The following is a 72089-nucleotide window of genomic DNA, read 5'->3' on the forward strand; positions in this document are numbered from 1 at the left end:
GCTATATAAAATGTTAATACTTGCAGATAACGACTTTTATCCCTGAAGAGATTATGAATATTTCTAGAATTTCCCTCACCGCACTTCAGTGTCAACAACTGTAGAAAGTGAAATTTCTGCACTTGTAGTAAAATAAAAATCCAGATGGAAGGGTAAAAAAAAGTCCACATTTAGTTTCAAGAATCCACCAAACTTATTCCTCTGATGAGTCGCTGTGTCTGGGGCGCAGTGGGACACGAGTGATTTCTGTGTGAGCGCTTGTGGCTGAGTGAGCGCTCAATTTGTGTCTCCTCCACCCCCCTGTAATCCGCTGTAGTGTAGCCTAACTGCTACAATGAACTACTCGGGGCAGTAAACCATATGGTACTGCAAAGACTCTGCATCTAATTTCATTTGCAACCAATAGGCTACTTAGAAACCTACCTACATCGACTAAATGTCTGCAGACAAGTGCGGAGCTATTAGACTACTAATGGCTGCCAAGATATTCACATTTGTCCTGTGTGATAAATTATTAGACGTAGGTCACCAAACTATTTTACACAGAAGCACACCGTTTAGAGGGAATATTGGTCCTAAATGCTCTCCTGATGTGAATTTTTGAGATATGGCTTCCATAATCCAGGACTAATGTGTTCCAATTGGGACAATAAACATTTGACTAGTTATTTCCAATCAATAACTGAACCATTTGATTATATTGTAGTTATTTTTTACCTTTTGTTCCTGTTGTCCATTCTCAGCATGTGGGGTAGGATGTTTTTCTTTTTGTTTGTTTTTTTGAAATGGAGCTACTTTGATTGGCTTGCTGAATTATTTCCAACTCCCATATTCAAAAGCCTTGACTTCTCCTTCACATTCTGTCAATAGCAGTATGAAACTCTAACTGTTGTGTCACCTGTCCTTTTCTCTAACTCTAAAGCTGCCTGTATTTCTCTGTGACAGGGACGGGCACAGCTGGCAACCTAGAAATAGACTGTAAATTAGATCTTTACTCTCAGAAACAATGACATCTGTCACTGTGTGATTTGTTGTGAAATGGCAAAATTTGATCTATTTACTAAGAATTTTTTTGGGTAAATTATTGCGACTGTCTCAATGAGAATGTCTGAGTCAATCACTTGTAAACAGTATTCAGGACCCATGAAACCACAGCTCAAACACTCTAAGTCTCTCTCTAAGTCCTACCATGTGTTGTTTTGGCCTGTTCCCTCTCACAAAGCTGCTGGTTCACCACATCCCTTGTAATATAATGTAGATATATACACACACATGCACACACACAGAGATACTCACCCACACACACATCTGTGGAGAGGAGATGATCTTGATGAGAGTATAGAATGTGTACTGATTTCATTACCACAGAAGACTCTTATTGGCTGCAATATCCTTACAATGCATATTCAAACCACAGAGGGATAAGCGAGGAAATCAAATAGCTCCATTGCGGTTGTGTGTGTGGACTAGTAACTTGCATGGAATGAGGGTTTATGGGGATCCCCTCCATTAGTTACCTTTGGTCGTGACAGAACGAGGTTGGCATGTTCTGTTGCTTGTGTCATTGAAGCTCTTGTTTACTCATCCCCAACATCTGGACAACACACCTCATGTGGATAACAACACCTCCTCTCTCCTCTCCTCTCCTCTCCTCTTCTCTTCTCTTCTCTTCTCTTCTCTTCTCTTCTCTTCTCTTCTCTTCTCTTCTCTTCTCTTCTCTTCTCTTCTCTGTCTTGTCTGACTGACTGACTGACTGACTGACTGACTCCTCTCTGACTGTCTGATCTATGGGATATGGGCTAATTGGTGTGGTGGAAGATTTACTTGAGAATCATCCGTCATCCTCACCACCAGTGAATCTTGAATTGCTTCAACATGGCACGTTTTCCACCCAGAAACCATGAATGACTATTGCTTTGCTCTAGCTGCAGTCACTCCAAATGAAGAGTAATACAACACTCACTGTGTGGGGAAGACATTCCTGTAAATGTGTCCATGTTTTTACACCTGCAGCACCACCAGTGGGCCTGGTCTCTTCTCTAGCCATTAGACCTCATTGAGGTGGCTAAGAGGGGCACCAGGGAAAAGGAGGACCATTAATCCTATATTGGTGGAGGTTTCTCCCAGGCCTGCTCACTGCATGCATTTGATTTACTGACCAACTCTAGAACATATACTGTACAGAGGGTGTATTTTTTCTGACAGAATCATTGGAATTATTGGCTTCTGGGTTTGTGTTCATCTATTTTCATCTCTGCAGGGTAATATTGATACAAACAAGGCTTAATTCAATTATGCAAGTTGAGGCCCATTTCTAAACCCCAATCAAACCGGATTTAATCTGCTAACAGAGTAGAATTCTTCTTCCGGGAAGGCATATAGTAGAGCTAATTATGTCTTGATCCAAATCATCTCTAACTGAAAAATTAAGCCTCTTCTTAGAGATGGCAAATTGCAGTGATAAGAGGCTTAAGAGGGCTAAGAGGGACAGGAGATGAGAAAAGCATAGCTTGTAACATGCTTTGTATGTATGTGTGTGTGTATGTGTGTGTGTGTGTGTGTGTGTGTGTGTGTGTGCGCGTGTATTTGTGTGCATGTGCGCCCATGAGAGGTAAATAATACTTGATCTGTTTGATTCTGCTGATCACAAAGTTGAGTCTGGCTCAGCCTCTTTCTGGCCAAGGAACCTGTTTCCCTTTGGCTCTAATTTACTCCAGATGATGGAACACTACAAACACATCTGCATTATGCTTTAAAGTACAATACTCAAAATGTTCTGGAGAAAAATTGGGTTGCTCAGTGGTTCTGAGTGACAGTCATTGGCTTGGCAGCACGTTGTTTCACTAGCTTGTCCCATGAGTAAATGCATTATGTCCGAGTACGCAACTCATCCGATCAGGTAGCACCATCTCGCCATTCCTACACGTTTTTGGCTGACTACAAGAAAACTGATGTACAGTAATCCCTCTCTTCTTTTCTCTTCACTCAGTGTTGGCTGGAAGGGGTGTGGAGGGGCAGGTCGGCTGTTAAAAGTCACAGCTGGCTGGTAGGCTTTGAGGAATCTGTAGGCACATACAGCATTGGCCTCAGCTATTCACACTCACCACCAGGTTAAGACTGGGGGCCCACCTCTGTGGGAGGCGAACGACAGGAATAGGGTGGTTTGGAAAAAAAATATCGTCTTACACGAGACAGCACCTCTCAACATCCTTGACATATTTTTCCTTATGTGTGGAGTTTTCTCTCCTAATAATTCAGCACATTTTATGTCCTAATATTTCATGTCAGGGTGTTAACAGTAGCCTTTAGCTTGTTGATCTTTCTGTTCAGACATATGTGTATTTGTAATTTAGGAACTAATTTACCTGTGAGTGGATAACAATATTATTTTTTATATATAACGTGATGTAGTTTTGTGGTATTAAAACAAATACACCCTAAATTGTTTGAGTTAAAGCCATGTGCCAGTTTGGGTTTAGTTTGAAGGGGTGCCCTATTTCTGTGGCTGTTTTTGCACTATTTGATGAAAACTGTATCTTAAATTAAGTGCAACACAAATGAGGCTTATCCAGGGTGTCTCAACATCTGTTAACAGGTGTGTTGGCTCCACTCCATGTTTCACTCCAAGATTTACTGGCAGCATTCGAGAGTAAACAAATATAAATACATTCTTTAACTGTTCAGAGAGAGAGCCCTAAGCATCAAATTGATTTGTACATGAAGGTGAAGTCAGGAAGGATTTATTATTGTGTAAGCGCAAAGGTCAGTTTGGGAAAGTGCAGGAATGGGAAATGCAGATACAGTCCAGCAACTTACTGTCCCAGTAGAGATAGTCATCACCAGCCTAAGACCTGGCCTAATATTGTGGTCCAATAGACAGATGACTGTTTACTTTGTAGAACTCAGTGTGCCATGGGAAGATACAGAAGATCAGGCATATGAAAAGAAGAAGCTTAGCTACACTGAGCTAACAGAAAATGCTGAATGGAGAGGTTGGGAAACCAAGGTGCTCCCTGTGGATGTTGGGTCGTGTGGATTTGTAGCCACTAGAGTTTACTCAGGGAGTTAGGGATGTATTGTTAAAGATTACAGCAGGCCACAAAAGCAGCCCCTGAAGCAGCCAAACAGCACAACCAGCTCTGGCTGAAAAGAAAGGACAGTATATCACATGGTTGCAAAGCTACAATCACAGGAGTGAGTTGTCATAAACCATGTTCAGTTCTCATTTTATTTGTCTTACATAATTGTGTTTTCTGCTACAATTTTGTTGTTGAATTGCTGAGCAGTCTGTTTCAAGCCAGCATGATTAGCTGTTACTTAAACCTATGACTGTTGGTACAGTTTCAGGCCATTTCAGGCCAGCAAGAGCAGCTGTCCATTTAACCTATCATTGTTGGTATAACCAATTTCTTAACTGCTTAGCGGGCCTGTGTGATTGTTGGTAGAATTCAGTTTCTGAATTGCTGAGAAGGCCATTTAAGATCAAACTTTAATGATCACCATGGGGAAATTGGGTTGTTGCAGTAGAAGTAGTATGACACTGCAGGGAAAAATAGAAAAGAAACAATTGGGGTTATATAAACATATGCAGCAGAGAATTTCAACATGTTAAGTAGACTGTAAAGTATATGGATTACTTATATGTGCTATATAAATATAGTTACTATAAATATTACATAATAGAAATACAGAAATACGCAAAATATCAGCTGACGTTTTAACCCATTGTTGGCCAATAGAGACCAATAGCAAAGTCAGAATTTCTGGGTGTAATGTTGTGAAATAGTGTTATGCCTAAACATAGATACAAGGGGTTTCTGATTAGTGTTGAGAGCAATTGTGGAGTGGGGGAGAACTTTCTGTTGAGCTTTCTGGAGGTGTTGTGGGCCTACTTCAATGAAATATCTGTAATGGGAGGTGACCCCCCATACCTGCTCTCACCCACCTTTTTCTCCAACATCCAAGTTAACAGGTGCTCTCACAAAATACAGTAGCACAAGGAATAGTAACATCAGATTCTGTGTTTTGGAAAATAGACAATCAACACACTGAATAAACACACTGATTATACATGATAATTATTTCGCTACACTCCTGCTTGCACTCCAGTCTTGACTTCCACACAGACAACAACCTTTCCTCACTGACCTTTCTTTGTGCCCTTCATTTTTTTCATCTGTCGTTCCTCCTCTCCACAAACACTACCTCCACTTACACTGTTTCTTGGGCTACTTTTTCACCTCAAGTAATCTGAGTCATATTCATCATGGACCTGACTTAAAGGAACACTGGTGGTTGGTTGGTTTGTGGTTGTAGCCAACCGTCACACAAACATTTTTGGAGCCAAATCAAGGATGTGGTAGCAGATCATCCTTGTCCTGAGGGACGGTCTTAAACTTAAAGTCCAAAGTTGAGCTGATGTCACTTGATTACACTGTAAACTATAAATGAGGGTGTGTTTATGTTTGTAGTAACATTTAATATAGTCAGTCTGTGTTTAGATAAGTAAAGCGATTGTGCTTACCAAACTATGTGTGTGTGTGTGCGTGCCTGTGTAAGCTTTGGAGGACCACTTTCCTGGAATCCAGCTCTGTGACTTAACTCCTGCATACGTTCATACTCGGGTTTCACAGACTCCCAGTAATACTGAAGAAAAAGCGTCACTTCTCTCTATACCTCTGATCGACGTGACATTAGTCACGCATGTTAGCAGCTGTCAGTCATGAATCTGATGTGACCTTTGGCCTTTCAGGGTCATGACACAGCATGGCAACTGCTTGTGTGAGACGGAGAGGCTGCAGAGGTTCAGAATGTATCACAGTCACAGAGGAGTGGGGTTCTTGTTTCTCTACATCTTGCCTGTCATTCTGGCACTGCTGTGAAACTTCTCTTACAAGATTCTCAAAGCAGTTACTGCTAATACTAAGACTAAGATGAATTTGTCTTTTCACATATCCGTTCTAGATTCAGACACACACATTGCCTCCTAAGCATATGCATTTGTTTAAAGATGTCACCATATGATCAGCTGCAGTGCAGGACCCATGGAGCAGTTTAGTCTCTGCGCTTGATCAGGGGTACTTCAATGTTGGGTTTATTATTTAAAAAAAAGCATTATTATTTACTTATTACTCATTTCAAATTTAATAACATTTTATATTATTCCCTGAGAGCAGTAAGTCTTTTTCATTACACCCCCAAAATTGGCGATCACATCCTCTCTCATCTGATGCTGTTTAAGAACTTGCTTCAGGACAGTTGACATTGTGGTTTTTGCAGTGGAATGATTTTTCATACCCTGTCACCCTTTCCAAAATAAATGTAGTGGGAATTCTTCCACCCAGAGAAAGTAAACTTCAATCTGATTAGGAGGGCTGACAACAAATGTAATGATGTGCTGATGTTGAAATTGTGATTTGTTACACTACTGTCACTGGGAATAGTAATAAATTACTGTACCGCATTACTACCCACTGCTGTTCAGCAATGTTGACGGCAACATGCCTGCCATCCCCCAGTTGTCAGCTCACATCTGGAATACACCTTCCTGTTGGGAATCAAACTAACAAGCTCTTGGCTATCAGTAAGCCTCTCTAACTGTGGGCCAACCTGCCACCACAACCTCTGTATCTGGAAATAGGAGACTGACCTTTTGTCAGAGAGCTCTGGCCTCTACTCTCCTTTGGCTTCAGATGCTATGATCAGAACCATATGTGTTGATTTTTGTAGACAAGGCCTTCTGTTGGTGTGTGTGGGTCTATTTAATGCCCCACTGATTTGGTTGTGATTGAGTTCCAGTACTGAAAAAACAAATATTTTTACGCGTCAATAGCTCCCAATAGAGCTACAGCATAACAGGTCTCTGAAGTTTATTTTAAGATAGCATTTATTTCTACTTTTGCTTCACTCCATGTTGTTAACTTGGCTGCTAGGAACATTTTGGAAACAGCTTTTTTTGTTTGAAAGTCATATCCCAATTGCATATGAAATCCTTCATATTTATTGTGTACCAACAAAAACACATTAAAAGTTCACAGCATTTGTCGACCTCCTGCTTCAACACCAAGCCACAACTTGTAGGGTGTTTGTGCATGAATGTGCTGTGACACCTCTAGGAGCTTCAAGAAACGTGACCACTCTCCTGACATTTGTTGTCTGTCACAGTTAACACATTCTTATTCCTCTGCTGTGAAACAGGTTCTGCTTATATGCCTGTGTGAATGTTTGTGTGTGTACATGTGCATGGGTGTATATGTGTACGTGTACAGTATGTGAGTGCATATATGCATGGTTGTTCTGTATGTGTGTGTGTTTGTGTGTGTGTGTGTGTGTGTGTGAGCTTTGATTCTAGGCCAGAGACATTCTATGAAGTTGACTTTGAAGTGTCAAACACATTCCAATGTTTGAGGAAGCTGCTTGCTCTATCTGTATTTTAGGTATGTGAGACAAGACGATTTCCAAAATAGCTTTCCCGCGTGATTTTCATTCATTCATTCATTCATTAAATCATTCATTCATTCATTCATTCATTCATTCATGCATTCATTTATCCATTCATTCATTCATTCATTTATTCATTCATTCATTCATTCACTCATTCATACATTCATACATTTTCGTTCATTGAATTTGTCAGTCAGACAGTCTCTCTGGTCATCATTTATATCTATCCATCCATGATTAACCATTATCTAGACATCACCACTGAATACATCATTGGATGAATACCATGTAGGCCTATCACAAGGCAAGTTTACGTAAAGGCTGGTTTTTCCATTTTCCAAACACACTGTGTGAGTCTTACTGTATTTCTTGATCATAAAAGGGGGATTCAAGTCCTTTACAGAGTCTGAGATGCAACTACGCTACCCCAGAGATTGATGGGACTGTGCCAGAGCTCTACAGTAGGTCATGTAGTATATGGATACACCTTTACAGCTGATGACTAACCAAGGGATTACTGCTGAGCTATAGATGGAAGCTGGAATTCGGTGATATTTTTACTCAGAAATGTTACTGGAGACGTAAAAATCCACATGGTTGTTTGGCATTGACCTAGCCGTGGCTGATTTATAAACATGTCACTGACTGTCATCTGTGTCAATGGCCATGTAAATCAGAGTGATGGTGAGAAGAGTTTTGGCTATAAGCAGGGTGCTAATGCTAGACAGGGAATGCTGGGGATTCCTAGCGGGCCGCCCGATGAGTTTATGATAGATCTGTGTTTTCCAGCTCTGAGGTCAGCAGGCTCTTGTTGTTGTAATGACTGTAATGTGAGTGTTTGGGGGCTAGTGAATATGGCCTGTATTAGTCTTCACTCCTAGTCAAAACAAAACCAGATGGTCGGGCTTTGGCTTTATGAATAAACCAAAGAACAGAGATTAGCAAAACTATTGAGTGAGAAAGACGAAAGTCATTTAATCTCCTCTCGTGTTGTGTATGACCTTGGCCATGCTCTGTTTGGCTGTGTTTGAGGACTTCAGTGGTCACTGTCTTTTGTTTCTTTGTTTTTCAGACTTCAACAGGCTGTCACTGCACAGTGAGGGGGTGAGTTATTACTGAAGTTAGTTGTTCTGTGGGGGGATTGTTCCACTGAACTCTGCTGAACTCTGTCATGTTGCTAATGTCACTCCTCCTGACTCCTCCTTCCTCTGGCACTGAGTCTGCAGCGTAGACAGGGAACAGCAGTTGATTAATTATGGTGTGTGTGTGTGTGTGTGTGTGTGTGTGTGTGTGTGTGTGTGTGTGTGCTACATGTAAGATTAAAATGATTGAAATTGGGCATAACAGTACTGTGGAAACAATAGGAAAATTACAGTAATAGAATAGAATAGAATAGAAAGCCTGTATTATCATTGTACAGAATAGTGAAACATAATTCACCATTGGAAAAGGCAGATTAAATTATGGAGAAATGCATCTTTTTGGCATGGCTGACTTATTTCCCAAGCTTTTCTCTGCCAACTATGAGAATGAGATTTTAATTTTAATTTGTCATTTCCTGTACTATGCTAGAGAGTATGCTTGTATTTAAAATGATTAGCTGCTAATAGTCTGATTCAGAATGTCAGAGTTTCATGGAGTGAAAATCTTGGAATCACAATAAAACATCATTTGAGAGCTCTCTAGGGAATATAATGACAAAGGCATGCAGTAACCCTAACTGCAGAATTACAATGCCTGCAGATGTCTCAGTACATTATATGTATACAAAATTACAATCACAGGCCACAATGATGGCTTTTCTGCCTTTTTGCATTTTTTTTTCTTATCGAAAAATAGGCATTTCCCAAAGGTTTCCTAATGCTTTCCAGTTTTTAACCTATGTGCATCACACCCATGTACACCAAACTGGCTACATAGGATCAATTGGTTACTGTAATATTCACATTTATACACTGACAGGGTATAAATGAACCCAGTTGGATGAACAATATGCCTTCCATTAACCAAAGAACTTGAGCAAGGGCTTATCATAAAGTAACCTATACCTTCATGACTTGTTCCATCAGCATGGAAATTGATAAATCAGCTGAGTACAATATAATTAGGATTTTAAAATCAATCAATAGGGGTGTCCACATCTGCTGTCATAGTTTGAAGTATGCTTGGTGCATCTGAGCATGGCCAATCAGCAGATAGGAGTTTTGCTTATTGAAACATCTTCTCAGGGCAGAAACTGTTATGATTGGTTCAATCAGTCAATCGATCAAAAAAGAGAGGAGGCGGGACAATTTGAAACATCAAGCGGGACTGTGACGGGCAGAGCTGGCATTGTCAAAGACAGAGGTAAATTAGCTAACACAATTATTAACTTTATGAACATGGCTACATAGCATAGTTAGTTTTATTTAACTTGTTTTGGCAGAAATAAACACCTTCACCTTGCGTTTCCCCCGTTGTGTAGGCAGTCTTGTCCTATCTGCCCCAAGCACAGTAGGGCACAGGGGGCAGATGTATTTTCTGTATTTAACAGGAAAATTAATAAATTGTGAATGAAATACGTACAAATAAAAAAACATTTGTGGCTTGATGTTTCAAATTGGCCCCCCTCCTCTCTTTTTTGATTGGTCGCCCGATTGAACCAATCATAACAGTTTCTGCCCCTAGAAGATATTTCAATAAGCAAAACTCAAACCTGTGTAAAGGCCTGACATCTTATGGTAAAAAGCATGGCACTGAAATTGCCATCTGCTGTTGGCTGATCTTTGGTGTCAGGTGATGTCACCACTTATTGTACTGTATAGAAGGTGACATCACCTGGCATTTCTGTAGCAATTTTTTCACCATTAGATGTCAAGCTTTACACAGATTTGGGTTTGGTGTTACTCTTTAACTAACATTCTTACCCAGAATTACCCACATGCCTGTCACTCAAGGTGGTGTGGACTGCTATAGTAAAAACTGTTTCACCATCAGGACTTCTATTTTGAATGTATTCCTGATGGTCAATCACAGTGTCTGTATTTCTACACAGGAAGAGGAAGATTGAGCCGGGCTTTTTGCATGTAAAATGCATGTCAGATGAGTCTCTTCACAAAACAGGCAGCCCTCATACTCTCACACACATGTGGTTTTTGGTCAAGTCACGGTGTGTTCCAACTGGAAGATGTGAGCTCCAGAACATTGGCCATACCAACAAGTCTGGGCCCAATCCCAGATGGATCCTATAAATCAATCAGAGTCTAGACAGCCCAGACAGACAATGTCACTAGAAGACAAAGAGTTTTTATATTAACCCACCTCTGGCAAGATTAGACAAGAGTCGTTTATTTCTGAAAGTTCAAATGCATGCTCACAAAACCACAGACGTTTGAGTCGGCACCAGAGTAAAAGCAGAAAAGCATAATGAGTGAGCCAAGACAAATACAGTGGTTTGTTGTGTAACCTGTAAAATTTGAGTTGAAATTGTAGATTGGCTCAAACAATGTACCATACAACGGGTAAGAAAAACCCTGAATCTGCAGTTTCTCACAAATTCAGCCTGCTGCTTTGAATAGTATTTCAACAGAAAAAAGTAAACAATTCTTTCTTACTGGCATGATATGCTCAACTATCATATTGCCTTCCACTTTAAAATGTGCTTATAGGCACATAAGGAAGTCCTTGCTATATTTAGCATATTAGTCATATTTTAATGCAGGTGACCCGAATTTGTCACCTCTTCTGTGTGTATGTGGGGTTTAGATGGTTGTCATGTTTGTGACATGGGGAATCAGGAAGACATGTAGGGACTAAGACAAATGTACTGTACAAACAATACCTCCATTACATAAACCCTAATTAATGGCTAAATACAACACAGAGGTTCCCTTGACTGGCCGAATCATCACAATGCCATCAGATTATAAGTATCTGGATATCAATTCTGATTAGCATCAACCTTTTTCCAGTAAAGCCATTTTTTCACAGCGCTAGAGAATGCATAAATGTAGTAGACTGACTAAGCAGAAACTAATCCAAGATCTAAGCCTATAGTTCTCTGGAGAGGCACTGAATCTTTCATTTTAACTGTGACCTAGCTATGAGAAACCTTTCATGGTTGTTGAGTGTGATGAAAAACTTTTGTAACTCTGATGTAACGGCTGCTGGCACTGAATGCTGCTCTGTGGTTTCACGGTGATCAGCCTCAGCTCTGGAGCATAACCATCCTTTGCTCTCTCTGTGGGGTTGTCAAAATTCTCAAATGGACAATACAGCTCATGTATGTGAAAACACAGAGAGACACTGAGAGAAAGGCAGAGAGAGAGAGAGAGTAAAGGAAAATCAGAGAAGTAAGAAGAGGAGAATGTTTGCTAAGCCAAATCGTTCATGTGTGTTATGTGTCTCTCAGGTACAGGCAGCAAAAGTTCCCATATATCATTAGACAGCACATGTGGTTAGCTGGTTATCCCAATTCTACATTCGCATTCCATGATGAGAAGATTTTAGATCTGCCACACTTGGTTAGTGATGCTGTGAGAGATGGTTGCTTCATTTGGCATGTGTGGTGTGATAATGAGAAACACACACACACTACATCTGTGTACCAGTAGTCTGTGTGTGTTTTGTGTTTGCTGTCTGTATGTATGATAGAGATAGGGGAGGTTATAAGTTGTGTGTCGATATGTGCGTTCATGCTGGTCTGTGCATGTCTGCTGTAGATTCAACTCGTAAATAATGCTCTAGTGTAACCTGCGCTGCCCCCCAACCCACTCGCCTTTATGGCCCACGCACAGCAAAGCGCAGTGGGACACAATGAAGTAGTGCAAGGATCAAATCCCTGGAACCACTCACATAGTAAACTATTTGTTCTCCCCCCCTCTTTTTTCATCCATCCCGCTTTTACTGCCGCCTGGAACTTGTGAGTCAGTTTCTGATCAGCTGCAAGTCGTTTTTACTGCAGGGAGAAGAGAGCAGATCACTTACTCCTATAATGTTTTCCCTTCACCTATTTCACTTTAACTTTGATCCCGGCCATTGTCTTTACTTTCTCTCTCTCATCGGCTTTCCTTGTGTTTTGCTATCATGTCCTTGTGTTTCTCTCCTTCAATCATTTTGATGTTTGAGGGTAAGTCATCAGACTTGTTTTTTGTTATTGTGTGTGTGTTTGTGTGTGAGTATGTGGGTGTAGGCATATGTGGACGTGCGCTTGTGTGCGCATGGGTGTGACCTCACTCTGGTATAAACATGCCAGGAACATGCAGTGTCATCGACTGCTGTAAACTCATGTGTTAATTGCTGTTTGTTTACTGCTCTGATTGCTGAAATCAGGTTGTCATAGCAACCCTGGTCAACAGGACCAGGAACATGTACTGTATCCCACAACCTGTCCTCCTCAGCAGATGGAATGGACTCAACCAGTCTGGTAATCCAGATTGATTCATTCTGGACCACATAGGCAAACATATGGAAAATCTGTGGTGTATGTTTCATATTCCAGAAGACTGAAACTGAATACTGAATGAATTCCCTATGGGTATCTTTGACAAATACATGTAAAAAATGCAAAAAAAACATACATCTTAACAACTCATTTAATCTCATGTTTTTCCTGTAAAAAGTGAACAATTCTGCAATGCAGTTTCTGTAATTTTTTTTAGAAACAAGTGAAAGTGTCTGTATCTTGAAACAAGGCAGAATAAGCAAATCAATCCACTAATATCAACATTTTAAAACTCAATACTAGTTTAAATCACTTGTTAGGGTGGATATGTTTTGCTGTATAAGAATTGTTGTCTCTTACTCAACAATTAGCACTGTAAATTGCTATTTAATCTGAGACCTCAGCTGCTGTTCAGAAAGATAAATTTCTCCTCATATGTCTGAATCAGTGTATGTGTGTGGCTGTGTGTGTGTGGCTGTGTGTGTGAGATAGAGAGAGAGACTGTGTGTGTCTGTGTAACTGTTTGTATTGGACTTTAAAGTAAAGGTCTTGGCAGTGTTTACAGCTATCTATAAATTGTACATTCTTGTAGTCAGTGGGAGGTGAAAAAAGAGGTCAAATGGTGGAGAAATAGAGTAAGTGAAATACAGAATAGTAGATGTCACAGACTCGTGTTCTGGTTGGTGTAGCAGGACCCGGCAGTGCACGCTACCTGCCTCTGTTTGTCAGGGCTGAGTGACTCTGATGTACAGAAGCACCCGGCGTACCACTCCGCCTCGAGCCTCCTGTCATGCTTAGGTGCTCTGACTCCCAGTGACTCCAGGGGTGACGGGGACCCCACTGACTGAACACGAAGGAAACATTACAACATGTGTTTCTGATGTTAACGCTCCTGAATCGGGGCAGGATGACCCAGGATCAAGAAAAAAAACAACCCTCCCTTCATTCCTTTTTCCGTCCTTCCCGCCGCCTCATTTCCATCCCTAGTGGTCCTTTGGGGCCTAATGGCAAATAAAAGCATCACATCCCATTAGAGCCATTAGAGGATATCAAGGACCTGCTGGTAGTATGGCATGTCCCCCTCTCTATTTTTCTTCATTCTCTTTCATCTGCTCTATACTTTAACTCATAAAAGTACCACATTGAACACATATGTATGAGTTGCTTCGGGGAAGGAGAATGTCTTTAATGAAAAACAGCTCTCACTTTCCTCAGTCACGTGAAATTAAGACCCTTGATTAAGAGGTGTAACAGGGAAACAAATCACTTACGTGCCAGTAACTGTTGCTGTATAACATTTAAGTACATTATTCTAAAACAGTGCAATAGATTGTATTTTAATTAGAAACATGTTTGAGGTAATGTTATAATACAGTAATCACTTATATCATCACCAGTAAAATACAAAGTAAGATGTGCACCTCGTGTCTAGCATAAATAGCAGGCTTTAATGACAGAATTTATGTCACTGAGCTCTCCAAAGTGCTAAACATAGAATGAAAATGGATTCCAGGAATGAAATCCATTCCACTTAAGCAGCGCTCAAGTGAATATGACGGCTATAAAATGATGCAGCAGGTGACAGTGGCACTTCTCCCTAAGAAGGATGCTTTGAATGTATTTTGTTGAGTGGTGTCTGTTGATGACTTGATGGATATTTATGTTGTGGTGGGTGTGAATCAGGACTGGACTGCAAACAATATTTGGCCCTATCTATCTATCTATCTATCTATCTATCTATCTATCTATCTATCTATCTATCTATCTAGACAGACTCTTAATACAGTTAATATAGTTAATACATGGAGAATTGGCACCACATCAAAAGATGCATGTACAGTACAAGCTTTCATGAAACAATACCCTATGATAAACAAAGAAATTAGTTATACAAAAGTCGGCATCCAAACAATGGCCACACTTACAGGCCAAGTCAACCTAATCAGCAAAAAAATAATGCATCATGGCAGATGAAGGCAAAACATGCAATATCTAGAGTCTAGAGTCTAGAACAGCCAAGTGTGCCATGTTTACTTCAAATAATTTCTCTCTCATCCTCTTCCTCAGAAAGGAAAATGAGCGGCACAACAGCCAACACAGCAGGCTACAGTGCCATTACAGTAATGAAGCAGAATAAAATAGAATATAATAGAATAGGATACAATAGAATAGAATAGGATAGACAGATTTTTTTTTTTTTAAAGCATCTGGTCCTGCATCCCAAAAGTGAGTCCGCCTATCTGGATTTTGGCAGAATTGCCAGACAGCCAGTCCGGGCGTGGTGTGAATATTCCCCATCCAAGATAATTCAGTCTTCTTTTCCATTGCCCATTTACCCAATGACCTCATGTCTATCAGGCAGTTGAAATATTGTTGTGTCCGTTTGCATTCAGGTGATTTGTATGGCTGATGAGTTTCCAATGCCTGACGTCTTGAGTGATCTATTTAGACCGGCATGTAGTAGAGGGTAAACCCACCGAAACTCAGCTTAGCCACCTATTTATTTGTGAAATAAATCTTTCAGACAATTTAATTTATTTAATAACATACATTATAGTAAGAGGTATCAGACTGATGTACATAGTAATAAAACAAATCAATACTATGTAGAATTTTTACTGTAATTATATAATTCGTTTTTATTTGTTTGTTTACATTGGTAGTTGTTCCCCTATCACTAAATGGAGCTTGTAGTTTACCCACCTTTTTATGTACTACTACAGAACTGTTGAAAACATTTGCTGTCTTCCTAACGGTTGCATCTAGCCATAAAAAAGTAAATGATTCAAATTAAAAGAGAGCAACTTTGTGTTGTCTAGACAGTCACAATAAATCTGTGAGCTATAAATGTGAAACTCATGAAGGCCTGGACAGCTCAGAATATTATAAAAGTACAATGAACAGTAATGCACAGTTGGCAAATGTATGGCAGTATTTCTTGTTTATGGCCTTCTGCATATAACAAAAAAAAAAAAAGCATTCAAAATCTGGGAAATGCTCAGCTACAGTTTTCAGGGAAATTACTTTTTCTGATGTATACTATACAGTATAGGTGCATAATAAGCATAGGGTGATGATAAATGGGCAACATTTTGAGGCAGTATAAATGGAGAATATTACCATCAGCAGATATGGAGCTTGGCAAGTTGAGAAGAAAAACAATGTTCATAACTACTATAAAATAAACAAAAATGTAATGTTAAATCAATGCTGGTTTAATTAGTAGCAAAAATTCCCACCTACATTGCCTAAAAATGTTGTGTGTATATGAGGAACCTGTAAATTAAATCATTCTACTACAGTCAATGTAATTATCTCACAGTATCGCAGATGATGCCAACAGACCCCCGAAAATCAAGCATGTGGCTCAATGACCTCACTTCATCTCCCAGTAGGTCTTCCACTTTCTCTATAACCCCAGTGCCGGCCAAGAATATTGTCACAGGAATAAGTCAGAGTGCATTAGTAGACTAGTCTTTCACTTGTCCAGAAACTCCTGTAATTTAAGAGACACAGAAGACTAAAAGAGGATGAGATGAGACAGCCTCTCTGCCTCTCACTATGGGCTGTAAACACTGACAGTCATTAGTGCTCTGAGGCAACTCACTCTTTGTTCAGCCATTTAGGGGTTGCAGTGATGGAACAAATTAGCCCTAAGGGTCATCACAGGGTTGAAGGAAGGGGGAAACAGTCAGTTTCATTGTTTCATTGTTTTACTTGGAAATATACATTGATATGGCCCCATTGCTCACGACACATTAAACCCCCAGAAGAGGAGGTAGACTTAAAAAGTATCCGTCCATTCAGATTTTCGGTTGAAGAGTTGACGTAAGCCACAGCTCTCAAATCAGGAAATAATATAAAAGAAAGCAGTGAACAGCAAAGCCAAGCTTCCACATTTCCACACACACTTGAAAAGGACAAAGCCTCCAGTATATTGACTTATCACCAATTTGGGAGCAATTTACAATGATGGAAACTGATGATATTATACTTGATCTAATACAAGTGAAAAAAACAGAGCCCAGGTGAGTTTGAGGACAATCACCACTAGAACGCATGTACTCATGGCCTCTGTAAAACCTGGAGATTTTGTGTTGCATCACATTTGAGCTTTAAATAATGTAGGTCATTAACCTCCTGGGCCTTAGACTGCAAGAAATATACTGTTGTAGAGATCAAGGATTGCTCAGGCACTCACACAGTCTGAACAGGAATGTAAGGAACCGTTTGAGCTTAGAATGAACTGTTAAATTTAGTAGTTTTGCTTCAACTAGCCAATAGTTCTTAAACCTTCTCAACCTGAGACTGAAATTTGAATTTATTTAGTCTTGCATGAGGAGCCTGGCTGATTACTACCACTATTGTCATGTGGGAATGCAGTAAAAACAGGCCTGCGGTCCATTTTGGCTCATGAACAATAATTTAAGAAAACACTTCCTTTTTGGAAAGCTATGTATGCATTTCAATTCATTCTTATTCCTTTTGTTAAAGGTCATGAAGTGGAGAGCTATAGCAGCCCTGAACCAAGCTGAATGTACACTGCAACAAAACATCCATCTTAACAAATTATTTAATGTAGTATTGAGTCTTACCATCTTCCTTTTCTTAAAACAAGTGAAAACATCTGCCAGTGGGATGAGATAAATTAACTTGTTTCCAATACAAATCAACTTATTTTAAGAATTTTCTTGAATCAAATATTTTCTTGATACTATCAGAGTGATCTGCCTTATTTCAAGATGTTATCACTAGTTTTAAACAGGTGAAACTGCAGTGAACTGATCTCACCCAATTGGCATTTTTTGTGTTTAACGATTAACAAAATTTGAAGATTCAGCACTAGATTAAATGACTTGTTAAGAAGGAACAGTGTTTCATGTTTACAGTAAAGGCAGATGAGTAAAGGACAGGGATTAGGAAAGGATGTTATGTGGACAATGTCTCCAGTTTTCCACATCCCCCTGCACGGAAAAAGATAGCAACTTGTCCCAGGAGAGTGATTATTGTCCGACGCACTCTTGTTGACCTCCTCCATCATGGAAAGGCTATAGTAGACTCAAACAGGCCCCTGGTCTCCAGTGAGTAGGCCTATAGCACCTTAAATAAGAGATGCCTTGTTGATTATTTGCCCGAGTTGGGAGGAGGTAGGGAGGGGAGGGAGGGCAATATCTCCCAAATGGATAACTCTCCAGTGCTATGGCAAATTTTGTATATACTTCCTCAGACCGAACATCCGCGATGTGTCAAATTACAGTAGTCATGTGTTCATAGGACACTGTGCACATACAGTAGTCAATGTCTATAATGTAATCTGGCCAATTCCTTAACAATGCCTTATTTATTTAAAAAAGGAAACAACTTGAGACTGGCAGCAAATTTAACCAACAACTGGGGTTGATCTATTAACAATATGTAGCGCTTAGGGCTCTTGATATGTCACACATGTTGGCGTGTCTGATTTGATTTGTCTTAGCTCTCCAGTACCATGACTCTATGGCTTTTCCGTCTGCCCAACTCAAGCAGAAAACCGCAGACTGTGTTGGTGTGGCTGCTGAAACGGGAGCAAACAGTGATGGAAGTTTAAAGCTCTGAGTCGGAAGCATGAAGGAGGGAAAAGAGCGTAACACCTGTTTGTGTACATTATATTAGTCATTGATGGGGACCAATCTGGTTTGAAGTTTTCAGAAGTGTGTCACACATCCAAGAGTTTCCTCCTTCATACAGGCCATCTCACATCTGTTTTCCAGAGGGGTGGGGGGTGGGGTGTGTGTGTAAAGTTTCATTTGGGACCAATCCATGTTGGGCTTTTTATGGGTTTATTTTTCTCACATGTGTGTGTCCTTGACCTTCTTTGTTTCTCTGTCTCACTGTAGCAGGGAGAAGAAAGATAATTGACTATTTGAATGTGTGTCATCTATTAATACGTTAATACTTTGCATGCAATTTAAATTGGTATCTTCAGGAATGCACCCTGTAGTGCTGCTCTGAGGTGCTGTAAACAATCCTCACCCGAAACAGACAACATATTTACATGGTAAATCTGGTTAATCTGGGAGGAAATAGGTTGAATGCCTCAGTAAAGCTGAGCACATCATCCATGGCTACCACAGACTGTTACCATAACATAACCTCCCAACCCGCTGACCTGCTACGCTCATAGTGCATTCGTGAGACCTTTGTGTGTGTGTGTGTGTGTGTGTGTGTGTGTGTGTGTGTGTGGATGTGTGATATGCTTAAAGCGAAGGCAGCACGTCAACCGTGAGCCGGACGCAAGCCACACTGTTCGGGGCTGATTTCAGACACAGACCTTTGCCCTTTCACCCCTGTGGGTCAGCAGGGCAACATGCTATGGAACCTCACCGACCTCCAGGGGTCATTCTAACAGTGGGTGCTGACCAGGGAGTCGGGATGACTCGGGGGTGATAACGGAGGACATACACAGCTATAGAATTACCGGTACAGTCTGAAGAGAAGACAAGATGAGGCCTCAGATAAGAGAAGGAGAAAAAAGGTAATATTGTAACCATCTTATCATAGGATTAAGTTGAATACATTCAATATTTTTAATTTTACCTCGCATCAAGTGTTGGTATGATGACAGTATAACATCCTACAGTAACAACAATCTCTACAGTAATAACAATCTCTAATGTGAATGGTGCTCTGTAATTCTGGGTATAAAGCAAAATCCCATTTGCATTGCATGTAAGTTTACAGCAATAGTTTTGAATGACTGCCATCCAGTGATAAAATGTATCATTCTGTGTAAATGAGCACAAATGGTTGTCATCATTAATAAAGGTTGTCTTTCATGTCCCAAATGTACATTATTACACGCAGGATAGTCTTGAAAGGAAATATTTTGAGTTAAGTCTTTGAAAAGTCTTATTTTCATTGGACCTTGGGTAAATCTCAAAGTCCTGGAAAAGCAACTCAGTACAAAGCAAGAAGAAGAAGAAAAAAAATGTCATATTCCAAGTATTACAGAACAATGTGATTTAATTTCATGTCAATGAAGTCATTCTGCATCATGGCTCCAGATACTGCTTTGTCTCTGAATGAGTTCTAAGAGGTCCATTATCATCCATTAGAAATGCTAATTTGGATATTTCGGTTTTAGCTTTGCCTCAGACTACATATTTGTCTGGTTTAATTATACAGGAAGGAAATTGCATTGTTGATACCATTTGACAGTTGAGTGTTTTTCCCTCCAGTTGAATATAGCCTCAGTGTGAGCATTCGTTTGTTGGGGCTCAGGCAGTCTGGTCCAGTCAGTTTCTTTAGAGTATGTTTGCGTGTGACAGGGAGGCGGTTATGGGTCACAGTTTCTACCTTTTTCAGATAAAAGTCAATTGATCACACTATCAAATGCTGTCTCACTCCTCATCAGTCTTTTGTGATGGATATTAAGGCACAATCTGAACATCCAGCCTTCACAACCATGCAAGGCATAACTTTATGCAGTTATTAGAAATAATTAATGTCCCTTAACCCCGTTACTCTTACAGTAAAGATTCTTACTAAAGGCACATGTTGACCAGAAGAGGGAGGCAGATATATAAGCAGGGGTAAGAATCAATCTACTGTACATGCATGCAGATTGCCTGGAGGTCTTGCAGCAGTTGACTTGGGTCATAGCACCATCTGCTGGTGAAGTAAGACCAATAACTGAATGTGTTCACAGTTTTCTGTTATTGCCTTGGCCCAATTTCCAAACGTTTCAATGTGCAAACTATTAACAAAGAGTCAAACTGACTTGCTGAATGTGTTTCATCCCATTTTGCATACTTTTTTGTGTTTTGAGCACATGCAGTCTTGTGTCTTTCTTTTGCTTTGTACAGTATGTACTGGTATACAGGATTTTTATATTGCAGGGAATGCTAGCGGTACATATTTTGAGGTTGAAAACCTTTTCTCACCACTATTTAGGTAATCTAAATAGAGGTTTTATGATTGCTGTGGTTCAATTTTCACAACACAGTTTCAATGTACAAATCTCTAAACTCAAAATTCTATACTCATAATTTTGGGCTCAAAATCAAATAGAGCTGTCAAATGGTACATCATGCAAAAGGTTTATCCTACCATAAGAACACTGGATAGTTTCCTTGTTGAAATTTAGTCACTGCTGTATTTTAACGTAAAATGATCATTATCAAATAATTCTGTCAAGCAAAAAATATTTCCCATCACAAAGAGAAAATGCAGTGGTCATTTCCAAATATTTAGATTGTTCAAATAGTAAACAAAATGAATGCATTGGTGTCTGTCATAATGCAAGAAAGACACAAAGAAACAAAACTGTATGCAAAATGAGATGAAAGACATTCAATGATTCCACCATCAATTTACTATACACTCTCTGCTCTGCATCAACCATACTGCAAAGCTTGTGCTTTTATGTAAGACACCAAACCATTAGATATTTTAGTACTATACTGAGATTTAGTGTGATCACTGAAGATTAGCAAATACACTGATGCTATAACATGCAACCTTCACCGGAGTATAGAATTTAGTGTAAGAGTTTTGCAAGTTGAAATTAACTCACAGTCATAACTACCAAACACTATCAAACTACCTGCCCTGCCTAGTGACTCACAGCTATCCTACTGCAGTGGCTCTCAACATGGGGTCCGGGGACCATCAGGGGTCCTTGAAGGGGTTCCAGGGGGTCCCCAGCAAATTGATGAATTGTTAAACTTCACCATTATTCCATTTACAAGAAATTACTGTAACACAATTAGAGAATGTAGAAGAATGACTATTTTGATCATAGTTTTGTTGTTATCTCTCTTCCTACAATGCAGATAGTCATGGAATTCTGGACAAAATCATATCTAACAGTAAAAACATTCTCAGATTCGGGTCAGAGAGACAAAATCTCATCAAATGGGGGTCAGTGGCCCTAATGTGTACTAAATTAGGGGTCCTTGATATGAAAAAGGTTGAGAATCACTGTCCTACTGTATGCTGCTGCCTGCTTTTCATATTCTTTCTTTAGTCTTTGGCTATCATTGGAGAATAACATTACCTTTCACCAATATTGGTTTATGTGTATAATGTTGTCTTTGTCTTGTCAATGTCATTGTGTAACACTATGCAAATATCTGGCTCTTTTTTTTTTTTTTTAAATCTGTTATCCTTGTGTCTGGTGATAACGTAGAAGAAACTCATGTGGAATGGGGTGAGAGGCCAACATTCCTTATGACAGAAAAGTTGTATTATGGGACTACTGATAAAGAGCTTATCCGTGCTGTTTCCTACAGCCAGTCTCATGACCTTGAGGCGCAGTGTGGAAATAATGAACCTCAAGATTATAGCTGCTGCTTTGGTCACTCTTCACATGAGGAAGAATATCCTGAAGGTGATGAAAACTATGCCCTCACTGTGTACAGTATACTGTACATCTTAAGATTAACGTAAAAATGTGAAAAACACAATTCAAAAAGAAAATAAATCGTTAGCACTTGTACCTATTTGAGCAAAAAGGTGGGATTTAAAGATTTAAATGTACTTCAAAACCTTTTAAATTGTTTAATTGTCTTACCCTAATCTAGCAGAGCATTAATGAGAAGCAAAATGTTTGGGGCAGGGAGGCTTGTACTTGTTAGCATTTTAAGGACTTGATAATTAGATTTAATAAAAATCTCTGAAACAAGGAGACTGCAACAATAGATTCTATTCAGTACAGACATTAAAAAAAACAATCACTAGCGTTTAGCTGGGAACTGAACCTTCAGTATTTCACTTTGCTTCCCATTGACAGCTCTCTGGTCTGAAACAGCAGAAATCTCTTGGCTCCTCACATCAAGGGAGGATGTGCTGTTCATGTGACTTACAATGCCTTATTCATTTGGATCCAGCACTTTAAAGGTCAATGGCTGATTAAATCTCTTGTTCCACTCCTTTGCCACACATTACACTCAATCCCACTTAAGTAAGTGATACAAACACTCATTTTGCAGGCTAATCTTTATTGGAATACCAGTTCAGAGAAAAGATCGCTCATCTGTCAGCCATGTAGATAATGAAAGTATGGGCTCCTCTGGGAAAAGCATGTAACAGGACGCTGTTGGAATGAACAGAGGCCTCTGCCATTCACACTTGCAAACCCCACACCTTTTTGGTGCAGCGGTTGACACCGCCCTGATGTGGTTCACAGGGAGAAGAAGTTGGCTAAGGCCCATATGGCCTTACTAACAATGGTCTCTGCCATGGCATGCCATAGCCTGTGAGTGTCATTTATTAAAGTGAGTAAGTACGTGGGTTTTCATCACCTCTGGGATTGGTACTCCATGAGCTGTGTGTTTTTTGCCAGGATTAACAACTGTAATGGTTTCAGGAGTGCGTGGGAGAGTTTGAGTTGATAGTTCTCAGACTTTAATTGTATTGGTGACAGAGGGTTGTCTAACAACCAGAAAGTCAGAAAGACAGAAAAACAAAAAGAATGAAAGACAGGCAGAGACAGTACAATATGTTGAGATGTACCATTGTACAGTATTTGGGTCATACTTGAGGACAAGAAGCAGGAGGAAGGCCCAATAACACAAGGCACCCAGCCAGGCTCATAATTACAAACTGACAGGTTGTGGCTGTCCTTGGCCTACAGCCTGAAATCAAACCACGCCACCGGGTGGACATGCTCTGAAGCCAAGCCGTATACCCTGTTCAGCAACACAGCACTAAATAAACACCTGCTCAACAAGTTAATACATGCATTACGTTCTGTTAAATTGGGTAGAATATGTGGGAAAGAAGCATTTATTATTCCTTTTCCTTATTCTACCATACATAATCTGGACACAAACAATGTAATTATATTGGCTGACATAACTGACATCAACATGGAAATGGATATTAAAATAATGAATATTAGTTTTGCCTTCATCATACTTCACAGAGCCTTCCTTTTTGATACTTGATACATTTAAGACTGATCCCATGAACTCATAATATCAGTGCTTGTAGCTCTTTACCAAGAATGATTAACAGCACATCTGATTCATAGTTTACTACCATCAAACTGTGCATTCCTTTGGTGAAGGAAGTGAGAGAGAACACCACCAAGATTGCTAATGCTGTTTTTTTTTGTTTTTTTTTTTGTTTCTTGAAGATGTTGTTGGGGACTTATGTATGGTTTGTTGTTTTCTGCTGCGGATGTGATAATCTCAGTTTAGGAGTTAAAACAACACGCACCCACACCCACACACACACACACACACACACACACACACACACACACACACACACACACACCGGACCCGGTAAGCCCAAGGCCCAGAGCAAAACCCCAGGCCAGTGGGCAACCCCCCTGCCCAAGCCCTGGTGCAAGATGTCTTTCACCAAAGAAAGCTCCAACCACCCCTTTAGACCCCCAAAGAATTGACCCACCTGACACTGGTCCTGCCAGGAGAGCCAAGTCCATGCTCTGGGGCTGCCAGCCCTGTGGACATAAGTTTGAGCTCCCTTTCTCCCCCCATGAAGAGGAGACTCTATTCAGGGGGACAGCCCTCACCCCAAGGGTACACTCTTGTTCGTAGGAGCCAGGACACCAGTTCCCATGCCCCCCATCCGCAGTCTCCCCTCTGGGCACTCTGCCAAGAGTTCAAATCCGCTGGAGAGAGACTACATGTGTTCAAGTGCAGTGTTCTCCACACACAGCTTGCACAACCCCACCCTGACATTTTCAAGTAAGGGCATCTCCCATGAAATGCCCAAAAAAAAAAAAAAAAAAAAAAAAAGTAATTACAACAGAACCCTCCCCGGTTTCACCACTGGGTGGAGCACTAGCCCCAGCTCTCAACACAGCTTCATCAGGCTGTGCGTGGGCCTCCGTGGTCCTTCACACCAGCAGGGGCACTCACGAGCGACACTCAAGCCTGGCAGGCTACGTTAGCCCATGAGTGGATGCTACATACAATACCCAAAGGCTACAGATGACAGTTTGCAGTAAAACCCCTGCATTTCTATGGAGTCGTTTACTCTCAAACCAAAGAGTTCAGCCCATGTATTGGAGGAGGAAATTTCCTTTCTCTTGGAAAAAGGGGTGATAGGTGTGCTACCCACAGATCAATGACAACAAGGCTTATTCTCATTATTTTCTGGTCCAACTCAACCAACTGGTTCACATGAGTTGATCTCAAAGATAGCTTTTTTCCACATAGGAATCAATTCCTCCCACACAAAATTCCTCTGCTTTGCCCATCGCGATGTTTGTTATGAATACACTGAAGGAAATGAGAGAGAACACCATGTAAGCTAGCTACATCACACATTTGAATTAACATTAACTACATGCAGCATGTGATTTCTAATGAGAATCATACAGAAGTGCGTTGCTCAGCAGAAATTGAAGGGTACATGGGCTGAAGGGTAGAAACCCTTCGGTTTACCCTACGGTATTCTGTCTGTGTGGAGGTGGGGCTGGCCCTGTTGTTGAGACGGGAATATTGACTTGCATAGACGATATGCAAGACACACAATGGGTGCTTGCACAGCTGTCATCCATTGGTTATAGAGTAAACCACCTCAAGAGGAATCTCTCCTCCTCCCAGAACATACTGTTCCTAGGGTTGGAGTTAAACTCTGTTATTTTTATCAGCAGATTACATTTTATCATTCAGGGACTGCTAGTGTGGGGCAGCCAACACTTTCTGTCGTTACGCACAACCCATTCCAGACATTCTGAACATGGGTGCAGATCTGCTGTCAAGGGGAATCCCACTATTACAGGGAATGTCATTTACATCCCCAGATTGTGGAAATGTTGTGGCAGACATTCGGTAATGCAGCTGTAGATCTCTTTGCCTTGTACAAAACCATCCATTGTCATGTTCTCTCTATGGTTCAAGAACGTGCCTCTTGGCATAGACGTACTTTCCCACCTATGGTCCAATGTGCTTCTCTATGTGTTTCCCCCTCTCTGTCTCATCTCCACCATTCTAGCCACAGTGAGAGAGCAGAGCTTGACATTGATTCTAGTAGCACCCAGGTGGCGGAAATCACTGGGGCTGGCAGAAATAATCCCTCTCTTTTACGCACAGCCATGGGCTCTTCTGTTATGCACAGACCTCCTGTCTCAGCCGAATGGGAAATTCATCACAGATCAAGCCCAGATCGAGTGGCTCTCTGGGCTTGGCCCATGAGAGGCATGATGGATAAAGGCAAGTCCTTCTCTACCATCAAGGTCTACCTGGCAGCCTTCCCTGCTGATCATTTTAGTTTCAAAGACAGTGCAGTGGGACAGCAGCCCCTCATTCACAAATTCATGAAGGGTGCTTGCCAAAGTAATGCTGAAGACAGCATTCTGCACTGGCCTCAGCTAAGTGGGTCAGTGACCTCCATGCATTCCATCTCCATCTCTTGCGCGCAATATTCACCCCTAATATGGATAGGCTTTTCTTAAACCCAATCCGGACTTTATGCCTAAATGCTTCCCTGCATTCACGTATGAGGTGTTAGAGCTTGCCACTTTTCACCCATCACCTTTTTCCTCTTCGTGTAGCAAAGGCTATACATGCTGTGCGTGCTCTCCACACATACATGGGAAGGACTAAGTCTTTTGGAAACAGCAACTAGCTCTTTGTCACCTGGGCCCCCGCCTGCAAAGGGAAAGCTCTATCTAATCAGCAGCTGGCCCATTGGCTTGTGGAGGCTCTTGCCATGCATATGATTTAAAGAGGTTACCACCTCCCTCGGGTCTGAGGGTTCATTCTGTGGGAGGCATGGCTGCATCGTGGGCCCTATTCCATGGGGTCTCTGCAGGAAATCTGTTCAGCCACAAGCTGGGCAGATACCTTTGTGAGGTTCTACCGTCTGGATGCTACCAGGACTCCGGTGGCCCACTCAGTTCTAAGGGTGGGCTCTCTGTGAACCAGTAACCCCCCACCCCCCTTTTTTTTTGCTATGTGCTTTAGTACATGCCATTGTTCCTGGGCCTTTAACGTGTGGGGCACCCTGCTGCCCCCCCTGCTGGCTTGACAGTGTCTCACCTGTGAACATCAGGGCAATCTGGGAGTCTATATCTCTCCATAGGTGGACCTCAAACACAAAATGATGAAAGGCTTCTCTGAAACACTGAGTGGAGAGATCCACCAAAACTGCTCTGTTTGTCGTAGCGTAGCGCTGCAGTGCCCTATATGCCCTCCAGGAGGGCAGGGCCTCCTTGGGCATAGGACGCATGACTGTCAAAGCCACACTTGGTGTAATTGGATGCTTCTGCGGAGTTCATGTCACCTCCCCATAAGTGGATAAATCCACTCAAGGTTTCAGAGAACCGGGGTTATGACAGTAACCTAACATTTTCATCATACAAACCTCAATTTCGTAAAGTTATCCTCCACAGCGAGGGATAACTTTTCAGTATTTATCATAAGAATTCTCATCATGGTGGTCACTAACATATTTGGTTGGTTAAAAGTTGGCAGGCTACAAGACTGGCAAAACATGTCTGGCAAAAAATTCACTCCATTAGAATGGAACATAATGGTCTAGTAGCCTGACAACTTTTAACAAACCAAATCCAATATGGATATCTGATAATATCTGAGGATAACTTCACAAAATTGAGGTTTGTATGATGAAAACTGTATGTTTTTAGATCGCCAGGAACAAACAGTAAAAAGCTGCCTTACACAGCTCTTCTGACTGGTCGTGCAATCGCCTTAGTGCCATGTTTCTCCCACCTCACTCCCTCCTCAGTGTTTTGAAGCCACAGGTCTGCAGATCACTTTTGAAACAAATTCCTTTGCAAAACTTGTATCAAAAGTGAGAGTGGTACTCACACTCGAAAAATATATTCAAGAAAAGAAAAATACTTTTGAGCATATATCATATTACAAGTTTGCAGCTTCTATTCCATTCTTTCAAATATTGACATGCACATCTTTTCTGTTAATTCAAATTTAGGACACAGGTGTGTGAATATTTTCTCAGTGTAAATTACCACATGCAAGTCCTCAGGTGTTGTACTGTCATACTGTCATACACTTGCTTGAGGTTATCTATGCAAATACAGCAGTGTCATGATGTGCAAATGAAACACGTTAATCACTAATGGCTGAAGGAAGTTCCATTTTATTTGGCATTACACCCAAACATTCTGTTTTACCTGTGGACTATCATATTACAATATCATCCACCATCTCAAGGTGTTGAACAGAAAATGGTTCTTCTCCTAAGCTTAGCCTGAGCTCAGAATTGAATGCCTCCAGATGCCTCCTGCCATTCAGCCCATCCAGTTTCTCAGCGGGGGCTCTGCAAATTAAAACGTACTAATCATTAGCAGTGGAGGTCTGCATGGAATTCCTTAATTATAAGAATTTTATGTGCCTCTCTAGATGTGTTAATCAAGCTTGCACACACACAAAGGAATGAAAGTATCTGTATGTGCACACACACACATTCCCAGCATGCATGTACACAGGCATACACACATACACACACATTTTCACGCATGAACTCACATTCACACTCCAGTAGTGAAACTTCTTGTTGGAGCCATAAAAATTTCTTCAGACATTTTTATATCTGCCTGAGCTACCCCCACACACAGCAGGGTGTTGGGCAGCCACGTGGCATAGCATGGTGCCGCACGGCTCTAGATGAAGATAACAACCCCACCCCCACACCCTCTGACAGGTCCCCCCACCGACAAGACGCAAAGAGTGAAGAGAGCTCCATGAAAGTTTTATTAACCAACCGAGGTGGTCTCCTCCTCAAGCTGAGTGGAGGCCAGTGGTTGGAGGGGAAAAAAGAGGGAAGGAATTCAGGGGGGAATCCCGAAGTGTCTGAGGTGTGATTTGGTATTCTGAGGAGTGATTTAGTATTCCACTGCTCAGCACTGATCAGTCTCACAGAGGCTTTCACCATGCCCCCCTCACCCCGCATCCTCCAGCAACCCACCATGCCTCAGCAAAGTTTGATGGCTGATGGAAGGAGACACTTGCCTGCGCCTAAACACTGGCCAATTACAACTTCCAGTTTGACTCAGAGAAAGTTTGAAAAGATCGTGACGAGGGGGGAAACACAGAGTCACGTGGAGGCACATGGTTCAGGTCTCTGGGAGTTGAAACTTACTTAAGATACCTAACTAAAATACATAGTCTAAAAAGACGAACTCACTTCCAAACCAGAGAATATGCACAGGCTCTGAGGGAAAGTTTATAGAACGAGGCAGTAATCATCACAAGGGAAAATCTCTGTGAATAAATTAATATCATCAACCCATCACATGAGGATATGCGTATTTTTGTGTGCTTAGAAGCTTTTCCTTCTGTGAACTCTAATGCAGATGTAGGTTTGTCAGTAATGACTGGCCTTAGCAGACCCTACAATACTTGAATACTTGAGTCCTACAGGACTATACTACCTTTGCATGGGTTTTTCTACAAGGAAGTAATGTGGGTCCTGACCTGGAAAGGGTTGCACCTCTTGGAGATGTGGGCATGTGCCTAAACAACTCTTATGAAAGTTAAACTCTTATCAAAGTCAAGTTTTCTTATCATAGGTAAAATAATACTAATACAAAAACATTTCCCTCCTTCCTGCACTTACAACTCCTTTGTCAAACTCCTGCAGGAATTGGCTTCTCGTGCAGGGCTCCTTCTCAAACGTGAGAGCAGGAGAGTCATATTGCCCTGACAGCCAATCCAGTCTGTCGAAACGATGCATCTTATCTGGCACGGTCACCAATAATATAATTAGCTTAGGCTGCCGCACAACCATAACTGTTTAGCTGCTCTGCTGAGTCTCTTCCTTCTGCAGCGGCAGCAAGATTATGCGTCGCCATACTGATACTGAGGGCTTCTCCAAAGGTTCTCCCATTCCTAAAGCGACTTGGATATATATAGCCGAGGAAATAGAGGAATTACAAGCGGACTACCACCGATTAGGTGCAACAGAGGTGCAAAGTGCCGACGGATATCTCATACAGGGCGCACTGCTGACAACACTGTTTCAGTGCTTCAGCTGCAGAGTCCGGAGTGATTTCCCCTCACGAGGAATCACTATAATAGTCCTATAATATCTCTACAGAGACGTAAAGTATGTCTGGGGGCACTCAGTAGTGAGTTTATAGTGAGCTTATCATACTTTATGGAATTATTATTATTTTTTAAATATCCTATTACCATACTAGGCTATAGAATTTTATTTTAGAATTTTTAAATTACAGTAGCTGCATGATATTTTGAAGTTTTGCTGTGATATTTTTATAGTCGGCTAACCTATAAAATGTATTTATATTGAAACACTAGAAGAAAAAAAAAACTGCAAAGCTGGATGCGTTTACCACTGTTTATTTACAATCTTTGTGCATCAGTTACATCTTGGCAGAAAGTTCGGTCGCTCGTCCTGTTGAACCTGTGTGTCGTGGGGCGCCGTCTGCTCGGGAAGCACCTGAGGAATTTGCGGTGTGGGCCAAGGTGGGACGGCCTGCCTCGTGAGTAGCGGGGGGCGCTCCTGTCTCCGTGTCACGGACACTTTAATTAAATCTGCGGGACACACTCTGAGACACTGACATGCATTGGAGAACGCGCACGGGCAGCGTTAACCACGATGAGGAGCTCCGATCATGCACGCCGATAACCATCAAATGACACAAAACACGTGCTGTCATATTTAGCTGGCCTGTATCCAAAATTAATACCCAGATTAAGCTTTGCCGCGCACCGGACTGACTTGTTAAGCGCAGCTGACACCCTATTTCTCTCTGCACCCTGCAATCAGTTGCTGGGGACGCACGTTGTAAAATGAGGTTGGGAGGCATCTTTTTACTCGTCGCTCTCGGCTCCTTTACCGCTTATTATATTTATGAGCCCATTCCTGAAGAGATAGAGGAGAGATGGAAACTTATGCTGACCAACACTTTCTTCAGAAGTCTCAGCCACCTGGTAAGGACCAAAACCTTAGCCTTGTAGGATACTGGCGTTGCTGATTATTAGTTTGGCTATGTTATTCATAGTATGCCTAGGTTGCAAAGATAAAAATACATTTGTTTTTTTTTCTCTTATTTTATTTTATATGCAGATTAATGTATGAGCACATTATGTGTAGTAGCCTATTTTTGCTTTTTGCAATAGTTTGTTTTCTTAGGTTAGTTAATTTATCAGGTTAAACGTTTAATGTATTTTGCTGAGGTTGGCGTGTCGATAGACATGCTGGTTACACCAGATTATGTCAGATGCTAATCCATGTGTTGTATAGTCCTGCTCACCTGTTCTAAGAATAGAACCTATTAAGGAAATCGACTCTTTGTTTATGGCCGTTAGACGCCTCTGGTTTACTGTAGCCCATCCTGGTGCGCCTAATACAACTCTTTATAGGTTTAAAACGCTATTTCTAGGTACTTATATGGTTAGAAAATTTAGAATAGCCTATACGATTATATAGTTGGCTTTAATTTCACACCTTTGTCAGTCTAGTAAAACCTCAGCATACCTAATTGAAAGTGGAAATAGCGTTAGGCTACAGGACATTAGGCTCCCTTGCTAAAAAAAAAAGTCAAGACGTTAGTAAGGATTGGAATACCTACTATTGAATGTAAAATGCGCCTAAGTATGAAAAATCAAAGTACAAATTTAATATCCCTAGTAAGACGTTTTTATTTGAGTTGTAGGTACAGTACTGTTTTTGATATAGCCTAGACAGTTCCGATTTAGGTTTGCAGGTCTATATCCTTTGTGAATGAATTTTACTTTAATTCCGTTATAATACTCTTCTCTATTTATTGTTTAATTATAATTTAACATCTAATGCAGCAAAAGAAAGAGAAAGAGAGAGAGAGAGAGAGAGAGAGAGAGAGAGAGAGAATTGCTGCATCAGTCTGAGGGTTACACTGACTTTCAGATAGCAAGGACAACCTGAACGTTAGACAAGAGAAATTCTATTGTTCTGTTTTTTTTTTCTATTTTTACTTAAGCAAAAGAGAGTTTGAATGCTTGAGTTCAGACCAATCCACAGCTGCAACTCCAATTTTTATTTTCAGTCTGATAGCTGGTGGAGCTTAGAGTAGATGCCTCTCTCCTCAGTTTGTTGTGGTCACAGTATGTCAGCTCTCAGCTGATTTGCCTTATCTCAGCTGGTGACCGCCGGCTCACTGGACCTGAGTCACGCTCTTATGACTTATTATGCAGTTATGACTGTTGAAAACAACTTTGATGACTTTACTGGGCTATTAACATTCTACTGTACAGCATTCACATGACTACACTCTCCCTCCCTCCTTTATTGTGGTCACACAATTTAGCATCTTAGCTTTCTCTGAGGCTAGTGAGAGTTGTGAATATTATAGACTTTTAACTATGCTTGGTCAAGGTGGCCATTGTTTTAAAGTAGGGCAAACTGGAATATGTATTAACTTTATTACAATGCTATTATTTATTTACAATATTTATTACAATACAGCAATGCTGGCATGGGTTGGGTGATGTGAACAATGGTACATTCTGTAATCTGTCTTTCTTTGTCCATCCCTGTCTCTCTCTCTGTCTCTCTTTCCAGGCAGACTTCAGTGAATTAGTAGGGCTGAAGGACTACATGGGGGTGATGTACTTCATTACCCTGGCGGAAGGCGTAGTGCCTGTATCTGACGAGCGTGTCCAGGTGACAGAGGAGCACTTTGATGGAGTGGAGGTGGTGCTGTACCAGCCCAAGCAGCTGGCCAGCGACACTGAGCTCAGGAGAGCTGTCATATACCTGCATGGTGGAGGATGGTGTCTGGGCAGCTCCCGTGAGTAGAGGGGTAGAAGTGAGTTTGATGGATGGACGGGCACAGTAATCCCTCTGGTGCCATGAGAAAGCACTGCGAAATGTATTAATTATTTGACATGACAAGTGATTTTATAGTGTTAGACTCCCTGCGAGAGATAACACGACAGTATCATAAATAATAAATTCCTGTCAAACACAAGCCCTCCTCTCAACAGCTTCCTGAGGAAATAACACACCGTCTGCTGGAGCAGTAGGGATCTCAGAGGGAGGTTACCCATGCTAACCCAATACTAAAGACTTGACATGCGATTTGACACATCTCATGCTGTCCTTGCAATCTGTTGGACTGCTACAATAATTACAGTAACGGTGATCATGGGTATTTGTGTCTCAGCCAGGAAGTAGCGCTTGACGAGATGGCAGGTGCATCTCTCTTAGTCTAGATTTCCCTTCATGTGAAATTATGTGTAATAACTGGAATGGATGGAGGTAATTATTGTGACTCTGATATGTGTCTGTCCTGTGTGTCCATGCAGGGATGAGTCCGTACGATCTCCTGGCCAGAGAAATAGTCACTGAGCTAAACGCAGTGGTCCTTTCTGTAGAGTGAGTATTTCATACTGTACAGCCATTATGTACAGCTAATATAGCCTACTGCACAAAATGCTCAGAGTCCAGTCTGGGTAAAAATGACGATTAATTATTTCATTTGCATGTCAACAAGAGGTGAAAAGAGGTGAGGGGGCAGGACCGGTACGTATATTGTATAATGGTCAATAACTGGCAATGCATTTCTCTGGTTTGTGAGCATTGAGTTTTGATAGTTAAGACATGCTCCCCCCCCCCCCCCCCCCCCCCCTCTTGCACACACACACACACACACACACACACACACACAAAGTGTAGAGTTCTATTGTTATGTTCCAGTGTGCCTGTCCTTCCCCATTAGTCACAGGCCAGATGGAAGTGAAGATACAGTAGAGTGGAGCTGACAGGTTTTTATTAGGGTCTCGCCAGGCCTTCCCTGTCACAGCAACACTGACTCACTGGTTTGTTTCTTTGGTGTGTCTGTCTTTAACTTTGCTCCTCAAATACTGTAACTCTCTTGCCTAAGCCCCCCCCCCCCCCTCTAACTCCCTTCTCAGCTCTAGCAATCAATAATTGGGTGAGAAGGCAGAGTGGTTCAGGGATCCTATCAATTATAAAGTCAGATTCTCTATTTTGTCAGTGTAAAGTAACTTTGTTAGTTTCCATAGTGAGTGTGTGTTGGGGTGGGTTGTGTGTATTGCCTTATCTGCCTCATCCAAATTCCTGCCCACAATTTATCAAGGCTTCAATGATTAATTCTGATATTCCGGGCTCTGAAAGCCAACCATGTGTAATATTTGGCTTATAGATTGAAATACTTCATCTCATGAGTTTGCTGAGAGCTGAGTGATTGAGTCCCTGTGGAGTTTCCTGTGAGTTTGATGGTCATGGGTTGTGACAGGAGGTCATAGGCCACTGGAAAACAAGAAAAACTAATATTGTGAAATACTGTAGACTAAAGTTATCTTTAAGTTTTGATGTATATAGGACCTTATTTCAGCAGGATAAGCACAATTTTGCAACACAAAGTTGCAACACTGGATGTCAGCAACTTTGTAAGGTTTACATTTGGAACAAAGGTGGAGTGACTTAAGCCTTCAGATGAAGAGCCATATCCGGGACCTTTGAAATCCAATCACACAGCCAACATAAGTATGAATGGTTCACATCCCCTGAAAAATTAATTTTTATCAATGAATGCATATCACTCCACTCTTTAGGTCATGATATATAAAAACATTTCTGATATGAATCTTTAACTTAAACTTATTTTGTTTGCCAGTCACTGTTTTAGCTCACTGATAGGTTTATGTCCCCAAATGTTCATTTAAAGAATGACTATTTTATGTTTGCTAATTTTCCCCACTCATTTGATTTATCACATATTCTAGAAAAGTGGAAAAATTTCTCTGAAAAGATGATTATTTATAATGTGTTGAAGGTAGCCTGTGCAGGGCCCCATAAATAACACTGTCAAATGAACTGTGATAAAGACCATTTATTTTACACTCCACGGCCTGAGCGAGTGGTTTTCTGTTAGCATGCTTTATTATTTTTCATATCTGCTGCTTTTATGTATAATTTAATAGTCTTCCATCAGGGATTTAGATTAGATTTTAGAATCTAGCCCAAGTACTACCAAATATAGACAAATACAATACAAAGCTGAAAGCACAATTACAAACTAGTGTTTCTAATTGTGTCAACAAACTCATTTCAGTGATAGATTAGTGACAGAATTCTGCCCTGAAGGCCATGTTACACAGACAATGTTTTGAAGTAATGCAAATGGGACATTTGGTTCAATCTTCAATACATTTTATCCTTAAAGCCCTTAATGTTATCCCCCTTGATTTTGTTACATTTGCCAACCGTCATCCCTTGTGAAGGCCTTCTTGCCATTTCCATTGGCTCAAAATGCTGTTTGTGTGTCATGGCCTTCAAAGCTCCTATTTATTTATGGTATACCTTTTGTCTGCTCCCTTCTAACTTCATCAGGTACCGCCTGGCCCCTGCACACCACTTCCCTGTCCCGTATGAGGATGTTTACCGTGTGGTCAAACACTTCCTCCAGAAGGGGGTGCTGGCCCAGTACTCTGTGGATCCAGGACGCATCGCTGTGTCTGGGGACAGCGCAGGGGGGAACTTGGCAGCTGCAGTGTCCCAGCAGGTACTCAATCTCTTTTACCTTTTTGTTTTTAATGTCATCTCTGCTTTCCTGGTTCACATCATGTAGAGAGAGATAGCAAAGATGGGTCAGAGAGAGGAGGTGACATGACAAAGTTCATGAGCTGGATTCAAACCCACGTCAGGAGTTTGGATTACATTGTGTGCCTCGTATTCTCTTGAGCCACAAGAACATACCATGCTGGGTCTTAGGTGACCTTAAGTGATCTTTCATTGGCCCATCATGTGTAATACTGTTTAAAGTTGCTCTAATCCAGCCCAATGATCTTAAATTCTCAGATCATCAGCATTACTAGTGACCAGTAGTAAGTATTGCAAGCGTCAAAACCACTGTGATCTGACAGATTTAACAGATATTTCTGTGTTCTCAGAGTGTATTATATAGAAGCGTATAAAAGAGCTAGGGCCTCTGGGAATGAACAGTGGTTGAGTCGGCAGATATCGACTTGATTCTGGTTGGAGAATCAATAGATCAGAAGCTTCTTTATTCAAGGAGGTTTATTGAAACCTGCGGTGAGCGGAGGAAACCAGTGGCAGGGCAAACACATGTGTATGTGTGGGTGTGTGTGTGTGTGCATGCTCTGCAACGGCAGAAAAGAATAGGAGCTACAAATGTATCAGTATGAATGTATACAGGTATTACTGCAATGAAGAACAGCGATTCAACTCCAGTAGGATGTCTTGTCATTAACATTCAACATGACCAGCTCTGCATATCAACAGGTTACATATTCCCTTTAGTCTTAGCTGCCCATTAACTGCATATAAATGTACAAATACAACAATATCAGTGTTCAGTTTACAGGCTTGTTAATAGCCTGTTATTAACTGTTCCCACTATAAACATTAACAGAATAATGAGAATAGGTTTTACAATGTAACATGAATTTACGACAAGTGCTAGCATTTACGCTAAAGGGGTAATCAGCCAAAAATGCATATCAATTAGAATCCACATTGCACGCTAGCAAACATTGTTCCGACTTGCACATCAATTAATCCTTGAATGATGAGAAAACTAAATATGTCATTAAAGGACTGCTGCAGATTTAACAACGCAGAGTAACGTTGGAAAGCACTTACATGGTAGTCATTCACACACAAGCGATGAAAGAAAAGGACGAAAATGTCTGTGGGTTCTCAAACCACTTAGACTATAAAACTGCTTCCATGTGCCAGCAGTTCCAAGCGTGTGAGGTCATGGCTCAGCAGGGGTAGGGATAGGCTTTCTCACTCTCTCTCTCTCAAGTATTGGAAAGAATTAAAAGCCTGGTAGAAATGGCAAATAAAGGAAATTAGGTAAGTCAGGAGTTAAATTTTTAGTGCAAGTAGAGGATGAAGGTGGGGGGGTGCGAGGGCAGGGGAAATGAAGTGGCTCTTACAGAGATGAGTTTTTAGGTTACAGTAGAGGACAGGGAGTGAGTCTGTGTGCAGGGCCCTTTGGGCATGAAAAAATCCCCACCATATTCTTTGACATTCCGATCGGTAGTGGCTGGCATTTCATTGCGCATGAGATCCACCGAAGTGGATGAAAGGTAAAAAGTTTGAAAAATTGACTCTCAGTGCCGTGGGCTTCAGGCACCTGAACAGGTACAATATGGGAGCAGAGAGAAGGCCTGAGCAAAGCAGGGAGACGGGGTTTCTGAAGATGACAGCTTTGGAATGGAATCTGTCCTGATTGATTTCTTTGGGTTATGGGTGGCTGCATTGATAGCAGCCACAGATGGTCAGACCTATATGAAAATGTTCAGTACCTTTTCACAAATTACAAACACTACTTACCTACACAATGCACATATCAAAATGAATCACCAAATATTAGAGTGTTGGCTGGAAATGTATTCAATTAAAATAAAAACGGAAACTCAGTAACCTGCCAAGTGCCTTTGCCACCCTGAAGGTTCTCTAATCCGATCCACACAGAAAATCAGATACTTGACAGTTTATGAGTTCATTCATTATTTTAAATGTATTTATTTAATGTATTTTTTAAATGTATTTTAACACATAGAATATAGAAATCTCCTACACTAGTAAACAGCCAAAAAATGCCATGGTTCAAAACCTTGTTTCTCAGATTTTGATCTCAAAGAGTTGGCACATTCTGTGATTTCAGGGCATGCAGCTAAACAGAAAAGCATGGGACTGGATTGGCAAGAGAGTACATATCTCTTAAATTGGGCATCTTTTTGAAACTTTTAAATGATAAGTGTAATGATCCTTGACACTGTAACTTCAGCATAGCCTACAGGGCTGAATGTTTATTCACCAGCTCATTGACTATGAAGACAAAATGAGAAGACTGAGGGTGATGGATGACTGCCTCCAAAAGCAACCATAACTGATCCATGAGATCAGATTATGCTTGTTTATCATTGAATTTTTTCAGCTCATTTTTCACATATGTATGCCAATCACTTTCTCTCTCTCTCTCTCTCTCTCTCTCTCTCCCTCCCTCTCTCTCCCCCACCCCTCTCACCCTCCCTCCACCTCTCTCTCTCCTGATCGCTCTCTCTCCCTGCCTCCATAGTTACAGCAGGAGCCTGGGCAGCAGGTTCAGCTGAAGGCCCAAGCCCTGCTCTACCCCGTGCTGCAGGCTCTGGACCTCAACACCCCATCCTACCAGCAGAATCAGGACATGCCCATCCTGCCCCGCACCCTCATGGTGCGCTTCTGGAGTGAATACTTCACCAGCGACAAGGCCCTTTTCAGAGCCATGATGGCCAACACCCACAATAGCCCCGAGTCTGCCAGCCTGCTCAAGTTTGTCAACTGGAGCGCCTTCCTGCCCGAGTCTTACCACGGGAAGTACAACTACAGCGCTCCCGCTGTGGTGCAGGGAGCGGGAGGCGAGGGGGCGGGGACGGACGGGCCGTCTCGATCCATCGGCGACCCGAGGGCGTCGCCCCTTCTGGTTCCAGATGCAACCTTACGCTCTCTGCCCAAGGCCTACGTTCTGACATGCGAGTACGACGTTCTCCGGGATGATGGGATTATGTACGTCACGCGGCTGCGGGGTGCCGGCGTCGAGGTGACGCACGAACACTACGACACTGGATTCCACGGAGCGCTGATGTTCACGGTGTGGCCCACCGACTTCCTGATTGCACGCCGCATGACGGACAACTATGTCAAGTGGCTCAAAGAAAACTTGTAGAAAAGAGAGGAGGAAAAGTGTCATCGACTCTCAATGTTCATTCCTGTGTTTGCAGACAATGCACCAGTGGTTGTTTGGGTGCTTCATTTTTTTTTTCCTGTCCTTTGGTTTTCAACTTTTTAATCTTTCATTGATTTTTTTTTTTTTGGGTTATGCTTTTATTTTTCTGTAAATATATTAAAGTCACACATTTAACATTTTTCCACTCTTTTGCATCGCACCACACCAGAGGTATTAGAGTATCGAGGGGTTTTGGAATCCAGAATAAATCTTGATAAAGCAGAAAATTTCCCCTGGCATTTTTAGAGAAGCAAATGATGATATTCAGTTAGGCCAAAGTTGACATAATCATTGCAGCTGATAATCCTAAGCCTAAAAGGGCTTGATTGTTCAAGTCATGTTTTTCATATTAGATTATTGTTTAATTTGTTCTCACAGGGTTTCTTCCTGCCATTACATCAAAGAATGGCATGTGGTAGGCTGTTAACTACAGCATTTATGTTTTGTTCTAGGAAAGAATTAGCCTTACTTGCTTACTTACGAAATCCATACAAATGTGGCACGAAGAAACTTGTATGGCTATGCTCACAAAGATGACTAAAATTGCGGTGTGAATGGTGTCTTTATGTCCACAACAGGTTCTTGCATCTAGTCTCATTTCCAAATACTCATACTAACAAATGTGTGACAAGTCTACGCATGCTTTGTAAAGGCTGTGTGCATCGGGACTTCCTGGAGTTTCAACAGTTGCATTTTGAGGAAATATGTTTGTGAACATTGTGTAACAGTAACAAGTCTTTGTGATTCCCAGACTATAGACTGTTAGTCTTTCGTCCTCTATTCTATAATACAGTATGTGATAGAGGTTAGGTTGCATTGATCTCCTTGCCCCAAGGCCCAGCCATCATGTGAGGTGGACTTAAGCTATTCACGTGTCTCAGTCTCTCTCTTTCTAATGTCATATGTTATCTCTCTCTCTCTCTCTCTCTCTCTCTCCCTCCATCTCTCTCTCTGTGGTTCATCCTGTGACTTCTCTGCACATGGGATGACTATCTAACAGATAACAGAGACATGGAGAGGTTACGAAAAACAATCCCCTTCGTATGCCTGTTTGAGTGTTTGTGGTTAACAAAATGTACTCTTTTCCAACCTTTGAGGTTGAAACAAAGAGTCAGCATTGATATGAAACAGTCGTAGCTTTCAGCCATTCTGTTCTTTGAATGTCTTCCAGAGTGTTCTGCGCTATCCGCTCCCCATCTGTACCAAGGAAACACGCTGTCTCAGAAACTACATTTAACCTTTCAAATGAACACAGCTGTTATTCATCTCAGAAACCTGACTGTTTTGCTTAAGCACTGCTCCATACTCCTTACTTGTAAATATGATTGTTTATTTTTATGTCTTTGGTTCCCTCTGGATATGAAGAGCATAAGATATGTGTAATTTTCTGACAATAAATTGACCCAACCTCTCACAACTGATTAATCTTATTTGTGTGTGTGTGTTTGTGTGTGTGTGTGTGTGTGTGTGTGTGTGTGTGTGTGTGTGTGGAGACGAAGGAGAGGAGGACAAACAAGAATGAGGAGAAAGATGAATACAAGTGTATAGACACAGTATAGGAACTACTATAAGATATGATACTGGATGTGAACAGAATGATTGGCTGAGAGGGATATGCTGTATAGACAGACAGGCAAAAACCAAATCCTCTTGGCGCCGCTTAGGTGAAGCATTTCCTGTTGGATCAGTTGTCTGACGGTTCAGAGAGTGGAGGGAAAGAAAAAGATAGAGCACAGTTGATCTGCAAAGGTACTAGAGTCTGTGTGTCTACCACTACACACACCTACACACACTCTTCTAAAGAGGTTGGAAAAACCATGTTGTTTTTTTCCAGATGGCAGAGAGGATGATGCATGAGTGCGAACAGACCATTTATATAAAGAGATGATTCAAATAGGCCAACCTCCTTCATCAGGACACATACACAAACCACTCCACGCCTTCCCCTTCTGGGCATACAGTGGACTACTTACTATGCTATGCTGATCAGTGAATAACAACATATTCTTCTGTATCCTGGTTTTAGAGGCAGAGTTAGGAGCAAGGATATTATATATGAGTTTGCGCGTGCATTTGTGCGTGCGTGCGCGTGTCTACATGTGTGTATTTATCCCTCTGTACATGAAAGCTAGATCCTATAAGAAATGGTGGCACTGTTCCCAAATTCCTACAATTCTATGGAGGGATAATAACAGCAGCGTGAAATGGATTAAGACAGACAATTCCTGAAAAGCGTTGATAATGTATGGTGCCTTTGTAAGGATTACACCTACATACAGTATAGAATGTGCACAAACACTTAAACGTGTTGCACACACACAGGAATGTGCACACGAATAAGCATGCACACATGCACGTACACACACGCACACACACGCACACACACGCACACACACACACACACAGAGATCATGCAAATAAACACTTTGCTTTTAGGTTTAGTCCACCACTGTAGCAAGGGCTTGAAAATAAACCATGTCATTTCCATGGCAAGTTTGAATACACATTTGGCTAGACTTGTAGTCAGGCAAGATAGATTTATTTTCATTATGGATGCCACGTCCCAGAATAATGTTGATGACTATCATTCCATCGTTCACATATCCATTTTCAGAGATTAATAGATTAACATTACAACAACATTACTGCTTAGAATAAACACTTTATTTAAGGAACCATAAAAGGTGGTGTTGTGTGTCACGCACGACACACAACACCACCTTTGCCAGCGATCATCATCCGCAGCATGTGCACTCTATTGTCCTTGCTGCCAAAGTTGATTTAATTGTCTCAGTTACCTTACTGAATTATTTTCCCGATGTATTATCATATTTTATCACTATACTATTATAGTGTAACACAGAGCTTCACGTTCTGCATTATTCCAAATGTACTTTTCTGCTGCTCTATCTCAATCCATCTCCTCATGGATTTGATTATAAAACTTGAAATGCACACACAACAAACACTGCCAAAAGGATTCATCCTTCCTTCTTTTCTTTCCTTCATTCATCCAGGAAAATATAAGTGATGCCAATGTAAATGAAATGATAGATCAGGCATGGTGCGGTATAACCGATCAGTCAGGGTTGAAAGAAAGCGCTTGTGTTGTTGTGTTCTGTTGTGTTCTGTTGTGTTAAAGTCCTATGACTATGAAGTTGTTGGTAAGTGTGTGTGTGTGTGTGTACTGAGGATTCAGGGCATTAAGCAGTCCAACATGAAGGAACCTTAAGTGAGGGCTGGGACCTCATGATGACTTTAAGAAAGATGAGCTTTGTGGAAAAAGCATTTTATGTTGTGTCAAAACAGGAGCCTAAGTCAATATTTTCAGTACTACACATACATTTTTTTCAACAGATGAAATTTTTCCAAGGTATGGATCTGTTTCTAATCCTAGGTCAAAAGTGATTGATGGGATGCAGGAGAGAGATAGAGAAGAAAAGTGTGTTTTTCATTAAATATTTTTCTTGAGGTCCCACAGGCTCAGTGTTTCAATACTGCAAATACAAAAAAACAGTATGAAAGAACAAGGACTGCTGTGATGGCAGTAGTGGTGTTTGTGTGTGTGGGAGTGTGTGTATGGGAGCAGAAAGTAAGTATCTCAAGGCTGACACTACCACACATCCACACATTGAAAACACACACACACACACACACACACACACACACACACACACACACACACACACACACACACACACACACACATACACACTCTCATGCAAACAAAATGAATGACATGCAATTACGTCTCTACCAAATACTCTCTGGAGAGAGTCATCAAAACCTTCCCTTATCTAATACTCTGCATGTCAGTTAGCTGTGTGTGAGATTTCCATTTGATTTCCCTGAAGTGCTGACACTACTCAGGGAATGGCAAAAGAAAGCTTTTTGGGAAAACATGGAAGAGCTTCAGTTATGGAAATCTTGGTGACAGCTGTTGATGATTCAGTTGAAAAGATCATAACAGCAATGTAATACAAGGTCAGAGCACGCTGAGAGCAGTTGAATCCATGAGAAACAAAGACAAAGGATATCAAATAATCACACATTGTTTTCCTTGTCTGATTTTCAGCATGGTGTTAGCGTCCTCCTTTAGTATGTGTGAAGGATAACAAACATGCACTTTTCCCAATGTTTGAGTTGTTGTATAAAATCTTGTCTAAAAACATGCACATGGCCAAGATTTAGAGAAGCTGTAGTGAAAACATAGCTGTTCTCAGAAATAATCAGACAAATCACCTCGTCTTTCACATAGATACCAAGAAATACAAAATAATTTTATGTTACAGGGTCAACGAAAAATTCCACCAAAGCATTGGTAATAGTTTTTAGAGAGGGCTTGGGAGAGGGGATATAGTTCAGGCGGATAATTTCCTGAGCATGTTGCAATCCAGTGTTTTTGGCCAAAGTTGCACTGACTAACCATAGGTGGGCAGCGTTGTTGTTTTTAATGAACAAGCCTTGCAATGAAGAAAAACGGTTTCAGTAATAGTTTTACAATTTGGTAGTTTATATAAAAACAGTATTTTTTTTCCCCATTCCCAGAAATGCTAGGGTCCAAGTCCTACAGATGACAGCAAAAAGAACAAATGATGATATCATTTTGACATATTAATGTCAAAAGATATTGGACATAATAATATCTGCTTTCCATTAAACTGACAGAGTGCATTATTCTTTAACAATGCTTTACTTGCTAGCTTCAAAAACAACTTTGGTAGAAAAAGATATAGAGAAAGAGAGAGGTAGATGAGAGACAGAAACAGACAGAAGAGAAAGGCTCATTTATACTTCGGTCTGCTTTATTAAAAAGTGACACAATTACAAAAACCTCTGACCATCAATTTTTTACATTTTTACATAGTTGGTCCCCTAGTCTTAGGTCCCCCTGTTCAACAAGGTCATAGCTGATGTTGTGAATATCCTGCTTTGTCTGTATCACTTATTATTATGTTATTATTCTTAAGTGTAATATACTGCTACTGATGGTCCACATTATTAGTAAGAGTGACAAACATGCTGTGCTAGGACCAGAGACGTCATGTCAGGATGATAATACCTGGACACTGTGATGATCTAAGCAGTCTTTAATAAATGTATTGCATTTATTTCAGTGATTTAGAATTGAACTAATACAAAACAGCAGAATTGAACTAATGCAAAACAACAGAAATAGATAGTGTGAAAAACAAAATACAATAAAGGCAGAGCTTGTGTAGGTATGTGTGTGCATATGTAAGTTAGCAGTGTGTGTGTGTGTGTGTTTGTGATATCATGCTGGGTCCCTGTGCCGTCTTGTCTTGCTGAGCAGCTCTCTCAGTTTAGTTAATAGGAGCTCTCTGAACTGATCCCCCATGAGGAAGTAGAAGACAGGGTTGATAACGCTGTGGAGGAAGGCGAATGGGCGGGTGAAGATGTACAGCCCTTCTATATAAATCTTCGTACACCGCTCCAGCCCTGCCCAGTCCTGCCCTGACACTATTCTGACGTTCCTCATCACATGGTAGGGAGTGTAGAGAACCAGGAACATGACAGCTGCTGCTGTAACAACCCGGAGAGGCCTCTTGTAGGAAGTGGTCCGGCGTGGTAGAGCCCCTTCCTGGGCACGTAAGAGATGCGCTATTTTGTAGGAGGACAGACAAAGCCCAAGCAGAGGGAGAATGTAACCAGTCAGGGTTAGCCCCAGGCTGTAGCCTGCTGTATTGATGTCCCCTTTTAGGCTGGCAAAATCGTGGCAGAGACTCCAGTTTCCCCTCTTCAGGTCCTGGAACATCAACGCTATCAGCGGAGCCACTTGCACGTTGACTGCTAACCAGCTCAGCCCCGTCACCACCAGCGCCGCCCGTGGTCTCAGCAGGAAGTGGTTCCGTGTTGGATGTCTAATGAGCAGGAAGCGGTCCATGCTGACCCAGACCATGAAGAGGATGGAGGAGTAGAGATTGACATGCAGGACATAGCGGTTGATGACGCAAGCGTAGGGACTGGTTTCTGACTGTCTGTTTGAGTAGAGGTAGGAAAGGCGTGGCAGTGTGCAGAGGAAAATAAGGTCCGAAACGGCCAGGTTGAACAGGTAAATATTGATGCTTCGCCACTCAGGCAAGCAAAGCACATAACCAAGGACCACCAACAGGTTGCCAGGGAAACCGACGCAGAACTCGATACCATAGAATGGCGAAAGGTAGTACAGCTCCAGTATCTCATCTAGCTGTGGGCAACTGGACATCTAGAGAGGAGACAGAAGAGAAGAGAAGAGAAGAGTGGGAGGGTTGGGGTCAGACGAGAGGAGAGGGGGAGTAATAATAGTGAGACAAATCTTCTGACCAGGAGCTGTGAACTTCAAAGACTTAAAATTATTTTCTAATACTGTAATAGAAGAATTTCACATTTTTTTCAGTAACTGATACAGTATATGCTAATTGTGTTTTTTGTCCAATTCTACATTATATTCAAATCTAATCCAATTCTACAGTATATCGTAAATAGTGCAGATGTTAGAAGAAATCTTACCATGCTGTTATGTTGCTAGTAGCAATAAAATGGAAGGGGTGCTGCTCTTGTGGCGACCAACAGCAGGTGAAGCCACTACCTGTTGACACACCAACACTGAGTGGTGAGGGTGCTGGTGTGTCTAATAAGACAGGGCTGGAAAAACTGAAAGCAATGGCAATTCTCTTTGCTCTGAGAACACACAGGCACTTCATTTGCATATTATTACAAGGCGATGCAAACCAATAAGGCGCCTAAATAATATAATAAGATAAATGTGCCAGTCTGCGTTGTGTAGGCCTATCTTTACATATTCACATTATGTTTGTTTTGCAACTATTCTGGATAGTGCAGTTACGAAGGTCAGGCATCATGATGAGCCATTGAATACCTGCATGGAAATTATAGCGTGGGCTACAGTACCCAGGGCAAAGTACAATACATCTAATTACACTTTTGCAACATTATATGGGCCAACATGGAAAATTAAATATGATGCCTGCTTGTTAACATAATATTAGTCACATGTTCCACACATACAGGAAACAATTAATTACAATGTTCAACAGAAGGCAGAACAAAATATTAAAAGTTATTTAACTCACTAGAGGAGTTAAAATGTGTTCTCTACGCTCTTTTTTTTATATAGATGTCTTTTAAAGTGTTTTCATGTCCAGTAGTTTTTTGGAAACAAAACATAACTGTCAGCAGGTGTCCAAAGTTAAGTAGCCCATTGTTTTGAAATGGAAGAGCTCTTGTTGGATAGTATCAATAGTTATGTATTGTAACTCTAATTCTATGATCACAGGCGGAGCCATCTAATGGGGCTCTATTGGAATCCCAGGTGGTCTCAGGCCAAAAATTGCATCTATGTGCCTCTAACTTGCCACCACTTCTTTATTGGCTTCAAAATTCACCCGAGTTTTGGCCGCTTGACTTGGACACATTATCAGTGATGCAACCTGGGGCCATTGGGTGTTTCGGATCTTTAAACATCAGACACCCTGGCCCAGCTGAGGGTGATCAAGCTTCAGATGTGTGTTAACCTCATACAGTAATGTCCTGCTCCATTTCCATGGAACTGATGAGTAATCCTCACTTCTTCCTCACTTGTCTATTCTAAGTAATTGTTGACATGTCTCTAGTTCATAATATTAAAAAAAAGAAAGAAAGAAAGAAAAGAAAGAAAAAAACAGAGGGGTACTAGGTAAATTGTAGCCAAACAGCAGTAATGTACGACAATGTACAAAACTGTGCAATCCTATTTTCCTTACAAATTATTTATTTATTGTAAAACCCTAATTCTTTTATTTGCTGCAGTTTGTCACTTTGAAGATTTATAAGCAGAATTTATCAAACTCTCATACATTATTATCAAATTACTCACAACAAAATGTCATTGAAACAGTATACAGATAGACACAAAAACACATGTTTTTACCAATATTTTCAACTCATTCTTGAATAATTTTCCATTCATTTTCAACTGCCTCACTTACAGTAACAACCTCCCTGCCAACCACCCACCCACTGGATTGGGAAACACTGGCCTAGATATGAAAAAGGGATAACAACATGCAAATATTGGAACATTAAGTCCTGTATACATCTACATGTTAAAAAATCACAACATCACTGAAAAGTGTCAAAACCTTGAAAATATTGTCTCAGGGCTTTATGTTCATTGAAGAACATTGATGAATGTACACCTCCAAACAGTTCCTTTGTCGCATGTTGTTGCCATTTGGCAAAAAAATACATTTTATCAATTTATTAAAAACAAATAACTATGCTTGTTTTTATGATGAAGATTTAATATTAACTTACCAACAATTGTGTTCCTAATTTTGTTGCTTGAAGCCAGACAGCAGCTGTTGTATTAAACACAAAGTTTGAGGAGCTTAAGAGAGCTAACTCTCACCAAGCTACCTTTCATGGAGAAAGTAGGGATAACAGCTGCAGTGGAAGGTAATGTGCAAAGATAAAACCACATCAAACTTACTTTTCACAACCAAATAGAAAAAAATAAGTTTCTTATCACTATTTAACAGGGAGGTGAAGCAACCACATAGAAAAAAAAAGTTTCTTATCACAATTTAACAAGAATGTGAAGCAACACTTTGGCCATTTGGCAACACCATCCTTAAAAAAAGCGGGTTAAATTAAAGTCAACCCTTACACTGTAGCTAACCTTAAAAACACAATCACACCCTATTGTTGAACTTTTGTCTCATTTATTACACCGAAACTGAAGTTTTTAAGTAATTACACGTAAACTACTCACACACAGAAGAAGAAAAATAAATAATGGTGAATAAGTATGGAAAAGGAAACACAAGACATTTAATCTTAATAAAATCATCAGCATAGTAGCCTTCAACACTCACAGTAGACAATGTTGCTAATTCTGTGGAAATCCCTAGTATGACCCTGTATATAGTTGTAATGCCTTATATGATAATGTAATTACGGATAACATAACACTATGCTGCTTTAACTTATACATTTACATGTAAAATATGTATACCAATTCAGGCCAAAATGGTGATTTCTAATAGTTTTGCTTTGTTTTATCTTTATTTTCTCTACATTTGAAGAAAGTCTCAGTAACTCTCACCATGTTAGTTATTGAGAACCAATGAGCCACGGGATGCCTCAACACAAACAGCAAGCTGTGGTTGCATAACACCCCCGGATCTTAATGGTACAGTATATTTTGGCAACAGAGATTACAATGTTGGTCTGGTTTTAGAAAGCACATGATCTACTGCTGAGAAACAGTGTGAGGGAGAGTGAGGGTAAAAGAGTATGTTTATCTTGCCCTGCAGAGAAAGTAAGATAGGTGAGAATAGAGTAGATTGTCCTTAAGAAACCCAGCCTGGAACTGACACCGCTTTGTTTAGTTATGTTACTGCACGGTCAATAATAATAACCTTTCAGCATTCCTGTGCTTTGGTAGTGTTAAGGGTTTGATGTAGTGGCACTGACATAAGTCCGTACTTAAGACTGACGGGTTACTTTTTTTTATTGTTTCCTCTGGTGTACACAGTTTGTTTTATAAGTTTACACCAGACTAGGAGAAAGTCAGAGATATTCAGCACATCATTCCTGTCTAGCCTGGGGAAAAAATGATCATAAGAGGCTTTTGCTTGAAGAAAATCAAATACTACCTTTAACTTACAAAGATATTATTACAAAGATGATCAACTAAACTCTTTTCAAGTTTGTTTATTTTGCATATTTCTAAAAGGTTTTTCAGATAAAAAAGTTTACAAGCCAAATCCAAACCAACTCTCACTGCCAAAATCAGTATATCACACTGAATTTCTCAAAATGTCTGTTAAAAAGCTAAAACTTATGGGCTATCTACCATTTTACGTATGCACACTAAAGCTATAATTTTGACTTTCTTTTCACATGGTCATATGATGGAATAGAGGATAAAGCCAACATTTTTTAAACAGGACTAGGCTGACTTAGTGCAAGCCGGGCCATTGATGTCTCGCCTCCTCTTGGCTTCCGCACCCTAGTATAATATGTGTGCTGTACTGCCCTCTGCATTGTAGCGATATACTGTATAAGTGGCACTTTGTACAATTTTAAAGGCCTATTCACATCTAGAACAATAACTATAAAGATAACTATAACTATGACAAGATTTAAATCGTTTAAGTAAATAGAATGTCTGTGTTCACACTACAAGTATAACTACAAAACTATATTGTTGGTTCCATCTCAGAGTGATTTTTTTGGCTGTAGAGACAATGATAAAACTTTTTCAACTAATCAAAATAAAAAATTCGGTAGTTCACTGCAGTGACGACGTTGCTTGCTGAGGAACATATGACAGAAGTCAGAGGAACATGGCGCTCACGGCCTCTAAAAATGTTGAAAAGAAATGTGACACACTGGTCGGGATGGGAAGAGCTCTTGGGATTAGCGGTAAAGCACGTTTACTGACCTGGATATACTCGCTAACTAGAGTATTTGCTAGTTACCTTGCTAACTAACAAAATAGCATCATGTCTTGGCCAACCTGATCTGCCCAGGGGAAATGCGTTATTATCCTGTCTTTTTAATGGCTATGACCAGAAGGTAACAAGTAGCCTATTGAAAACACGTTTAGTGTTTACAGGTGTTTCTCTCAACATCTCGACTAGCCTCTTTGATCCACAGTAGATATGGTGTTCAGAATCACCTGCGGGTAAAGAAATGAACGCTGGAGAACGAGTAAAATAAAAGCACATCGGTAAAGTAATCATGCATTTTTTCTCTGAATATTCGGCGCCGACGATATCGTAGTAGTGTGAATACTTGAGCAACAGTGTATCATTACAGTCTGTAGTTATCTTTGTCGCTCTAGGTGTGAATGGGCCTTAATAGTGCAAACATCGCAATATCACGTATACCACCATGACTGTGTAGGTCAGTCAGTCAGTCAGTCAGTCAGTCAGTCAGTTAGTTAGTTAGTCAGTTAGCTACTTTCACTCTTCTAGGCTGGTCCCATGGGCCCGGGCCCAGGCTACAGAAAGATGTGGGTAGCAGATACAAATGTACTTACTAAAGGGGGATGAAACCCTAAACTTACTTTTTCAGCTAATAATAAATGTTCAGGCTAATTTTATAATGAAACACATTCATGCTTGTTATAACTAACCCCCCTTCCACCACCACCACCACCATCCTGTCGCCATCCACATATTTGGATTTTTCAAAATTGGGGAGTGGGCAGAGACTTGCATTTTCTGTCTGTTTCATCACCCTTTAAGGTCTATACGTTTTAGGACCCCTGATTTGGTCTGTGGTGCCTGCTGCTCACTGATCGTTGTCGTTTCACACAGGTTCGGTCCACATAGCTAGATAGCGCCATCGTGTGTCCAAGGCCTGCACATGCAGTAGGAATGCATCATTCAGAGTTCCTACACAGTTTCAAATTTACATTCTCTTTCCTTAAGATCTTAATTTCTCGACTGGGTCTGAAGATTTTGAAGTGGCTGGGTAAAATATCTGCCCAACTGGTCATATAACTCTACAGCTATAAGAATAGAATTCATACCAATAAGTATCACCACAAATATCACAATACGTACAGTATATGCAATACCTTTCAGCATACAATTACATAAAATGTATACTTATCAGAAAGGAAAAACAATATTTTTGAATTAAATTAGCAAATTAAATTAATACATTTATTTTCCCGACCTTTCAAGACTTTCCAGACCTGCAGAGGAAGGCTGGTTACTAGGTGATACATTTCTGCTCTCCCCTCCCCTCCCCTCTCCCTCCTCCCGCTCCCTCTACTGCTGCCATATTCCTTAATCTCTCAATTTCAAACTGGTAGGGTAGGGCATGACCTCAGCAGGTGGATTAATTTACAACCAAAGAGGCATACTGTGTGTGTGTGTGTGTTGATTTGAATTGTTAAGAATTGCAAGCTGCCACTGTAAACTACCACTGCCACTGTCAATGTGCTATATGATTTCAATTTGAATCCACTAACTGTAATTTCTAGTGATCACCTTGTCCTTCATAATGGTCAGAGTATATAGTATATGTGGTCAGTAGATACAGTACATCATTAAGGTGCCACAGTTCCCTGATCAGCTGTGTCTGTATGTGTGTGTGTGTGTGTGTGTGTGTGTGTCTGTATGTGTGTGTGTGTGTATGTATGTCTGAGGGTGGGAGATGTTAGCATGTCAGTGATGTGTTTGTATGCCAAAAGAAACTATTATTAACTATGCAAATAACATTCCCTCTATGAATACAGTGAAATCCACCAAAAGAGGAAACTATGATTGATGGTAAATTGATCAAAATCATAAATGTCATGGGTATTTTAGTTTTCAGAGCCACATATTGCACATATATCCATGTGAGCCATTGCCTCCTGTGATGCAACATTGAATCAGTAGAGGGCAGTATGAGCCCTAAACTCATAAGCTGCCTTGAGCCCTGGCTTGTGTTCATGGAAATTACATTAATGGAATTACATCTAAAAAAAAAAAAACATTCAGGTTAAATAAAACAAACTGAATTATAGAAAGAAGAATGAAAGGAGATATGTCAGGACCAAATTAATTTGTCTTAAAACCAACAGTGGAAGAGAAGAGTAGTGAAACTCCAGACTTTTGCCAGTTGGACAAGCCGGGAAATAAAGGAGACGGAGAGAGTGGGAGTAATGGAGGGACAGTGAGATGGAGGAGAGATAGATAACCGAGCTTGAGATGGATTGGTAATGGAGCGAGTGAAAAAAAAAAATGGATCTGGAGCCAGTCAGCATGTCACAGTGTCCTCATAATTTGTGATTATGTGTGTATCTGTGTGTGCATGTTTGTGCCTCTGTGGGTGAAATGAAAAGCTGATGGACTGAGTCTGCTACGTTTACTCGCACTCAGTCCTCCGTCTCCTCCTGAGACGGACAATGGCAATTTGTCCCAGATGTACCCTGACCCCCCCCCCCCCCCCCCCACACACACCACACACACACACACACACACATAACCACATGCACACACACCACTGAGTGACCTAGTAGCATAACATAGATAAGATTTTGCTGATAAAAATTAGAAGAAATCATTTGGTGTACCTGATAGATAGATGGATTTTTTTTAAGTAGATTGTAATGTTCACTGTATGTGAGGTGTGGGTGAGTGTGCGTGTGTGTGTGTCGTATGTTGGCCCCATTGTGAGAGGGTGTTCCCATTAGCCCCTGTAGTTTACACTGTCCCAGTTCTGGAAGGTGACACACTTAGAGCCTTATCACCACTACTCTGCACTAATTATCAACATGGCTCACCCTCAACGGCTAGTTAATTGGATCAAAAACTGATATGGCATGTAGGCTTGTGTGTGTATTAGTGAGTGTGTGTGTGTGTGTGTGTGTTTGTGTGTGTGTGTGTATGCAGGGAGGGGTGACATGAGAGACAGAGGGAGACAGGAAAGAGAGAGAGAGAGATTTGATGGAGATTTTCTGACATCGGTAGCATATTTTTATACTGCATAACACCTGGTGTTGTGAGTGCAGCATCAGTTCCTCCCCTCCTCTAACAATCTGTCCTCCCTCTGCTCTCTCCTGTCTTACATTACCTCGCTCCTTTCTTCTCTACATTCTTCTTTGTAGATCTTGTTTTTCCATGGTTCTTTGTCTACCCTCCTCAGCTATTCAACTCTCTCTCCCTCTTTCTCTGTTCTCTCTCTTGTCTTCTTTATTTTCTTCCAAACATCAAATTCCAATATATTGCCATAGATCAGGCCAGAGTCAGAGTGTTTCAATAATTAATTCGATGCTTGTTTGAGCAGCAGTCAGACGGCCATGCCCAGAGAGAGGTAAGACTGTGGGCTTCACCTGCTCCTTTTTGATGGGGTCACAGCTAAGACTGGTCATGCAAATCGCTTTGAAAGAAGCTTTGAAAGTCCCCGAAAGCTTTTGTTTCTGCTTTTCTAATGTGCCTGATCATCCCGTCTCAATGAAACATGATCATCAGCTGTGAAAATGTACAGTTAGCTATTGCCGCTTGGCCGTTTTTCAGTTCCACTTCATACAGAGAACTAGTTAGGCATTTAACCCATGTTTTATGTGTGTCAGAGAGATTGTTGGGTGAAGTTCCCCTTCACTCTTCCCCTCAGTTAGAGAACGAGAATTAAACTCAAACCCAATGAAGGAAGTAATTCTAAGAAGTAAACATATGCCATTGTCAAAACTGAGCATATAGCCCATAAAAACCCCCCTCCTGACACATAAACACATACCTCCTACATATCTTTTTTTGTGTGTATTCTGTCCCCTGCTGTGGATACATTTCATTTTCAGGCTCAGTGGCTCCAGAGGTAGAACGCAAGGCTTGTTTTACACACGCTGCTGGTGTATGCTGTGTCAGGCTTTCTCAGCGTTACTGATATGATTGCCTGCACTCTCTACTGGGACGCATAAATTCAAAACCACGGCCAGGTCAGCTAACCGTCAGCTAATCGCTACACTAGTCAGCCGACGCATCGCAGGACTTAAAGACCGGCCTCAGCAAGGGGCTCAAATCAAACCCTGCCATGTTTCACTTCAACCTCTGATATAGGCAGCTCTCAGGGTCAGTCAAGCACAACTAATGCCACGCCACGGCTTATATCGAGATGCTTTACATTCAAGTGTGGGTAGCTAGTAGAAAAACTCTGCTTTGATGTTGCCTTGCAGTGGTTTCTGAAGAGCTGAAGGACACTGTGGCTCAAAGTAATTCTTCTTAACATAATATTGGGTTAGCGTATACACAGTTTTTCGTATAGTAAGCGGAGGTGAACAGTCACAAAATGTAAGCAGAGTGAGCAGCTGCCTGTTCATTAGCATTTCATTTTCCTAAACAGTAGCTTGAATGAGCCTTTGTGGATTTTGCACAAGCTATGAAGCTTGTTTCCCGTATCAAATTGGCAGCTGTGTGACACGCCGAGGTGCGTTCCTACCAGCAACATCTGTGTGTGATTTGCCTGTTGCGTCCTTGACAAATTGAGTCGAGTTCACATGAATTACTATTGTTCATTCGGCAGGTGGCAGTTATAAGTTTTCTGTGCGGGATTTGCTTTTACATGCGTGCGTACACACACACACACACACACACACACACACCGGCGCTACACACACCTCAGGGCCTTTTCAAAGTCTCCTCCTGTTTCATTACATTACCAACATCACCAGCTTTTACGGATGTGAACATTACCGCACTACAGAGCAAATAATGGCCCTCCTGTTCTATGTCTTGGCTTGATGACATCACACGGCTGCTATTGAGGAGCCTCGGGGGCAGTGAAACAGGTTATTTATATAAAACACGTATTGTAATAGTTAAGCTGGGTTACTAGAGATGGTGAAACAGAAAGCCTCTTGTGAGTAAAGCACTGTACATTGCCCTGAACAGCAGGGGGGGAAGCAACCTTTATATCTCCCAGACTTCCAGGTTCCCTCACAGCACATCAGCTTTCCTGTCACTCCTTTTTTGTGGGGCCTGAATTGGCAGCTCTGTCATCTGACAGTCAAGTGTGGGCTGACGACAGAAAACCTCCGTTTGCAACACTGACATCAGCCAGTCTGACTCCCTTTTCTGCTTCAGCTCCATCTCTCTCTCTCTCTTCTCCTTGCTCCCTTTCCCCCCTTTCTGTCGGGGTTCTTCTTCCTTCCCCCTCATCATTGTAATTCTCTTGGGTTGTCTCCGTTTTGCTCCCTCACTTCGCACTATGATATCAGACACAAAGACACACAGCTAGGGAGGGTTTTTGTCAGTTACACCGTCTGGACCAATGGCTTGTCATATCCGCAGCCTCCTAATTGGTGTCAGAGGGTGTCAGGGGACCGGGAAATCTCATAGCACCAGGGAGGACGTCGCTGAAATCTGTCTCTACACAACAGCAAAGAGAGTTTGCAATAGACGCATGGAGCAAAACAATGCATTCAGCTGTGACATCATTTTGGTTGATTTCACTGCAACTCGGGTTAGATGAAAAGTAAGATGATGGACATTAAGATGATTTGATACAGAAGGAGAGTTAGCTGTGATTTACCTCAAAATGGACAAAAAAATTACCCAAATTGTGCTTGAATGCCCAAATACTAAATCAGATATCAGTGAGAGAGATATAGAATGATGATTTTTTTAATTTTATTTTTTTACTTTGTGGGGTCTTTCACTTCCTGGTTTGTATGCGTTGGCACAGGGGGACAGGACACACTTTGCCAGCGATTGTCGAAGTGGTCAGCAGCTCTCCTAAAAAACACACCCAATGGAATCTGTCTCGGTCTGCTTGGTTTTAAGAAAATAAAGAGAGGAAATAAAGAGAGAGTGTGTTTGGCGCAGCGAATTGAAGTTGCTCACAGGACTAGAGGAACAGAGCCACTTAGAACTGCTATCTAAATGTTGTTTCTGCTGTGGTCGGAGCAGGGTTATCCTATTTGTTTTCTCTTATGGGGACATCTGTCACATAAAAACAGTGAGAGGTCAAATATACCCTATAATGAATGTGTGATTGTGTGCGTTTGTTTATTTGTGCATGTAGCGGCATGCACATCCACCCCCCCTCCCCATCGAAGCACCTGATTCCTTCCCATAGCAGAAAACTGTCCTCTTCACTCTCTCTCCTCTCTTTCTTCCTCCTCCTCCTTCATTGGTCAGTCTCTCTGTCTTACTCTCCCTCCATTCCTCCCCAGGTGGCGATTATGAGTGGCATGATGCTAATGTCTCAACTTGGTGCTCTGCTGCACACCAGCCGAAGAGAAAAAAAAAAGAAAATCAATGTGAGGATGGAGGAGAAACAGTCTCTCCCATTTCTCTTTTCATTTCCTCCTCTCCTGTTCCCTCTCTCTCATTGTCTGTCTCAGCAGGTGAACAGGGTGCAGGTCTTGCCCTCTGACATCACAGATCCTTACCTGTCTCATAGCGGCTCAGATTCAGCACCACGGATTAGATTAAGCTATTGGCTGGCTGACTCACTGTCCTTGAGTTATGTCGTGCCGTCAAGGGGAGCTTGCATGGGTATGTGGTCAAGGAGGGGTGGATCCAAATTGGATTTTTACTCAGATGGAGATAAATCTGAAATGAACCTGCGCAGATACTTTACCCTCTCTTTGCCGCAGCTCCTCATTTCCTCTGTAACTCAAAACACTACCATGTCTTTTCATTAAACATATTACCTCAGCTTTTACATTTTCATATTTCATCACTTTCATTTAGTGGTTATATCGCTGTGTAGATGGTCTGATTTTTATTGCCTCTCCTACTAATACAATATCTGTGGCTCTTCCCAGCCTCCCTGCTCTCACTCCTACACGTTCTCCACATCTGTTGTCGAGTTAACCTTTTTCTGTCAACACCTTGCAGGCAGCTCTTCATATCTCCACCCCACCATCCCAATTACACTCCGCCTCTTTTCTGACTGCTGCATTAGCTTCTCTGACCTCTATTCCACATACAGCTGGGCTGTGACCGGCCCGCATGTCCTCAGGCCACAAGGATTAAGTTGGAAACCTGTTTCTGTCTAAAACCTTAAACCTTTAAACATGCTGAATCAGTATGAAGAGATCTTTATCTTTATCACAGTTTGAAATATGATAAATAATCCTTATTATACCTTTTTGTTTTATTGGTGTGTATTATGCTATATTTCATTGGAATGTGTTTGGATAGTGTCTCTGAGTCTTGGCTAGACTCCTTTTTATTATCACAATGTTATTGGCCCTCATTGTTGTTTCACTCCCTCTGTTCTGAATGTGCTGCAGGGGGAAGAATTTTTATCATATACAGTATATGTGCTCTCATTTCACCTCTGTAGAGGGACACACACACACACACACACACACACACACACACACACCTGGCTCAGATGAGTAAAGGAATCTGCTCAGGAACCACAGTGATGTGTGAAACAGATGTGCTGCTGATAGGCAGCAGGAAAACAATGCAGACCAATGCAGGCTGCAGGAGATATGGAAATGAATAGGAATGGTGCAGTAGGGCAGAAGTGCTTTAATCCAATTCTAAGGAGTCTTTCCCAGATTTCATTACCTGAGGATGCATTCTAACTGAGAGTGTAAAACTCTCCTCAATGAACACGCCTGAGATTTCTCTTTATGGGTCCCATCCTTTTCTTTCATTCCCAATCCCCCATTTTTTCTATCCTTTTTCTCTTTTTTCCATCACTGCTTTGGCAGAGCTCCAACACTGGGTGCTTAAGCTTTTTCATTGGCCTGCTGACTCTACAAACAGCTTTACAACATTCCTGAGCAGGAATCCTGCCTCCTCTTCACCCCTGTATACACACTACACCTTGCCCCTCATAATCTCTGATACCCTTTACAAAGAACCCCCCGGAACATCTCCTCCCCCTGTATCTCTTCATTCCTATTCTGTATTTAACCACAAACCCCTGATTGTTGCCTTACCTCCTGGCTTTCCTCTGGTGATATGTCTTTATCTTTTCTGTATAAACAGTGCATACTCACAAGTGTGCACATGGTCAGCCACATTCTGTGTTTATACGAGTGGGAATAGAAGCATGCCGGTGGTCAAGAACTGTAAACATCACTGCTGCACAGTGTGGGTGATGTCATCCTGTGTGTAGCCGAGGCCAAGTTCAACATTCTGCATATGCAAACGGCTTAGAGGGTCGACGCATACAGGGAACATTTGACCAAAAGCAGGCAATCCAGTATTGGCTGTGGCATCAGTAGTCTGGAGCAAACATCATTAAGCTAAGAGCTGTGACTAGCAGAGCAAAGAATTGAGTTAGCTCAGACAGTCAGCTTTCATCTAGACTCATTAGGTTACAGCTCATTCCTAGGCCTGACACACAACTGGCTCTGTTTTTTTCCCCCTTCATCCCTTTCTAGCGTTCTCTCTCCCTCCCTCTGTCTATATCCACACACACGCGCAGCGCGACAAAAAAACACAATATTGGCTCTGCGTAGCAGAATGATTACTTATGAGCTGATGCCTTCGCAGACTGCAGCCTGTGTTTAAGTCAATGACTCACTGTGAGCAGTGTTTAACGGCTGGGAGATGGAGCGGCTCTGTCAGTGGCAGCGTCAAGAAGCAGACTGGTAGGGAGGCTGGGTAACAGGGGACAGGGAGGAAGGAAGACAAGTCCTCCGCTGGTTGGCTTGGTGTTGCTCTGCCTTAGAAGGCTGTGTTTGGGAAAAAGGCTTGCTTGTTTGCGCTGCAGGGCTAATGGGCCATTCAGAGACGACTTCACAGATACCCATATGCTCTTGTGCTCTCTCTCTCTCTTTCTCTCTCTCTCTCTCTCTCTCTCTCCATCTCACTTTCTCTTTCTTAGCTTGCTCTCTCTTATTCTCTTCAGCTTGCTCTGTGTTGTACACGTGTCTTCTCTGGAAAACATTTTAACTAATCCATTCTGTCACAATATGGTTAAAGAGCTGTGTATAGAAAATGAGGATGGTGCATCAGCACACACACAAACACAAAAGCACATACATTTGCACAGGCACATGCATGCACACACACACACACACACACACACACACACACACACGCACACATTTGCTTTTGCATAAGCAAACAACAAATGCTTGTCTGCTCTCTGTGTAAATGAATAATTCAGGAACAATGCAGCAAACTCCAAACACATCAGGATGCTGTTGTGAATTCCAATCTGAAATATTATGTTAACATTGGTTCACATTGTTTACTGATCCAATACATATGAAAATACTTTGTATTCTGTGCAGGCCAACAGCACACACACACACACACACACACATACAAGCACACACACACACACACACACGCACACACAGATGGGCAAAAATACATTCTTGTTAGAAATTACAAATACAATTTGATTAAGATACATGAAATTTCTATTTTCAAAATACAAAAAAATACAGTGAAGAAGCTGTAAATGCCAGCATTCTTTCTACTTTGATATTTTTTCAACTTCTAAAACAGTTCAAACATATGATGGTTTTCTCTCAGTAAATACTTTCATATCAAATGAGTCTATGTGATGTATGGGCTCTAGTTAGCTTAGGAAAAGTGTAGCCTATCAATGAGGAACAACCCAATAGTGCTAGTAGGCTATTACCTAATCAATGACAAAGTTGTCTACCTTAGCTAATGAGGTAGCCTAGCAACTAGCCTACTTGTCTATGTGGAATGGATTTGTTTTTTGTAAGGACTGACAACAAATTTTTGCAGAAGCTATGAATTTGATATAGCTGTATTTGAAAAATGAACTGTTCCTGTTATGAAACTGTTCCTGTTCTTGTCTCCTACAGTTAGGCTACTGACTAAATCAAATTGCTAACCTAAACATGGTAGCTAGCTAGCCAGATGGTGGCTTCAGCTAGCAACAGGCACAGGTTTGCTTATTGTTTTCAATATTTGCATATTTTTTAGGTTCATAGACAGATGGGCTTGTTAAAAAAGTTTATTGAACAGAGATTAGATCCACAGAGTTGGGGTTCAGAACAGGTCATGTGACACATGAGGTTGACTTAATCTCTTTGCTATTGCCAAAATTGTAGCCAAGTGTACAAAATCTAAATTTGATAGTGTTGATTTTATTTAATAGAGAACTGATCTATTCTAGAAAGTAGGCTACTGCAGTTTGAGGCTTTTGAAACACAAAAATACTGCTTCTAAAAGTAAATTACATCTTTTTTTTTACTATACAAACTACAAAACAGAATTACACAGAATTAAATACATACAGTGGGCCTAATTCAAATACATTTAACTGATTATTGCCCATCTCTGCGCACACACACACATACACACACACACACACACACACACACACACACACACACACACACACACACACTGCTGACTGATAGGACAGTTCAGCAGTGCTTTGGGTTTATGCTTTGTACAGGCAATTCCAATCTGGCGCATTATGCTGACATTGATTTGTATTGTTTACTAATCCAATATGAGCATACTTTATATTCTGTAAAGGTTTTTTATGTTCTTTCATATTCTCTTTTATTCTCTCTCTGACACACACACACACACACACACACACACACACACACACACACACACACACACACACACACACATACACTGCTGACTGATAAAGCAGGTCAGCAGTGCTTCAGGCTTGCCTTCTTCACTGTATAACCTTCTTTACACCTTCATTTCTTTCTGTCTCTCCTCTTACAACGCTCCCAACCTCCCAAAAGCACTCTGCTGTGACTCTGTGTCTGTCCATTTAAAAAAAAAATCTAATTCCTATGGTAATAACACTCTAATCAGAACGATAAATATGCCATGATTGTATGCCGTAACATCTTTATTTCATCTTTGTCTGAGTTTACTTCTATCATTAATGAGCTGAGTAACACGCATGCATTTCCTGAGGCACTATGGGTAGTGTAGTCCCCAGAGTGTGTGTCTCAGTGTAGGTCTGGGCTCCCTGCTCCCTGGCGGTGTACTAAGGGGATTGGATATGCTCTGCTAATGCTATTAGTGCTGCAGCTGGGGATTACTGTCTCAAAAGGAGAGGGGAAAGGGGCATGAAAAGTGAAAAATCACTGCGTTGGGGTGTATGTGTGTGACAGAGATTTGCATGTTTGTATGTGTGTGTATGTGAGAGAGAAAGAGAGAGAGAGAGATTAAAATAGCGAATGTTCACACAAACTATTGCACACAAACAAAAGTACTAAGTCATCGGCACTAATGCAAAGTGTTGTGTGAGCTGTTTTTTTTATTTCATTTGGCTGTTACAGTGCTCCTGGGAGTTGAGTTAATTAGTCTATTAAGCTGGCCAGCACCTCTCAGAATCATACACTTATTTTTAGCTAAAGGAGAGATAGATGTCGTGATTATTCCTTTTCAAGAAGGCCAAAGTTTAAATATGGGACAGAAGTGAAGGGGTGATCTGTTTGGCCTCTCTCATGTTAGAACAACCCGTAAAAGTATTGCATGACATGTTGACACAGCAATGTGTAAGCGAAAGCAAACTGCGCAAAAAGCAACATTTGAAATACCAAGCATTATGGAGAGCAGCATATCGTGACTGGCACACAGACGGTACATGGCATTTCTTATTTTTCCAGCCTTGCAGACCACTCTATCTTCCTCTGGACAGTGTAAATGATATTACTAAGCTCTGCGGAATGAGAAGTGGGCATACTGTGCAGTGTGTGTCAGATACACTGCTTGAGATCAATGCAGGAGGGAAATGAGAATCATCCCCACCTAGAATACAGTACACCATCCAACCATCAGAAAAGCCATGTCCTCTCACACCAAGGCAGAGTTTCAGTACGTCAGCATTTCTTTTCTTACAGGAAAGCAAAAGTGCTGTCTTCTTCTCAGAAGGCCAAGGTGTTGGTGGCTTTATTTATCACTACTGTAAAAGCGTGTGGAGGGCAGGCAGAATGAATGTGGCACGCATAGCGAACATGGTCCACTCAGCCCACCAGGACTTCCCTGTTCTGCCCTCTGGGTTGACCTACTCCATGGATTGTGTATCCAGAACCACATGGTGAAGAAGAGTATACTGTATGTGCCATTCAGGGAAAGTCATTCTGACACAGAATTATGTCATATTAAACGGAGGAACTATTCATAATCATTAAATGTCATGCACATTATCTGTTGAATAACATGACCTTATGAATATGCACGGTGTGTTAAGGACTCATATTCACCATTGGCGATATTACATGAGGGATTTGTTTGTCCAATCAAACACTAAACCTAGATTTCACATTGCCTGTAGCTTGCTGCGGGTGATCTTTTGAAGTTTGCCCCCTCTGCGAAGGCTAACAGTTTGATATTCCCAGTCATATTTCTGAAGCAGCAGAAAGTGAAGGATTAGGTTTGAGTATTCTAGGAATCCTGGGAGGATGTCATAACTCCTGTATATTTCCAAAGCATATCTTTCTCATCCATGGGTCTTTATAGCTTTACATATAGCCGTGTCGATGTGTGTGTGTGTATTTGTACCTGCGTGTGTATGTGTTTGTGTGTGCGTCTATGGACATAATCACATGTGCATACATGCGTATATACTGTACATCTGTTCTTCTTCTCTACAGTTGCTACCTATTACTGAGCCAGTTATATCTCACATACATAGCTATTTAATCAGCTATTCATCTCCACATAAACAAAGTGTGATCTAGTTTTGTTTATGCATCCGTTAACCACCACAATAGAGACACTGCAGAGAGCGTCATACTTCGAAAGCCACGCCCACCGTGGAGGAAAACAATATCGCTAACAAACCAGCAAAAGCGGCGATCGCTATGGACAGCCTGACAAGGTTTTTCCTGTTTTCAGGTAGACAAGTACGTCAAAGAATTATTTCAGCACACTGCCTCCGAGATAGGAGAAGGTACACTGAAAAAATGAACTTAATTGGCCTCCATCAATGTCTTTTTTCAATAAAGCTGGATAAATTATCACACACAGTGGCCTGAAGTGAAATACTTCGACATTTAGCATACCACTACTTAATTTAATCACCAGGTAAGATAATAAGTTGACTTTGAAAAATTTCACTTCATATTAAAAAATTGGAAATAGAGCTATGCTTTTCAGACTGTAAGTTTGAGCGACGCTGACGTGACATTGGTTATTAAAGTGGATTGTTGTTAACTATCTTACGTTAGCTAACAAGTCAGTGAGATTTCTCATTACTTTTGCACCCTGGACTGACAGTCAGTACAGAGCAAAACATCCTGAGACCCACACATGAACACAACTAATCTGTTTTATAGAGAGGAATTGGCTCAGTAATGTTAGATTAGTAGCAACCTAATGTTAGAACAGCATGCAGCTTTTAAACACATTTTAACATTCAGGTTATCTTACAAGAATATAACTAGATACTGGTAAGTTACTGACCAGTGACAAAATGGTCCCAAAGTTTCCCCCCTCTTCTACCATGTACCACTGTCAGCGCCTCTCTCCTTACGGCCTAGATCCCCATTTTCTTCTCAACGGCTCCCTTGTTTTACTCAGGAGCCCAAAAAACTGTAATTCACGGTTTTTAAGTTTGTTGGCTGTGAAGCCCACCACACAACAGCTTTTAGGCATGTTTAATTTGGGGAATAATGACAATGATGTACATTCAGTCACACAAGGTGAATGGAAAGCGGTGCAGCGGTTTCCCCCACGATGGGCGTGGCCTATTTTATGCGCCGTCTCTATGGCAAAGTAGTTTTTATATGTAGATCTTTGAGATTGAAGCATTTTCATTCTGTCTGTATCTAAATGCAAAACCAATAAACTAAGTAAAAAAAAACAAAAAACAATGTGTCTTTTTTTACTTGTTTTACTGTTGTCCTTAGCCCTTCTGTCTCTCTGCCTCAGCATCTCTTCTCTTTCTCTAACACACTCTCCAATATTCATTATCTTTCCACATTTTTCGCCCTCCTTCTCACGCATTTACACATCTACTGTATCTGCTCGTTGTGGTGAGTCGAAAGATTGTCTTTATGAATATTTACCAACAGTAAGTTACCAAGGGCAATCTGCTGAGATTTGTTCTCTCCCACTCTGTTTCATGTGTATGCATGTGTGTGGCTGTGTGCTTCAGAATGCATGCGTGAGTGTGTGTGTTTGTGTGTTTGCGTATTGGTTTTCAGTGTTAATATTCTGACACTCCTCTCGGCGGGGTCAGGTATATGGATCAAACCCCAGAGTAACCTATGCTATCAGCGATGTCAAGATCTCTCTCCCACATACAGCTGCTGGCCTATTGTGGATTCACTATGCAGAAGACTTAGCATCCTCCCATTCTTTTCTCATCTGCATCTGGCCCCTGGGCTTCTGAAAGGGAAATATGCTTCAGTGAGTATATGCTTCACATTCACATTCAGTGTACAGTATAAAAATGACACGCAGGCTGTTTTTACAGCCTTGTCAGGTAAATGACTGAACCTGCAATATGAACCTATATGAAGTCTGGTTCAACAGTAAGCACAGTTCTATGTTGCCCGCTGCACCCCCAGGAAGACGCCGCTACACACAGGCGAGGTTGCAGCAACATTGCACCATTCTGCCTGGATGTTGTTAACAAGGAGTCTTCTTCTATCCAACGCTTTCAACACTTCACATTATTGTTCCGATGTTGCAGTAGCATTCATCTGCGTAACGCAGTCAGACCAGCAGTGCTGAACCGGTTGTCACGCTCAGAGCAGGGGGAGGGTCTTATCAGGTTGGCAGATTTGTGTGAACGGCTTTTAACTTGACCAAATAAGGGTCATATGGTGTCTATTCTATGCTTAGCTTTCTGCCTTTGCCTAGTTTATACTTGGTTGTACACACAGACTTTTAGAATTACAGCCACAGCAGAGGAATGTTGTTTGGTGGCTGGCCTTGTCCTTTCACGGCTGAAAGTGAAAGCCCACCTAGATTACTAGTACTTCCACTCGTGTCTGAACTCAGTATCCTCTAAATCATGTGTGTTTTATCTTGTAATTGCAGTCCTTGTTTGCCATTCCAAGTTGTTCAGTTATTTGCAGTGATAAAGTGTTGTAGCTTGCACACGGGGCTCCACATCATGGGCTTTCTTGTATGCGTGGTTTATTTAGCAGGGGTTGCTGGCCTACTATTTGTGGGTCGGCATGTCAAACTGACTTGCCAAACTGCTCAGAGAACTGTTGCTGTGCGCGTCCATGAACTGCCTGGCCATTAAAGAAGCTGCTCTTTCTGTTAGGTCAGCATTGTGTGGTGGAGGTTTCTCAGCACCGCACCACTTTCAATTTGAAGGTGACGACAACATATTGATATTCTGTTTAGTCTTAGTCTTATATACACACGGCCCATCCGGGTATATAGGCATGGAACAGAGCACTGGCTAGTGTTTATACGGGTCCGTACAAAGTTGAGATTTCTTACCAACGTAGCTAATATCATGCTATGCTTTTCTATGGTTTTGCCAAGAGCAAGGGATGAGAGTGTAGAGGTGATGTAATCTTGTTCAGATGAAAGCTTTTTCCATGGGCAAAAACTAAAAAATAAATGTAGTTTAAAAATACATCTCTTTTTCAGTTCTGTACATCTACAAAAATAAGACGGAAAGAAATAACATTTCATAGCATATTCACACACCCTCACAATTGTTGTGGTTGTTTGTTGTACTTCCATTAGACTGTTTGTTAAATCTTTATTATGATGAGCAGAGGATACATTATTTGAGATTACTAATAGTTCATAAACTCTCAGTGTCTTGAATAAATAGAGAGCGTATATTGTTAGGATGATCCTGGAGAGACTGTCAGTGATAGCTGCATGTGAAGGATTATTAAAAAGAATCCGGGGATATGATGATTGCCCATTCTGTTTGGTGTGAGTTTCTCTCTCTGCGGGAACAGACTGATTATAACAGAGACAGACATCCAACCCATCACCCATCCCCCCCTTCATCTCTGAGATAGGGAAGAAGGGAGATGTGTTTAAAAATAAATGGGTAAATATTATTTAGCTGTCAGATGCACCATTTAAAAAGCCTGCTCAACCTGCCACCGCCAACTGGAGCTCAAACCTTTAATACTGTAGTACTGGTGTTTACAGATCACACAGAGAATCTCACTCTTTAGTTTGCGGTTTGAGATGCAATACTGTTTAGACGCTCAATGCATAATATTTGTGAAGTGGTTCTGCGCTTGAATCAACAAACTGAGCCCTTAGAAATATTTCTGCTGTAAGTGATAGGAGATAATGCGCAATACTTCAGTGGAACCTTTTAGAATTTGTAGGATGCCTGCCTCCATATGTGAGTTCATGATGCGGAATATCCGTTCTGTTCTGACTTTCCTTTCACTTTCATACGATATGATAGTGTACCCTAAAACTTAAATGTGGATTCAATGAATATGGATATACAGTGGAAGTCTTCAGAAATGTTGTCTGTATCTCAATGAATACTGTAATGCACAATGTAGGAAAACGTTCAAATTACTACCTGCCACACCATTCTTTGTGCCCTCTGATGGTTGAGAAAGGAACAAAATTCACAGTAAACAGTCAAATGTAGGACTACATTGGCTATACAGTATCTGTAAGAAACTCGACGCCTATAGTGCACTCAAAAAAAAAGAAAGCATGCCCAATTGAACATAAGTCTAAGGGTAGTAATAATTACAGGAGCAGTTTCACCACCGTCATTATGCATAAGCCTAATCAATGGTCATTGCGCTTAAGGGGAGCTGCGATGTTGAATAGCTTAAATGAACAGTGAGCTCTGTGTGTGTGTGTGTTTGTGTGTGTGTGTGCGTGTGTGCGTGTGCGAGTGGTTAGTGTTAATGTCTTTAATGAATAGATGTGGCATACAGAGCCTGTGGACACCTGCTGTTGCCATTAGTCCCACAGAGCAGCCTAATCACCTTGACTCTCTAATGTGAGCAGGTTATTCAGTGTCCCTCGAACTCAAGGACCCTTCATTACATGGAGCACATGAGTGTGCGGCGGCGATGCATGCTTGCTCACATACGCGCTTGTTCCACAGGTAAAGACTCCACTGAAATGTACCCGTCAATCATACACTGCAGTTTTCTCCACACTGAGCAGCTGGAACAGCACCTTTACCTTAGTGGCATTCTCCTCAGATGTAAAGAATAAAGTAGAGGGCAAGTGTTGTTGATTGGCATGGACAAACAAGCAGGCACACTCTCATACAAACACATTACCACCTGTTGCCCTCCAGCCCAGCCTGTCTGTACTCCCTCCTTCCCCTTTCCCTTCCCTCCGCCAAGGTCGCTGATTAAATCATCCCAACAGGAATTCCAATCATCAATTGCCATTATTCCTGTCCTGCACCCGTTCCCATGGCTACTGGGAAGAGGACAGAGAACAGGGCGATGTGGGAGACGTAGTTTGTTTCTCTTGGCTGCTTAGCCGGATTCCTCCTCCTCACTCTGGTGGCACGCTCAGAATTTCTGATCTGGATCAAAGAGCGAACATGCAATATGAATGTTTTATTGACCTGGGGACAGTGAGGATTCTTTGAGAGTCAGATAGGATTGGGAGGGAGCGAAAGATTGAGAGACAGAGAGGGAGGGAGAGGGATGACAGCTGGCAGAGGAGACGATAGGGAGGGTAGAAGTGAAGGATGGAGTGATAGGGATTGCCGGTGCGGTGGTTGCGCAGTAGGACTCAGCTGTGAGCTTCTGATTTACGGGGCCTGAAGGAGAGCCATGGCCTTCCACCCACTCTGTCGCCATGGGAGACGCGGGAGAGGAGGTCTCATCTTTGTTTTGTTTTTTCAACCTGACTCTCTCTTCTTCCCTGTCTCCTGCCTTTCTCTTTTCCTCCCTACCTTTCCGTCTCATCCCTCCCCCCCCCCCCCCTCTCTCTCTTGATGACTCAGTGGGTTCTTTATTATCATTCTGTCTCACCCCACTAAATAACACCAACACTAACCTCTAGAAAGGTGAATAACTATGAAAATTGAAATAATTACGGCAGAGGTACAGTGTGTTCCTGTCTGTCTGCATGCATGTCTGTGAGCCATTCAGTTGGTTGGTTGGTCAGTCTGTCTGTAGTTCCCTTGTTGGTAAACGGGCGTTATCAAAGGGCTGCAGGCCTCAGCACACTGGCAGTAGCGGTGGAGAGGAGGAGAGAAACCACAGAGAGGAACTATAGTCTGCTTCCAGGAACCAGCATGGGCCACAACATCAACCCATGAGCACGCGCACGCGCACACACACACACACACACACACACACACACACACACACACACACACACACACACACACACACACACACAGACACACACGCATATGAATACACACAAATACATGTAGACAAATACACACACACTCTCTCTGTCTCTCTTGCCACACATCTCCCTTTCTTTATCTCTGAAGGCAGAAGCAACAGTTAGAGCTCACGTGACTCCAGGAGGAGTCTCTCCTCATTTCTGTGTCGCCTGTTAGCTCAGGTTCAAAGTGAACATTAAATTGGAGAAGTCGATGCAAGTGGAGTGAATGCAGTTTGTAAAATGTTTTTTTGTTCCACTCTATTTCACTGTTTAAACACAATGCACTGAGAGAGCCTGAAGAGCAAGAGGAGGGAGAGGTGGAGGGAGAGAGGGAGGCTGTTGCCACGGCAACCTGAGCCGCGGCGGTCGTCATCACGAGGCTTCTTCTGCATTGTGTGTGTATGTGTGTGTGTGTGTGTGGACATAGTGCGTGTGTTCACCCTCCTCTCTCCAGACAGGAGAGGACATCCCCCTCTAACACTGTGCCAACAGAGAGAGAAAGGGAGAGAGACACAGAGCGAGAGAGAGAGAGAGAGAGAGAGAGTGAGAGAGAGAGAGAGAGAGAGACCGAAACCCCATAATGCACTGCACGGTGCAGGGCTGAAGTCGTGCAGATTCATCAGTTCCTGTTCGGAGGGATTGTGTGTGAGCACACACACACTCATACAGCCAGACCGAGTGCAAGAGAGACACACAGACAAACAAGCAGGTAAGGAAGCCTTTCTCTTTCTGTCTGGACGGCTGCTGGGTTTCTGTGATGCTCCATGCCTCTGTTTTTCTGTCTGTTACTCCCTCTGAGAGAAGGAGAGGGGAGAGCTCCTCTGTACAGACGACAGGGTGTCATTAATATTTGACATGTTATGATGCCGACAACTTCCCTGCCTGTTGCTAGTGATTGCTGCCACATTTGTTTTACATGGAAATACATGAGTTTTTCAAAAACAAGGATATATTTTGCAGAGGAGATTTGTAATAGCTGTTTTGCATGTGTTAGTTGCATCCTTGTTAGTCCATGAGTAAATTTGTTTTTTGTACAGTTTTTGCCTCTCCCAGAATACAGAAGTAACCATAAATGATTTGAATATGCTGGGAAGGTTTTGCATGTAGTCAAACACAATGTGGGGGTGTTGGTGTGTAACTTTTAGGAAATTATTATTAGTGTCATGACATTGCACAGCATTTACTTTGTTTTTCTCAAGGCTGGTTAGATCTTCATTTAAAATGTATTCATGTTACTGAATTATTAAAAAAAAAGGAAAAATAATAAAAAACAGTTATAAGAACTGGACAGTAAAGTCCAAAAGTACAATTCTAAAGGTTTCATTCCAAAATATACAGTTAGGAATGATGATGAATGATGGGTTGTTACATGATTTTGCTTAATATACCTTTATTAAAAGTGCAACTAATACATCATCTAAAATGCAAGCAAATGTCCCTAATTAAATAATGACTTACATGTCAACGATCTTTTTATTTTTTTTTTAAACTAGGTGAGATATTTTGGGATTACACTCATTTCTTTCTTTCCAGATTCAAATATAGCAGGCAAGTATGTAAGTATGGCTCCTCCATTACAGGTCATTTTGTGGTTTAACGGCCACTGAGCCTTGTGACCATATCTATTGCACCAGAGATGCAGACAGCCTGGCAAGCATGATTGCAACAGCTTAGGGCAGGGGCTCTTAAACTTTTTTAGGACTCAAATGGGGAATTTAGGTTCTCCGCCCTGGGACACCATCATATTGCTGCTCTGTCATGTGGAGAGGGTAAAAAGTGAGGGCTTCAAGTTCGAGTACACAACATGGCAGCTGAAACAAGCAAGAGAAACTTGATGAGCAAGGAACAAAGAGCAAATGATTTATTTTTTTTTATTACAAATGGACATCATTTAAACATCATCGATCATACATATGAATCCCTAAAAAAATAAGATTTCTCACAAATTAAGTTATTTTATCACACAATCACCCTTATATCATCACACATATTATCACCACAATCACCCTAATAAAATCTAGCTTTTTTACTGGAGTATCTTGCGCCTTTTGACAGTGTGCATTAAGAGGACTTGGGAAGCTGTTTGTGCTGAACACTGTAACGGACTATGCAAAGAGCATTGCGGCTTGGGGAATGAAATGCAAAGAAGCAATAATGCAGATCAAACAAAAAATCTTTTGAATATTCAGTTGTCTCCATTCAGCATTGACAGAGCACCGCTTCTATCAACTCTTCCCTGCAGAAATCCATCTGTCAAAACCAACTCAAAATGGAGAGGCTCTTCTTTTTCATTATGAATCCTTTCATTAAGGGCCCCCTTTCACTATCTGTGTTGTTGCCTGATAGAGTTATCCACCAGAGACCTATTTAAAAGGACTGACAGTAGCATCTATATCTCTGCCTGTGCTCAGTAATAATTCAGTGTTTGTGTTCTGGAGACTCAAAGCTGCCTGATAAGAGTGAATGTGTGTGTTAGTGTGTGTTAGTGTGTGTGTGTGTGTGTGTGTGTATGTGTGTGTGTGTGTGTGTATGTGTTTTAGGGGGCTCAAGATGGAGCAGAGAGATATAGGAAGAAAGGGGAGGAGGATGTATAGGTGTGTACTTTGGTTAAAAAGTTGGAAAAAAAAGTGGTTCCTTGGTTTGTAATGCAGGCTCTCGTAGATCACGGAGCTTATGGGAATAAATAATAGAATAAATAATAGAATAATGCCCATCCTAGATATTTTAGTGGTGAGTTTGAGAGTTTAGGAGGTTTCCTGAACAATGGTCAGTCAGTTATTCCACTGCTGGTCTGTTATAGAGCTCTGTGTCTGCAGATTGCCATATTTTCCACTGTTGTGTGGTGAGGTCACATCTTGGGCCCCAGAATGTGTCACCACTAGTACACAGAACAGTTCCTACTAAGGAGAAACACACAGAGGCTATGCAAGGCTATGGGGGTTTTAACAGATTGAAGTGGCTGTCACTGCTACCGCCTGAAGACGATCCATGTAATGATTTGACCTTAGATACTCGACAAAGAGACCTGTTATGACTGTTTGAAAACCTCTCAGACACGCGCTGGCTCGGCCTGGTGGATTTTCCATTTGGTAAGATCTATGAGGTTCTCCTGTAGATATTCTTTGCTGTCGGTCCAGCCCTTGGCTCTGCTCAGCCACACGGATCAAAGTTGATATATGGAGTCAGATCTCCTTCTCCAAATTTTGCTCCTGTTCTTTCTGTCCTGTCTTTTTCTTGTTTTCTCATTCCTGTCTATAATGATCTGGAACACAAGCCACACATGGTCATGGTTCCGTGGCCTCGTTTTGATATCATCAGGACGAGCCGGGCTGCGAGGCGGGCAGGGGACCGAGGACTCTGGCTTGTATTAGAAAGCGGCGGCTCAGAATGCCTTTTCATTCCTCAACTCTATTGCATCTGCCTGTCCAAAACCATTCTCTATGCCTTCTTTCTCCATCCCTCTGTTCTCTGCTTGCGTTGCTGACCTTTAGACTAGAGGAACATCGCTAAGTGGAAATGCCCCATGTGGGAGAACATTTGACCTGCTGAAGTGTCCATGAGCAAGACACCAAATCCATACGAGATCAGTGCTGCTCTGTAGCTGAACCTCTGTGCTCTGACCTCCCTGGAGGGAGGCAAGTGAAAAGAAACTTCTCCTACAGGGATCAATAAAGTATTGCACACACACATACACACATCTTTTTGCAGAAAATTGTGCTATCAAGTGCATCTTTATGAAACAAGACAATCCCAACACAACGTGCACACACACGAAGACCATCAGCGTCCCACAACCTTCTACCGTTTCCACCTAATCCCGAAGAGGACCGCATGGCCTTTTTTGGGCACAGGACAGTTACTTGCCGGCTCTAAAATCAAAATTCCATATTACCAGCGTCTGTAGTGTATTGCTTTGGCTCTGTGAACGAATGATAAATATTTATTGAAGCTTAAGCTAAACATTCACACTTAGAGCGGCACAGAGATCCATCATAGGAGCTTTAGAGGGTAGGCTGCAGGCCGCTGCTCAATCAACACTTTTCCCATAGACATACACACTCACACACATACACACACACACACACACACACACGCACACACACACACACACACACACACACACACACGCACACCCACTCACAAATATGAACCAATACACTGATACCTTGCTGAACACCCTGAAATATTGCAGCCACAAGTCAGTGGTGCGGTTCTGAGTCACTTGGTAACACCCACCTGACACATACATGCATGCACACACACACACACACACACACACCTGACGTACTGTTTGATGGAGTTAGACACCATGGCAACAGAGCTGTGACTCTTGCTGTCCTGTGAGTGGACTGAAGCTGTGGAGGTGGGAGGAGATAGCTACTGGCTAGCACCGCTACTCAAGTGCAGCTATTATTATTCTCAATCTCTCTCTCTCTAGTTCCTCTGCTTTTTCTTTCACTTTCCCTTCCTCACAATCCCCGCTGCTCTGTGGATTCCTCTGTTTTGGTTGTGATGTAAAGGCAGTGTGTTGGGAAAAAAGAAAAACAGGTAGAGGAGGTAGAGGAGAGGTCAATAGGCATGTATTTTTAAAGCCATCGATTGGGCGAAGCTGACACATCATCAGAGGGGATCGCGCTGATTCTCACCGCTGCAACCAGACAGCGTTCCGGACGGCGTCTTATTTGTTGACGTATTATTTTTATCTCACCCCTCTTGGACTCCTCGCTCGCTGCGTCACCCTGTTTCAATCAGAGAATAAATTGTGTTACTCCTCTGGTACTCCTCCTCTCTCTCTCTCTCTCTTACT

At 41.5% G+C, this 72089-nt stretch overlaps 4 protein-coding genes across 7 annotated transcripts in view; 2 read left to right on the forward strand and 2 right to left on the reverse strand.

Moving 5' to 3' along the window:
- igsf10 (immunoglobulin superfamily, member 10) overlaps nt 1-142 on the reverse strand; it is a 14521-nt gene extending 14379 nt beyond the window's left edge. The window contains exon 1 of the mRNA XM_071545358.1: nt 80-142. The gene's annotated coding sequence lies outside the window, so the exon portion shown is untranslated. The remainder of the gene's footprint in view (nt 1-79) is intronic.
- Nucleotides 143-29705: 29563 nt separating this feature from the next.
- Nucleotides 29706-39976, forward strand: aadac (arylacetamide deacetylase). Its single transcript, XM_071545352.1, has 5 exons — nt 29706-30762; nt 32372-32600; nt 33118-33187; nt 35168-35339; nt 37887-39976. The coding sequence occupies exons 1-5, from the start codon at nt 30622-30624 to the stop codon at nt 38511-38513; spliced, it is 1239 nt and encodes a 412-aa protein (XP_071401453.1). The 5' UTR covers nt 29706-30621; the 3' UTR covers nt 38514-39976.
- A 3398-nt stretch (nt 39977-43374) lies between these two features.
- LOC139666228 (succinate receptor 1-like) lies at nt 43375-45106 on the reverse strand. The gene is made up of 2 exons (XM_071545359.1): nt 45084-45106; nt 43375-44799 (listed from the first exon to the last, which is right to left on the reverse strand). Exons 1-2 carry the CDS (start codon nt 45084-45086, stop codon nt 43849-43851), a joined length of 954 nt encoding a protein of 317 aa, XP_071401460.1. The 5' UTR covers nt 45087-45106; the 3' UTR covers nt 43375-43848.
- Nucleotides 45107-67915: 22809 nt separating this feature from the next.
- Nucleotides 67916-72089, forward strand: part of LOC139666230 (muscleblind-like protein 1) — a 61963-nt gene continuing 57789 nt past the window's right edge. For all 4 annotated transcript variants that reach the window (XM_071545361.1, XM_071545364.1, XM_071545362.1 and 1 more), the window contains exon 1: nt 67916-67991. The gene's annotated coding sequence lies outside the window, so the exon portion shown is untranslated. The remainder of the gene's footprint in view (nt 67992-72089) is intronic.

The sequence above is a fragment of the Centroberyx affinis genome, unplaced genomic scaffold (genome assembly GCF_046629955.1).
Source record: "Centroberyx affinis isolate AG114_WGS23_722 - 3 ecotype Tasmania unplaced genomic scaffold, CSIRO-AGI_Caff_v1 ptg004889l_1, whole genome shotgun sequence".
Lineage (NCBI taxonomy): Eukaryota > Metazoa > Chordata > Actinopteri > Beryciformes > Berycidae > Centroberyx > Centroberyx affinis.

Excerpts from the sequence above, each read along its gene's own strand:
- aadac (XM_071545352.1), top strand. The coding sequence starts at position 30,622 with ATGAGGTTGGGAGGCATCTTTTTACTCGTCGCTCTCGGCTCCTTTACC. Across the intron at positions 33,188-35,167 it reads GCAGTGGTCCTTTCTGTAGA|GTACCGCCTGGCCCCTGCAC; the intron begins GTGAGTATTTCA and ends TAACTTCATCAG. Across the intron at positions 35,340-37,886 it reads CAGCTGCAGTGTCCCAGCAG|TTACAGCAGGAGCCTGGGCA; the intron begins GTACTCAATCTC and ends CTGCCTCCATAG.